The sequence below is a fragment of the Nuphar pumila genome, chromosome 1 (genome assembly GCF_984573655.1).
Source record: "Nuphar pumila chromosome 1, dmNupPumi1.hap1.1, whole genome shotgun sequence".
Taxonomy (NCBI): domain Eukaryota; kingdom Viridiplantae; phylum Streptophyta; class Magnoliopsida; order Nymphaeales; family Nymphaeaceae; genus Nuphar; species Nuphar pumila.
In genome coordinates this window covers 92,344,277-92,416,365 of record NC_143249.1, presented here as the reverse complement: position 1 = coordinate 92,416,365, position 72,089 = coordinate 92,344,277, and the positions used below count along the sequence as shown (strand labels likewise).

Below are 72,089 nucleotides of genomic sequence, written 5' to 3'. Positions count from 1 at the left end.
ATTTGCAACAATTGTTTTCATGTTATTAATGTCAATAAACTTCAAAAATAGTCTTTGATGAGTTGTTCACAAGAAAATTAATTTTCTTCCTTTTCCATCAATCTAACCATTTTCCATAATGCTGTAATCAACTTTTGGCCATTCTTTTTTGAATTCTTTTAAAATTTCATGAGTACAGTCTACCCCATCCTTCAAAATTCACGTTTTGATCTTGCGGTAAGGTAGTTTGAACCCTTGCCCATAATTTGCAATAGCTTCTATCATTGAACCAAAATATGGACTGTTGCAAAGATTAAATAATAGGGCATTGAAATAAAAAGATCTCTCAATGATACAACATACATATTTTCTATCCCTTTTGAATGCAGTGCTCATTGTGGTTTGTTGTGCTTCTTTGTTCATGTATTGGTCTAACTTGCTTTGTTCTTGCTCTTGTTTCCTTTCTTTCTAATCCCTTAGATGATTCTGAAAAAACCTCTTAACATCAGGTGGAACATCTTTGCACAAGCTTACAACATGTTTCGTGTCAGCTAAGTGATGTTTCAGCCTGTAAATACCTCTTATAGTCTCTTTATGACAGTAATTGCAAATTACATGTCCCATGAGTTTGGAATCTTTAGTGGGATTTGGAACTTTAGTTTCATGATCCCATCCTACATCTTTTCTCATTGTTTAACTGCAAAAATGCATATAAGAAAATATATATTAACACAAGAATTTATAAAAACTCAAAGAGACATGGCACTCCTAAAAAAAATTGAGTCAAGGATTTATATAATCTAATGAATTCAAATTCATATTAAAAACAAATCAACATATATTACACATGACGCCCCTAAGTCTCTACAGCAGAATCTAAACAAAATAGAATAAAAGGGCTTTTACTGAAAATATTGAGAAACCTAGTGGAGCATATCTGCAACACCAAATCATGCTAATTATCATTTCAAGCTCTGCTTAGCTCTTGCCTTGGTATGCATTTTCATTCATGACTTGATTGTTTACTTTTTCCTAACACATAATTATACAAAAAATTATTGGTTTTTATTTTCTAAATGTGGTTTCATGAAAAAAACTATACAGGATATTCATTACCCTAACTATCTTCTCTACCATCAATGCACAATTTTGTCTTAGACTTACCAACCTAACATCCTATAGACTAGGGGCACAAATGGATCTAATACTATCAAATATCCAATCCAAGTCTGGCATATTATTTTCATATTTGGATCATTCAAGTAAGATCGAAACATGCATTCAGATTAGACTTCGATTCACTTAGTTGGTTCATGTTTGGATTTAGATGGGATTTAGACCAATATTTTAGGTTAGAACTAATTCGAATCAAATATGATCAGATTGCATTTCTGTTTAGATGTAAGAGCACATTTTGATTTTTTTTTACCAAATCAGCAGATCTGGTAGTATCATATAGATTGGATTCCTATTCATGCTTAAATCATTGGATCAAATGCAAAAAAAATTGGATTCGGGAAGGTTCTATATACAAATTCAGGCAAGTTCTATATATAATTGGATTCAAGCAGGTTTGATATATTGATTTTCAAATCGATTCAGGGAATCCAACAAATCCAGTTTAGGCTTGAATCATTTTGAGTCGAACAACTTTTAACCACAAAAATATAAAAATCTGACACCTATTGTTGGTCTAAGAAACCAATCAGCAAGAAAATAAAAAAGTACAGGCAGAGAGACAAGAGACACACACACACAGAGAGAGAGAGAGAGAGAGCAACAAAGTAGGGAGAGAGAGAGACGAGAGAGCAAGAAGAGCAAGGAGATTAGGGAGAGCGAGAGACAAGAGAGATTAGGGAAGAAAGAGAGCGAGACCCGTCCCTAATTGGGGCCTCCCTCTATTTATCACCAAATTTGGGTCAAATGAGGACTTTGACTCCATTTGACCCGATATATATGAGGCACGTGTCTCATGCTTGAGGTGCGCTTCACCATGAGGAGTACGCCTCATAGTGTATGAGGCGTACACCTCAGGTCATTTACGCCTTAGACATACACCTCAAGGTACAAAGGGCCTCCCTCTATTTATCCCCAAATTTGGGTCAAATGAGAGCTTTGACCCGATATATATGAGGCGTGCCTCACCTTGAGGCATATGACTCAGGTCTTTGTGCTTAGATATGTTTTACAACTACTAAGATCAACAATAACCATGGCCACATGCCCAATCACTTCAACATTCTACGCCTCCTCCACCAAACCATTACCATGATACATCCATGTTCGTGGGAAAGTAGTCTGATGAAGATTTTTATGGGGTTGAAGTGTGCACTTTTGAACGACTATAGACGACCATTCATTCAACAGTGATGTATTATGGAATTGCAACAAAGGTGCCGACCTTCTTAGTTCGGCCATCAACCTCTGGATCGTTCTCTATTGCCCCTCACTGATTTCCTCCTCTTTTGCTTTACCTTCGCCACCACCTATTCCTTCTTTTTTGCCCACCTTCTCCTCTTTGTTCATTTCTTACCTAGCTACCCATCACAAAGCACATGCCATAGTCACCGCTACCACCGGCTTTCCCATCCACGCCAATCTTCATTGTTCACCATCATCATCCCCATCCCCATCCCCATCGCCCTCATCTTTGACCCAACCTCAAGCCAGCAAAACCACTGGTTGGGGTTGGTCACTGGGACCCTCTCCCGTCGGTGTCAGCCCTTCTTTTTACCTTTGCTCAATGATGCAAGAATGGAGCAAAGAACCCGGGTTCATAAAGGATCCATTTTAGATTTTAATTTTGGATCTTTGTGCTTAAATATTGCATACCTAAGCCATTTGTTAGGATGTTTTATTTATTTTTTAAATAATTTTAATAAGTTAATTAATTTGATTATAATTAGAAAACTCTATCTATAAAAAGATGAGAGAGGTCGAGGAGGTTATTTAGAGTCAAAGATAAGACACATTTTAGTTAATTTTTAGTTATTTTAATTTTTTATTATTTTTTGTTTTTCTTAGATAATTGGCAGTTGGTTAAAATTTCTTCCAAAATGGGGTCCTAATGTACATCACATAATGCCTGGGAAACATTGGCCATGTACACCTGGATGCAGCTTGGCTCGAATAATTCGAATCAATGTCAGCTTAAGAGTGTACCTAAAATATCCACAACCTCCACAACAAAGCAAATGTCTATTCGCTGGAAAACACTAGTTGCATGTACGAAGAAAAGTACAACCAAGTAGCAGCAAACAAGTTGTCAGACTGGAAGTTGAACCAATGTTAGACCTGACCCGAGCCAAACTCTTTTGGCAAACAAGCTGTCACACTAGTTGCACTTATGATGCGTAGAAAAGTTTTGTTATTTCCTCAGACAGGTGCTAACATTTTGGCCAAGTGATTGGCTTAATGCTTTCAAGCTGAAGGACATCAGGAGTTCGATACCTGGAGGGCAGCCAAAGTATTTTAACTGCTTTGAAAAGGGTCATAAGGCAAAGAGGGTGTTGTGTGTTCTCCCCGGAACACCAATTCGCTTGTTCCGGTGTGTACGGAGGAATATCTTGGGACCTGCGATAATTCATATGCCAATGTTGCCCACGATGACTTTATAATAAAATAACATATAAAAAAGGTAGATATGCTTTTGACTGAAATGTCTTATCGTAAGATAGATATGCGTTGGACGAAAATGTTCTCCCGCTCCCCATAAATAGATTTGCACGTTCCGCCTTTGTTTTTAGCTTGTGCTACAACACATGGCCGCCTTCTCGTTCCTGCCTTGTGTTAGATATAAAACTTTTTCAGGTTCGTTCCTACATCGTGGAGATAACTATAAATCGAACGACCGGTTCGATCATTGGTGGGTGTCATAGGGAGATTTGTCAGCCATCTCTTTTTACAATCTTCTCTTCTTCTTTGTTTTCGTTAGGCAGTATGGAAAAAAGCAATGATGCACAAACATTCTTACCTTTCCATGTCATCATGCTATTGTTGAAGAACATATGTCGGCGTGAGTGTCATTAAGCCATTGTTTTGTTATTGCAGGTAGATTTTATCGTTTTGACGATTGGAAACTTAAAGATACTTATAAGGCGGTGGGATCTCTTGACAAGAATGCTTGGTTACAGATGCGAGCAAGGGCCTCTACCCCATCCGGTATCGTCCATTCATTCAGTATATGCAATGTAATGCAAATCGTGGTTGTAGACACATTATCAATTTGTGAGATATTATTTTGTTTGTTAAAATCGATTTGTAATATATTATGCTGAATTGTCGTATATCGATTTGTAAGATATTATGTGTTTTCTAATGTCAATTTGTGAGATATTATTTTGTTTGTTAATATCGATTTGTAATATATTATGTTGAATTATCGTATATCGATTTATAAGATATTATGTGTTTTCTAGTGTCGATTTATGAGATATTATTTTGTTTGTTAATATCAATTTGTAATATATTATGTTAAATTGTCGTATATCGATTTATAAGATATTATGTGTTTTCTAGTGTCGATTTGTGAGATATTGTTTTGGTTGTTAATATCGATTTGTAATATATTATGCTGAATTGTTGTATATTGATTTGTAAGATATCATGTGTTTTCTATTGTCGATTTGTGAGATATTATTTTGTTTGTTAATATCGATTTGTAATATATTATGCTGAATTATCGTATATCGATTTGTAAGATATTATGTGTTTTCTATTGTCGATTTGTAAGATATTATGTGTTTTCTAGTATCGATTTGTGAGATATTGTTTTGGTTGTTAATATCAATTTATAATAATATTATGCTGAATTGTCGTATATTGATTTGTAAGATATTATGCTGAATTGTTTTATACCGATTTATAATATATTATGTTGAATTGTCGTATATCAATTTGTGAGATATGTGTTTTTTAGTATCGATTTGTGAGATATGATTTTGTTTGTTAATATCGATTTGTAAGATATTATATTGAATCTTTGATACTTTGATTCATTCAATCGTTTCTTTGACTTGCTTAACTAATCGGTAACTATTTTTATATGCATCTTGAATAAATCGTAGTAAACGTATGCGGTGGCTAACACAAATTGATATTTTGCTCATGACAATGTTGATCATATCAACTAGTTGCAGTGAAGATGATGTATCTGAATCATTGAAAAGTCATGGAGCAACGGACAACCGTACTATCGATGCACCTGAAGAAGTGAATATGTGCACTAATGATGCACATGATAAGAAGGGTGCATGCATTGGATTCACTCTTGACTTGAATATTCTAGCAGACGAAATGCAATTCGATAATGAGGTAGACGATCATGACAGTGCACTTGACAAAGGTGCAGGCACCTCAAGTCTACATGATAGTACACTTGACTCTGTTCCCATAGAGGGAATGCAGTTTAATAATGAGGAAACTGCATACAAATTTTATAATGATTATGCCTTAAAACTTGGCTTCAATGTTAGAAGGTATTCTTGGGCAAAAAATGCACAGGGTGTCGTGGTGAGAAAGACATATGTTTATTCTAAACAAGGTTGAAAGAAGTCAAGTGAAAATCCAACAAGGAGCAAGCCAGATTCAAGATGCGTTTGTCCAACGAGAATGGTGTTAAGAAGACTTTCGAATGAAAAATATATAGTTCATACATTAATCAATGATCATAACCATGAATTAGCCGCTTTATTTATGACTCTTATGTTAAGGTCACATCGTAAAGTAACTGAAGTGCATATTGCAATTGTTGAAATGGCTGATAGCGCCGACATTACATCAAGAAAGACATACAATTTGTGTGCGCACGTAGATGGTGGTCGCGAGAATATATCATTCACACCTATGGATCTAAGAAACCACTTGAAAAGAAAGAGGTAAGAAAACATAAAGAATGGATGAATATGTTCTTTGGTTGATTACCTACAGAAGCATTCAAGCAATGACCCTGGTTTCTTTAGTGCAATGCAACTAGATGAAGATGGGTATGCTGTGAATATGTTTTGGGCATATTCAAAGTCAAGAGTAGATTATGAATGCTTCAATGATGTGTTTGTTTTTTATATGACAGTGAAGATTAATACGAAACAGTGGCCATTTGCGCAGTTTGTCAAAGTGAACCATTACTCATGGAGTTGCATATTAGGCGGCGCTTTTTTGTATGACCAAACCAAGGAACCCTTTAAGGGTTGTTCAGAGTATTTACATAGGCAATGAATGAGAAACACTCTGGAGCTGTACTTATAGATGATGATCATGCAATTGACGCGACTTTGGGCATGAAAATATTGATGCGACCTGCAGATCTGTATGCACTAACTGTATTTGAATGGACTAAGAAGGAGGTTATACAAGTCATGAATTGCAACATAGAAGGACGTACACAATATGAAAAATATGCACAAATACCATGTTGTATGGGAGGGCGAAGAGCATCCAAAAATGAAAGAAGTACATGTTACGTACAATGTTGACAATGGAACAATTGAATGTACGTGCAAAATGTTTGAATTCAAAGGTATTTTATGTCATCATGCATTAAAGACACTTAATCAAGATAAGATATAAGAAATACTTGAGTCATATATAATGCGAAGATAGACGAGACAAGCAAAGATTAAACTGCTGGATACAAATAATGTCAGTCCATCTAGTGTTGATAAGAAGTGCCACATAGCCTTCCGTTGCCAACAACATGTAGGTCACTTATGCATGTTGCAGATTTGGCATCGAAAAGCGAAGAAGCCTATGTATGTATGAGAAAAATGTCAAGAAAATTACTTGAAAAAATGCAATTAATTCACCATGAGTTTGTTGCAGCTCATGAAGACCAATCTAAGAAAATGAGATCGAACAACGTAGTGTGATCATCGCAAAAATTTTCTTCTTGTATTCTTCTCTTCCTTCTCTTTTCCTTTCCAACCTCCATTTCCCTTTTTAAAGGAGAAATAAAAGACAAAAGAAGAGAGAAGAGAAAAGAAAAGAAAGAGATAGGAACTCTTTTGCAAAGGTCTCACTTGACCTTAATTTTAAAAAATGTTTTAAAAATTACTCACCTCCATTTTGAAATATTTGCGGGAAAAAAGGAAAGATAGGATTCGCTCGTCGATACAAGGTTCGATCGTTCCTGGCGCCTTTACCAGGGGTAATCAAACCAAGGATCGAATTTATGCCTTTTGCTTTGCTAAAATATTGTCTAAGAATTTATTCTAAGTCTAAAATGCACAAAGAATCATGTTTGTGCAATGCGAATGCAGAAATATATGCTTTTGAGAAGAATAATTTAGAAATTTTGGGATTTTCCAAATAATTTTGAAATAAATTCGAGAATATGGTGAAAAGATGGTTTGTGAAAGTTGAAGAGTTTGAATCTAACTCAGAACTTGAAATGGATCTAGAAAGAGACTTGAAATTCCAAGTCTTGGACTAATCAGAGTTTGGAAAATGGATTTTGATTTGAAGAAATAAAAGAAAAAGGGGATTTTGGGACTTGAGATAGAATTTGGAAAAAAATGGAATTTTAAAGTCAAGATGGACTTTGATTTTGAATGGATTGATTCTGAAAAAGAAATTCTTAATTTCAGAACCTGAAAGAGGAATTTGAATTTGGATTTAAACTTGTGAAGAAGATTTGAAAATGGCTTTAAAAATAGGAATTGGAAATGGAACTGGATTTGAAATTTGGAATCCTTGATGGAATTTGATCCAAAATCTGGAATCCTAGATGGAGTTGGATCCGAAGTCTTGAATCCAAGATGGATCTGAATCTGAAATCTGGAATCCTAAATGGAATTGGATCCAAAGTCTGGAATCTAAGATGGAGTTGAATCCGAAATCTGGAATCCTAAATGGAACTGGATACAAAATTTGGAATCCAAGATGAGATTAGATTTTGAAAATCTGAATCCAAGGTGAAATTGGGTTCTAAATCTAGAATCCAAGATGGAATTGGATTTTGAAAATCCAAATGGGACTTTGAGGAAGGATCTGGATTTTGGGAACCCAGATAGAATTTGGATTTAGACTCAAGAAATCCAGATAGAAGTTGAAGATGGGTTTGGATTTATAACTAATCTTGGAATTTTGATCCTTCAATTTCAAAGTGATTTGAAGATTAAAAACTCAGAAGATTTCAAAAGAACTTGGAGTTTTGAGAATTTGAAGTGAAGAATAGAAAATTTGATTTTTGAAATCAGGAGATGAAATTCAAAGTTTGAACTGAACTTTGAAATTCGATTTGAATATTGAATTGAATTTAAAATTGAATCTTGAAAATGAATTTGGAATTTTAAAGTTGAATTGGAAATTGAATTTTGAATATAAAAATGAATTTGAAATTTCAAAGTCAAATTGGACTTTGAAATTTGAAGTTTTGAATCTTTGAAATAAGATAAAATAGAAGGATGAATTGGAATAAGAATTGAAGATTGGTTTGAGAAATGAAGAAGATATTTGAAGAAAAATCACTTGGGTTTTTGAAATAATTTGAAAAATATGATGTAATTCTATCCTAAATGCTAAATGAATTTAAAAGGAATTTAAAAATTGAATTTTGAAAAGCATATTTCATTCTTTAAGTGAATTGAAATAAGATTGAAGATATAATACATTTCTGACTATGGTCATAAAATGTATTATATAATAACCATATTTAAATTCAAATGAAGAATAAAACGTATTTTGGTGCCTTAATAGAATTTAAAATGAAATTAACTCTCAATATATCCTGACTATGGCTATTGATATATGTTTTGATTTAATTTTAAATTAAACTTTGATAAAGGAAGAAAATATTGAGAAAAAATATGATGATTTTGGAAAGAGATCTAGTGTGGATCCGGTGTTATCCCATAAAAGATGAAAATCCTAAGTTTTGTTCACACCTTGACTATGGCCATTGATGCAAATCATCAACTTAGGATTTAATCACCTTTTATTAGAATGGTGCGCGTGCCATTCGTGTTTCACTATGTGAATTTTTGAAATAAAAGGAAAATGATGTAAAACAGACAATTTATGACATCTACATGTTCATATATTCTAATCTAGGACTGGAAACATAAATATTCACATTAATGCCTAGCCATTACAACTTGAACGGATTTTGAGAATGTCAAAAATTTGTAATTCGAGAGAATTTTCCATCTTCTCCTGCAAAACGGGGTTAGCCAAATGCAAACATGGGAGAGAAAGAGAAAAAATGAATATTGACAATATCCTAACTACAGGTGGTAACAGGTATTGTTTGTTGTTTTTTTTTTATCAGCCTTTAGATTAAGGACATGCTATTCTTCCAAATCTAGCTAACATTTACCTAAGGTATGACTATAGAATACTGAGAATCTCAGTTCAAATATATCAGGGAGTGCAGGGGGCTACTATGATGAGATATCCTAAAGAAGAAAACTGCCTTCACCCCTTTATAGCTTCCAGGCTATCGAAGACCTCCACTTACATGTTCTAATAGCATGATCCAAGACTTATTTCCTACTAAACCAATATACCAGGACTTGATCGGTCCACATAAAACATAATTGGGTTTACAAATATCTTAGGCATATGGACATGAGACTAACACATATACAGTCTACTGATTTCTCATACAGACTGAGTCATGAATCAAGCATATTGAATTATGGCAATTTAATTATGCATGTCACAATACTGATATTCCGACCCTACAGCTTATGCGACTTGTCAAAGTGATCCCCTTGGATTTGCAATGTCGTTGGTGGATGACAACGTTGAGAAAAGAGGCCAAAGAGAAAAAGTTAATGTCTGGGAAAACAGAATAAATGTAACTCGATAGACAGCAGCACAAACCATTGATGTAATAGCTTCATCTATTCCTCATCTGTAAAACTAAACAAATTATTGTACCTAAAACATACCTAACAGAGTATATCACAGGATACTGATCAATAACTTGTGTATATGCTATGCTCAGACTTAGTAAGATTCATCTATTGACTGGTTTTTGGTTTACAGAGCCGAACCACATTTCATCTCAGGGGATGGTGTACCTACCTTTAAGATACAATCGTGAATGTACCGGCTTCAACATTAACTTAGCAAGGCTATATCTCGTGATGCTTCACTGCCTTAATGAATCTTGGTAACGCCATCTTCTGCCCACAAGCTGAATCCCTCACAGGTCTATCGCCAACCCCACATCACACAGATCTGTCGCTGGCCCCACTTGTTCTTTGCCCATGAGCTATACCTTACACAGGTATATCACCAGCCTCATACCACTTGAGAACATACAATAAAAGAGAATCAAACTAGCAATATAAATCTTTTACTTATAAACCGCACCTTACACAGACCTGTCACCAGCCTCATGTTACTTGAAAGCTCATAGTGAGAGGATTGGGTCAATGAACACCAACCTTCACTCATACGCTGAACCTTACACTAATCCGTCGCCAGCCCCATAACACCTATTTCCTTATCTTAAAACCTTCTGAGTAGCCATACAATCCAGAGAACATACTAAAATAAAATGTAATCAAGCAATGATGCTCCAAACCCCAGGTAGGGAGTATTATCTCTAATGATCAACACTTTTGCAGAAAATGAAACTGATGAGCTTCCCATTTTAAAAGCATCAAGGTTATGATTATAAGGCAAGGGCAAACTCTAAGCAGCACAATAAACCATGATAAAACATAGGATAAATGAATCATGATAAACACAGGTGGGATGAAGGGTTTTAAATAGAGTATAAGTAGCTAAGCAATTCTGCAGAAACCCCAAAAATTCTGATTCAAGAAAAGACTTAACTTGAATTTTAGTGGCATACCTACCAACGCCACGCCCACCATATGAATATCAAATCCCAGTGCTATTCCAAATTCAAAACTTCCCATCATGGTCAACCTGTGATACCACGGGATGAGAGTACATGAAAAATATGTTGTGATATTTTAGATAAACCACCCTGCACAGAGGCTTCTTAATCCTTTGAATGCCAGATCATTATGATGTTATCAGTCATTCAGAAATTTAGATTTTCATTCATCTTATTTGTTCACTTCAGCAACCTCTATCTGAGAGCCAATACCCCTGGAGGCGAACACCTTAGATCCCGGAGAGGAATCAGTGAATATACAAAAACCCATATCATAAATGCTTATCTTACAGAAAATGACGATGGGAAATGATACCATGAATGTGCAAATGTTGAATATCAGGGTGATGGTGATATCTAAGTGGGTGTGTGGCAGTGAATTTAACACGGATGTGATGAGCACCTGTATTGCGATAACTGCAATTATTCTATTATGGATTTATGTAGAAGCCATTCAAAATGTTCATACAACCTTGGCCTCAGCTACTGTCCAAAAGTTCGTAAGGGAAACCTACGGGGAGGTGTTGGGGCGGCGATTGCCAATTGTAACAACAAAGGAAGAGCTTGTATTCATGGTGGTGTGCCTGCCTCTTCTGTAGCTAAATAGTTAATTCCCACGAGATGGATTCTCGTTGGCTCATCTCTTGGTTCTGCCCAACTACCAAATATGGAAACCCAACGACGATGGCAGTATTCTTTGTAATTATGACTTCTCTGAAATGGACGATGGTTTTATCCATTGACATTAAGGGGAAGATGCTGGACACTTCCAGAAGTGTTGGATGGCCACCTTGTGATTGCTCGCAACATTCTTCAGGATATACCTAAATCAAGCTAGGATCCATTGGCCAGATTGTGAGTCATGTATGAGAGGAACAATAACGAACTTGATGGTGATCTATCCTCCAGAGATTTCACGATTTCCTTTTCTTTTTCTTTTTTTTAATAGCCTTGTGGCCCAATTTCTGGATCCCTTCATCAAGAAAAACCATGCTAACAGATGCAATCACAAGCAGACCAAATCCTGTAAATTCAATGAGCTCAAAGAAGCCCCTTGACAGTCCATGAATCGAGAACCGCAAGATGAAAACTGAGTCATAGGTGGGTGCGATTACAAGCTAAAATGCAATGATATAGAAAAAGGGCTATGCAGGTAACGTAGAGGAAGAGAACGTAGAGAAGCATGATGCAGTAAATGCTATGATGCAGTAATGTATAAAGGGCATCTATGATATAAAGTAGATGAAATCGACGAGGTTGAATCAAAATAGGGAATAGCATATACAGATGAAAAATCAAAGAACGATATACTGAAATGTAAAAAAAACAAAAAACAAACAAACAAATGATACGATGAATCTGCAAAGTAGTATCGAACCTGGAATAGCATAGACAAATATTTACACTTACGTAAAATGGAGAAATTCAAAAATAAAATAAAAGAAGATGTCGGAACATGAGCGTTCCATTCATATTGCGCAAAGGTAGACCGTCGTTGCTATCTGCAACCCGATGCCACCCAAGATGCTTTAAGGAGGCAGGAGCAGAATATAACTAAAATAAATGAACCCAGAGATCGATATGACTGAGAACATAATAAAACCGAGAACCAAATGTAAATCAGGACTTTAAAATATAAATTAGACATGAAGACAGGAAAAGAAAAAAAATTGTTGGAACACAGTGATTCTGTTGATGTTGCACAGGGGAAGATCGAGATTGATATAAGCAACACGATGCTTCTAAGGGTGCTGTAATGGAGCCACGAACAAGAAAATTAACAAAATCATAAACAACAGAAAGACAAGAAAAGAGGAAATGAAGGGAAAAACAATGAAAATCAAATATTATTGTCAAATGAAATTAAAATTAAAGGAAATAAATAGAGGAAAGAGCTGATGCTTACCATGAATTGATCCGGATTGAGAGGTGAAGAGGATTGTTTCACCTCAATTTGAAGCAGGAGAGGCGTCTCCTGTGTTCTTGTTTGCAGAGGATGATCGATTCAATCGATCGAATATGAAAAGGGGAAAAGAGAAGCCGAGAGAGGGAGAAGTAAAGGGGAAAGGAAAAAAAATGCGAGGGGAAGGGTGGAAACAGATAGATCGACCAGAGAGGGAGAAGAAGGAAGGTGCGATGGTGAAGACAAATGCCCTAAACCCTCCCTTGCCTCTTTATAACGAGGAGTCGTTAGCTATTTTACAGTTTTGGTCCTTCTGAATTCTGAAAGTTTTCAAAAATAGTGTCATTTTTGAAAAGTTTTTGTTAAAGCGTGTTTTTTAACAAAACAAATTTTCAAAAGGGGTTTTCAAAAACCATTTTTTGTTTGCTTTTCTATTTTTTTATTATTTTTATTTGTATTTTCCATTTTTTTGGTATTTTTGAAATAAAAACTATAAAACTAAGGGAAAATAAGGGATTTAAAAACCATTTTGTAATTTTTGAGAAATATTTACAAAAGAAGGGTTTTTTGAGAATTCAGGTTTGAATTTTGGAAATTTCTTCAGAAAACGGGTTTTGGATTCAGGATTTGAGAAAATATTCAAGTTTTTAACCTCGAATCGAGAAACACAGAACCGTGGATCCAACTGGACACCGGATGGATTGTTTGAGCCTTTCAGAAATTATTTTTGGTATTTTTGTAATTTTGGTTTAAAAATTGGATAACGAGGCTCAGATTTGGATTTTGAACTGGATCTAGATTCGAAATTGAGTCAGATATATAAAATGAATTTGGATTCCAGTGAATCCGAGAAATGGCTGGAATTTAGATTGAAAATGACTCAATTTACTCAAAAAATGGAGACTAGGGGCAAAAGGGGAATATTTATAAAATTTTGAAAATTTTGGGGTGTTCACAGATGCCCCTCTTTACTACTAAGCCGGTTGAAAGTCGAGCTTAGTGGCAAAGAAAATACTCCAAATTTTGAAAAATGCCCCAGTCAACAGATCTGAACTGGGTATGGAAGAATTTATTTTGAAAACATGGTTCCTCAGGCTTAACACCTTATCCTGAATGGCTTTGGGGAGACAAAATCCTCGAAGATGATATAACTGGATAATAGAAAATGAGGAAATCAAGATGGGATTTTCGGTGAAGGTCCTGAAAATGGTGGAAAATAAGAATTTTGATTAAGTCTCATGGGTGAAACAAAATCAGCCTTTTGGAATGACTTAGGTTTAGCCCTTAACCTGGATGAGGCAAAGATATATCAAGATGAATTTCAGGTTCTACCCTTACCTGAATGGGAAAGGAATACATCTTGATGGGACATTTTTGAGAAAAATGCCTTGTGAGATGAAGCTCAAGTATGATCCTTTCTTGGATGGACATGAAGAGCATGGATTTCCCGATGGGGAAAACCATGATGGGACAGAGAACTACCTCATCGAAATGTGGAACCTCATCGAAATGTGGAACCTCATCGAAATGAGGCTCAGGTTTAACCCAAACCTGAACGGAAGATACCTCGTGGTGCGAGGTTCAGGCTTAACCCTTAACCTGAAAGGGACGATACCTCGAGGAGTGAGGTTCAGATTTAACCCTTAACCTGAAGGGAATGACCATACAGGATCCTCGAATGAAGAAACCATGATGGGACCTTCAAAGTTTGGATGAACAAATCCAAGAGGGGTTTACAAAAGGAGGAAAATGAGGTTCCCTAAAGCTTGGAAAAGGGATGATCTTGGGCGCCTCATTGCTGAGACTAAATCAGCTTTTAAAAACAGATGACCTCTTGCAGAAAATTCAGGTTTGACCCTTAACTTGAGCAGGTGCGACCATACGGAATCCTTGAAATGAAGAAACCATGATGGGACCTTCAGAGTTTGGACGAACAAATCCGAAAGGGGTTTGCGAAAGGAGAAAAATGGGGTTCCCTAAAGCTTGAAAAAGGGACGTTCTTGGACGCTACATTGCTGAGACTAAATCATCTTTTAAAAACATATGACCTTTCGCAAAAAATTCAGGTTTGACCCTTAACCTGAGCGGGTGATACCTCGAGGAGTGAGGTAACAAGTTTAATCCTTAGCCTGAATGGATACAGAATCCTCGAGGAGCGAGAAAACTGTGATGGGACCTCTGGATTTTGCACAACAAATCCAAGAGGGGTTTGCAAAAAGAGGGAAAATGGGTGTCCCTAAAGCTTGAAAAGGGATTGATATGGGGTGCCTCATTGCTGAGACTAAAATAACTTTTAAAAATAGAAGACCTCTTGCAAAAAGTTCAGGTTTAACCCTTATCCTGAGCGAGAACTGTCTATGGCGGGGCAGTGGAGAACACAGGGAAGTGTGCAGATTCGAGAGGCTCAGATCAAACAGAAGGGAAGGACTTTTCAGTCCTAATGAGGAACAACATCAGGATATGTCAAGATGAACATCAAGTTCTTGCTTCATGTTGAGATAACTAGAAAATATTGTCAATAAGATGCCAAAAATTGTAGTTGATTCATAATGATTGAACTGTGCATATATGTGTGAAAATATTACCTCTTTCTACCTAGAGTATTAACTCCAATTGGGCTAACCCCGTAGAATCAAGAATAAAATTCAAATTTGTTATTGTTGAGTTTTTTCAAGGAAGATATCAATTTCCTTGATATGAAAAGAGAGAAAATATTCTTAGCTTCATAAAAGCAATTAAATGGAAAGATATTGATAGAAGAATTTCACATAGATAAAGATAATTCTTGGCAGTTTGATATCTTGGGCCTTTTTCCCATGATGATCTTTTTGCACTCTTTTTGAGCCATGGAGCTTTCTTGGGTTTTTGGGAGAATCTTATTACATCATCATTCATTTTGGAGATGTCCTTACTTTTCTTTTTTTTTCTAGGAAGCGTACGTCACAAACTCCTTTATCTTGGAGATGCTCCGATCCTTCTTTTTCTTAGGAATTATACTGATGACATTGTTTCTTGGTAAAAAATCTCTAGATGATAGCAGGAATCAAATATCTTTTAGGGTTTGTCGGGAGGTTCATTGCAGTCGCCTTCATCTTGATGGTGATCTGAACTTTTCCTGGAAGGATCCGTCACAAACTCCTTCATCTCAGAGATGATCCAAATCTTCTTTGGCCCCGGGGGTCTAGCTCGCATATTCGTCTTCATCTTGACAATTGAGAGATCCCTTTTGCAGATATTTGATTACAACTTAAATGACTGAGGAGATATAGATTGAGTAGGTTCTTTTACTGCTCAGGATATTTCCACTGTCATACTGCCAGAAGAATGATATTTAAGAATGTTCCATAGCTATGATAAATATCAATTCACTTATAGCTTTTCAACATCATTGGATTTTTCTTTGCTGGTCATATCGAAGATTTTTTGTCATCCGCTTGGTTGACCAACAGAAAAAGCTTGAATTTTGTTCTTTCTTCGCAAAAGTGTTGTCCTTTTGAAAATAATACTGAAGGTAGCTTGAGGTAATTCTTTGTGCGATAAAATTTTGAGATCAACAATGGTTTCTGATAGCAAATTGGCAAAATATTCTAGAAATCTTTGATGAAAGTAATTGCATGACATCGAATCGACACATCCATGACAAAATTCTCCTCTCTTTTTCCCCCAAAAGAGAGACTCAGGCTTAGCCCTTACCTGAATGGAAATAAAAAATACTCCTCTCTTCCCTGAAGAGGAGGTGTTTGCAAAACAAAACTTTCGAAGAGAAATTAAGTTTTTGTCAAAACTCCCTATCTTTAGGATTCTCTTATGGAAAGACGACCGGAAATAAGGTTGAAAAAGTATCACAGAGGAGCGAGTCCATCACACTCTCCCTAGAAGAGGGTCCTCTATGAAGGGGTGGCCAAAAATGAGAAAATTGGGGGCCACAAAAGGAAATGGGCTTCCATCGAAGCTCTCCCTAGAAAAGGGTTCCTTTGTGTAAAAAATGGGTTGTTGTTTTGCAAACAATTCGCGAAGAAACGAGTCCCTTCAAACTCTATCTGAAAAAGGGTTCTTGTGAACGATAAAATGATTGCATGTGAAAGGAACAAGCTCCCTCGAACTCTCCCTAGAAGAGGGTCCTTTGCAAGAGAAAAATGATTGATTTTTGACAAAAATGGTAACCTGAAGGTTGAAATTGAGATTTAGAGCTTTGATTTATGATGATAGGTTAGTGCAAAGACTAAACCTGAGGGGGGCTAACTGATCAGTCAGCCAGACACTAGCATGAGTGCTAGATGTACCAGTACGAGCACTGGATTTTGAAAATGCACTAGTACGAGCACTGAGTTTTGAAAGTGTACCAGTACAAGCACTGGATTTTGGAAATGTACCACTACGAGCACTGGATTTTGGAAGAGAGACCTACACTCCTAAGATCTTTTTGGGAATGATTGTCGGTGTTTCAGGATTATCCCTTATCCTGAAGGAAAAGAAATACCTCAAAGAACGAGGTTCAGGCTTATCCCTTAACCTGAGAGGGAATGAAAAACCTGAGTCCAGAACTCGATTTTTCAAAGGAAAACTTTGGTCCAATACGAGCATCGGATTAAAGGGGAAATCCGAGTCGGAACCCGAAATTTCAAAATACAAGAAGGAAATCTCGAGTTTAGAACTTGACTTTTTGAAGAAACAATTGGTCCAATATGAGCGTTGGATCCAAAAGGAAGTTCGAGTCAGAACTCAAAACCTCAAAAATGGAAGACAATGGGGAAAACTCGAGTCAGAACCTGGATCTTCAAAATAAAAGATAAAAGAGAAAATCGAGTCTGAAAACTCAAATTTTCAATATAACAATCGGTCCAATGAGAGCATCAGATCCAAAAGGAAGCCTGAGTCGGAACTCGAAACTCCGAAAATGGAATTTTATAAAGAGGAAAAACCCGAGTCGGAACCTGGATCTTAAAAATAAAAGATAGAGGAGAAAATCGAGTTTGAAAACTTAAATTTTTGACGTAACAATTGGTCCAATGAGAGCATCAGATCCAAAAGGAAGCCCGAGTTGGAACTCAAAACTCCGAAAATGGAATATATAAAAGGAGAAAACCCGAGTCAAAACTCGGATCTTAAAATAAAAGAGAAAAGAAAAAATCGAGTTTGAAAACTTAAATTTTTGACGTAACAATTGGTCCAATGCGAATATCGGATAAAAAAAGAAGCCCGAGTCGGAACTCGAAACTCCAAAAATGAAATATAAAAAGGGGAAAACTCGAGTCAAAATTCTTCAAAATAAAAGATAAAAGAGAAAATCGAGTTTGAAAACTCGAATTTTCGATGTAACAATTGGTCCAATGCGAGCATCGGATCCAAAAGGAATCCCTAGTCGAAACTCCGAAAATGAAATAAAAAAATGGGACCCGAGTCGGAACAAGGATCTTTTAAAGTAAAATAAAAATAAAAAACAAAAACCTGAGTCAGAACTCAGATGGGAAGGAAATAAATCCAACCCGAAAGTCAAATTCTAGAGGGATTGACAAAAGATATGAATAGATTCTAATGATCATGAAGAAGATGAGAGATTTATTCAAGATTCTTGACCCAAGATGGCCTAAGATTCAAATGTATTTATGATGGTTTCCAGGATTATCCCTTATCCTGAAGAAGAATAGAATAAAAATTGACAAAATTTAACGAAATTGATAAAATTGATAAAGAATTTAAAAGAATTGGTAAAAATCGACAAAGAATTAATAAAAATTTATAAAATTAATGAAGTATAAAATTTTGATAAAGAATTGACAAAGGTTGATGACCTTTGGCGAAAAATTGGCGAAAAATTATTGATGAAAGACTTCAGGATTATCCCCTATCCAGAAAGAAGAAGGACCTCGCAGGATGAGGTTCAGGTTTATCCCTTAACCTAAAAGAGGATACCTCGGGGGACAAGGTTCAGGTTTATCCCTTAACCTGAAAGGGAAGGAATACCTCAAAGGTTGAGGTTCAGGTTTATCCCTTTACCTGAAAGGGTAAAAGAATAAAATTTATAAAAATAGAGAAAATTGAAGAAATTTATGAAAAATTGTTCTGGAAAAGAATTCTCACAGGTTTGTTGCTCCTATGAGGGGTCTCAGGATTATCCCTTATCCTGAATGAGAACACCTCGAAGAATGAGGGTCAGGTTTATCCCTTAACCTGAGCGGGCAGAAGAAGAAAGGAATACCTCATGGGAAAGAGGCATAAGGTTTATCCCTTAACCTGAAAGGGTAATTAATAAAATTTAAAAATTGATGAAAAATGGATAAAACTTGATAAAAAAATTGATAAAATTGATAAAAATTTGATCAAATTAAAAAATGACTAAAAATGGATGAAAACTAATAAAGATAACAAGATTAACCGAAAATTGATAAGATTTTATAAAAAAGAGTTTGTTTGATCCTGCCTGCACATGTGATTGAGAGGAAAATCATTTTTGGGAAGAGGATCAACCGAAAGGTTGATTTCGCAGAATGATCAATACGAGGGTCGATTTAGGAGAAGAATCAACACGAAGGTTGATTTTGAAGAGAGATCAATATGAGGGTTGATTTTTTTGAAGACAAATGGTTCGAAACATATTTTTGAAGAAGGTCAACACCAGAGTTGGCTTTTGAAGACAATGGTTCAAAACCAATTTCGGAAAAGAAGATCAACACAAGGGTTGGTTTCTGAAGACAATGGTTCAAAACCTATTTTTGAAAAGGAGGATCAACACAAGGATTGATTTTTGAAGACAAATGGTTCGAAACCTATTTTTGAAAAAGGAGGTCAACACCAGAGTTGGTTTTTGAAGACAATGGTTCAAAACCAATTTTGAAAAAGAAGATCAACACAAGGGTTGATTTTGAAGACAATAGTTCAAAACCTATTTTTGAAAAAGAAGGTCAACACCAGGGTTGGTTTTTGAAGACAATGGTTCAAAACCAATTTTGGAAAAGAAGATCACTGCGATGTTTGACTTTGAAAAAGATTTGACCAAAATATTGAACCCTTGGTGATCATAACAAAGTTTTTGCAGAAAATTTTCAAAATTTCACGATTTTGAAAAACCCTCATAAATAATTTCATTTCTCTCATGAATGATGTCAGGATTGTCCCTCCTTCTGAAAAGAATAGAATTTAATGTGGCCTACTGAAAGCCGATGGCGAGGAAGATTCTTGAAATAAATTTTTTTTTAAAATAAATGCCCCAGTATGACAAAAGAGAGAAGCATTTGATATCAAAGATATGAAGCAAATTGACATTGCATTGATAAGCAAAGCTAATAACAAGATACTGCATATTTACAAGCACTTGACCAAAGGTCAGAAAAGACCGGGGTTGATTTGCCCCTACAAGGTAACTGGAAAAAGGAAAGAAAACAAAAAACTTTGGCATCATCAATTTTCTGAGTGGTCCAGAAAAGTCTTGGTCAGAACTGCAGGCTGCTCCTCTCCTTCCTCTTGTACCAGAATTTCTTTGTCGATGTAATCCTATATGATGTTTTTGAGGATGAAGCAACACTCTGTATCGTGTCCCCTTGCTCGATGGAATTTGCAAAAACACTCTTTCCATTTTCCCATGGTGACAGAGGGTTCAACAGTCCTTGGGAGTTCGATCATATCCTTTGCAAGCAGGTATCCGAGAACTACCTCAATTGGCTGACCTAAAGGGGTAAACTTGCGATCATAACCCCAGCCATCATGCTTCATTTTCTTTGGCTTGCTTGACTTCTATTGGGTGTTGACCCCTTTCTGGGAACTAGACTGACCCTGCTCAGTTAAGACCGCCAGATGCTCTTCTCCTTCGTCTTCAACAAAGAGATTTTTATCAATGCAATCTTGAACAATATTTTTAAGGATGAAACAATGATCCGTGTCATGCCCCACTGCCCGATGGAATTTGCAGGACTGGTCTCTGAATCTTCCCATGATCGTGGGAGGGCTTGTGGCTTTTGGGAGCCTGACTAATTCCTTGGTCAGCATATACTCAAGAACTTTGTCGAGCAACTTGTCTAAAGGAGTGAACTCTCGATCCCTGCTCCAATTTTTGTGTTTCGGCTTCTCCTGATTCTTGCCCTTTTGTTGAGGACTGGATTGAAGTGGTCTGTCCTGGGTTTTGTCGAACTTTCCCTTCTGGCCGCTAGATTCCTCCAAATTGCTACTTTGATTACCCTGGTTGCCTTTGTTGCTGCCCCTACTGGCCTTAGAACTTCTTGCACTGCTATTGTTGTGTTTGTTCATTGGGAAGGCGATAGGTGCCTCTTCTTCGGTGGGAGCTTTTCCGAAACTGGCTTCAGCTTGCTCAAATAATATCTCAACCATCATCTTTTTGAACAACCGATATATAGCGGGATCAATCTCATTCATGTTGTCCTGAACTCCCTCTCTAACAAACTTTTGAGAATTCATTTCTCACTTTCTGCTTGCAACTGAAGTGCTAGAGTGGTGCGGTCTATGATCTTGTCTGAACCACCTGACAATGACAAATGCTCTCTGTAGGACAGAGTGAGACTTTTTAGAAAGATTTTGGGGGAAATTTTGATAAAAGAAGAAATCAAATTGACAAAAAGATATCCCATTACTAGGGATTGAGTCGTCACAAAATTTGTGACAATTACGTTGTTACTCCGTGGGGATGAATAAACAATTAGAATATGAAGAAAAATGCTATTTTGAAAAGGATATCTCTTAACGAAAAGAGATTTCATTTATGACAAGGTAAACAAGAAATTTTAAAATAGAATTAGAAGATACATTGAAAGATATGAAGAAAGAAGAGTTTGACAAAAAAGATGGCAAAAGATTTAAAATTTGAAGAATTGCATGCATGATCAAAAGAATTGAAGAAATCAGAAGAAGAAAAGAAAAATACACCTGGGTTTTGAAAACAAAGAGGAAATTTTGAATAATATACCCAAGGTTTTGGAAAATATAAGGAAAATATAAAATATCACACAATCACAACTGTACAAACAAGGATGCACAAACAACACTCCCTAAAGCTGACCCTAAATATAATATTTGAAATGGCTTGTAGGACCTTAATCCTAACTCTATGGTTCAGATTATCTGATTTCAATCAAGATACACAGATATACTCAAGTTGAAGCTCGGAGTACGTGGCATAGAAATATTTCTCCAGTTCTAAGGTAATGGCTTCCCAACATTCTTGAGCACCTACCGATATACTTCAGACTATGGCCCTTAAGTACGTGGTAGGGGGGTGTTAACCCAAATAAGTGGTCCACTTGTGAGGCTCTCTCCCGAACTATGGTTCAGTGAGACAACCCAGCAACGTGAAGACCGATACAATATAGGTAGGGATGTTTTCAAAAATATGCTCAACATGCAATAAACCAGATGACTCTAATGCAAGTCCTAAAAGAGATAGAATTTTAAATGAAGAAAAGCATACACTTGCATACATTGTTTGCATTCAATCCCTAGAATTGAGGAGAGTTGTATTTCAGACCTAAGTCTAAGTGAGCATGGAATAATCTCCTCAATATGGTCATACCAAACCATACTTAGATCCTATATGCGTTATGTCAGCTAGGACAGAGTCTAGGCTGCTAAGGTTTGCATGAAAATGAAGCTGACTTTTGTAGAATAAAGACTTAGACAAAATCAAAGCAAAGCAAAGGCATAAATTTGACCAGACGAAGACGAGTCCCATCACGGTCGCCAACTTCTGTGATCATCACAAAATTTTTCCTCTTGTATTCTTCTCTTTTCCTTTCTAACCTCCATTTCCCTTTTTAAAGGGGAAATAAAAGACAGAAAAGAAGAGAGAAGAGAAAAGAAAAGAAAGAGAGAGGAACTCTTTTGCAAAGGTCTCACTTGACCTTAATTTTGATTTTTTTTTAAAAATTACTCACCTCCGTTTTGAAATATTTGTGGGAAAAAGGGAGATACGGGATTCGCTCGTCAATACGAGGTTCGACCGTTCCTGGCGCCTTTACCAGGGGTAATCAAACCAAGGATCGAATTTATGCCTTTTGCTTTGCTAAAATATTGTCTAAGAATTTATTCTAAGTCTAAAATGCACAAAGAATCATGTTTGTACAATGCGAATGCAGAAATGTATGCTTTTGAGAAGAATAATTTAGAAAATTTGGGATTTTTTAAATGATTTTGAAATAAATTCAAGAATATGGTGAAGAAATGGTTTGTGAAAGTTGAAGATTTTGAATCTAACTCAGAACTTGAAATGGATCTGGAAAGAGACTTGAAATTCCAAGTCTTGGACTAATCAGAGTTTGGAAAATGGATTTTGATTTGAAGAAATAAAAGAAAAAGGAGATTTTGGGACTTGAGATAGAATTTGAAAAAAACATGGAATTTCAAAGTCAAGATGGACTTTGATTTTGAATGGATTGATTCTAAAAAAGAAATTATTAATTTCAGAACCTGAAAGAGTAATTTGAATTTGGATTTAGACTTGAGAAGAAGATTTGAAAATGGTTTTAAAAATAGGAATTGAAAATGGAACTGAATTTGAAATTTGGAATCCAAGATGGAATTTGATCCAAAATCTGGAATCCTAGATGGAGTTGGATCCGAAGTTTGGAATCCAAGATGGATCTGAATCCAAAATCGGGAATCCTAAATGGAATTGGATCCGAAGTCTGGAATCCAAGATGGAGTTGAATCCGAAATCTGAAATCCTAAATGGAACTGGATCTGAAATCTGGAATCCTAGATAGGATTGGATTTTGAAAATCTGAATCCAAGGTGGAATTGGGTTCTAAATCTAGAATCCAAGATGAAATTGGATTTTGAAAATCCAAATGGGACTTTGAGGATGGATCTGGATTTTTGGGAACACAGATAGAATTTGGATTTAGACTCAAGAAATCCAGATAGAACTTGAAGATGGGTTTCAATTTATCACTAATCTTGAAATTTTGATCCTTTAATTTCAAAGTGATTTGAAGATTAAAAACTCAGAAGATTTCAAAAGAACTTGGAGTTTTGGGAATTTGAAGTGAAGAATAGAAAACTTGATTTTTGAAATCAGGAGATGAAATTCAAAGTTTGAACTGAACTTTGAAATTCGATTTGAATATTGAATTGAATTTAAAATTTAATCTTGAAAATGAATTTGGAATTTCAAAGTTGAATTGAACTTTGAAATTTGATTTGAATTGGAAATTGAATTTTGAATATAAAAATGAATTTGAAATTTCAAAGTCAAATTGGACTTTGAAATTTGAAGTTTTGAATATTTGAAATAAGATAAAATAGAAAGATGAATTGAAATAAGAATTGAAGATTGGTTTGAAAAATGAAGAAGATATTTGAAGAAAAATCACTTGGGTTTTTGAAATAATTTTAAAAATATGATATAATTATATCCTAAATGCTAAATGAATTTAAAAGAAATTTAAAATTTGAATTTTGAAAAGCATATTTCATTCTTTAAATGAATTGAAATAAGATTGAAGATATAATACATTTCTGACTATGGTCATAAAATGTATTAGATAATAACCATATTTAAATTCAAATGAAGAATAAAACATATTTTGGTGCCTTTATAGAGTTTAAAATGAAATCAACTCTCAATATATCCTGACTATGACTATTGATATATGTTTTGAGTTAATTTTAAATAAAACTCTAATAAAGGAAGAAAATATTGAGAAAAAATATGATGATTTTAGAAGGAGATCTAGTGTGGATCCGGTGTTATCCCATAAAAGATGAAAATCCTAAGTTTTGTTCACACCTTGACTATAGCCATTGATGCAAATCGTCAACTTATGATTTAATCACCTTTTATTAGAATGGTGCGCGTGCCATTTGTGTTTCACCATGTGAATTTTTGAAATAAAAGAAAAGTGTGGATCCGGTGTTATCCCATAAAAGATGAAAATCCTAAGTTTTGTTCACACCTTGACTATAGCCATTGATGCAAATCGTCAACTTAGGATTTAATCACCTTTTATTAGAATGGTGCGCGTGCCATTTGTGTTTCACCATGTGAATTTTTGAAATAAAAGAAAAATGATGTAAAACAGACAATTTATGACATCTACATGTTCATATATTCTAATCTAGGATTGGAAACGTAAATATTCACATTAATGCCTAGCTATTACAACTTGAACGGATTTTGAGAATGTCAAAAATTTGTAACCCAAGAGAATTTTCCATCTTCTCCTGCAAAACCGGGTTAGCCAAATGCAAACATGGGAGAGAAAGAGAAAAAAAGAATATTGACAATATCCTAACTACAGGTGGTAACAGGTATTATTTGCTGTTTTTTTTTTATCAGCCTTTAGATTAAGGCCATGCTATTCTTCCAAATCTAGCTAACATTTACCTAAGGTATGACTATAAAATACTGAGAATCTCAGTTCAAATATATCAGGGAGTGCAGGGGGCTACTATGATGAGATATCCTAAAGAAGAAAACTTCCTTCACCCCTTTATAGCTTCCAGGCTATCGAAGACCTCCACTTACATGTTCTAATAGCATGATCCAAGACTTATTTCCTACTAAACCAATATACCAGGACTTGATTGGTCCACATAAAACTTAATTGGGTTTACAAATATCTTAGGCATATGGACATGAGACTAACACACATACAATCTATTGATTTCTCATACAGACTGAGTCATGAATCGAGCATATTGAATTATGGCCATTTAATTATGCATGTCACAATACTGATATTCCGACCCTACAGCTTATGCGACTTGTCAAAGTGATCCCCTTGGATTTGCAATGTCGTTGGTGGATGACAGCGTTGAGAAAAGAGGCCAAAGAGAAAAAGTTAATGTATGGGAAAACAAAATAAATGTAACTCGACAGACAGCAGCACAAACCATTGATGTAATAGCTTCATCTATTCCTCATCTGTAAAACTAAACAAATTATTGTACCTAAAACATACCTAACAGAGTATATCACAGGATACTGATCAATAACTTGTGTATATGCTATGCTCAGACTTAGTAAGATTCATCTATTGACTGATTTTTGGTTTACAGAGCCGAACCACATTTCATCTCAGGGGATGGTGTACCTACCTTTAAGATCCAATCGTGAATGTACCGGTTTCAACATTAAGTTAGCAAGGCTATATCTCGTGATGCTTCACTGCCTTAATGAATCTTGGTAATGCCATCTTCTGCCCACAAGCTGAATCCCTCACAGGTCTATCGCCAGCCCCACATCACACAGATCTGTCGCTGGCCCCACTTCTTCTTTGCCCATGAGATATACCTTACACAGGTATATCACCAGCCGCATACCACCTGAGAACACACAATGAAAGAGAATCAAACTAGCAATATAAATCTTTTACTTATGAACCGCACCTTACACAGGCCTGTCACCAGCCTCATGTTACTTGAAAGCTCATAGTGAGAGGATTGGGTCAATGAACACCAACCTTCACTCATACGCTGAACCTTACACTTATCTGTCGCCAGCCCCATATCACCTATTTCCTTATCTTAAAACGTTCTGAGTAGCCATACAATCCAGAAAACATACTAAAATAAAATGTAATCAAGCAATGATGCTCCAAACCCCAGGTAGGGAGCATTATCTCTAATGATCAACACTTTTGCAGAAAACAAAACTGATGAGCTTCCCATTTTAAAAGCATCAAGGTTATGATTATAAGGCAAGGGCACACTCTAAGCAGCACAATAAATCATGATAAAACATAGGATAAATGAATCATGATAAACACAAGTGGGGTGAAGGGTTTTCAATAGAGTATAAGTAGCTAAGCAATTCTGCAGAAACCCCAAAAATTCTGATTCAAGAAAAGAATTAACTTGAATTTTAGTGGCATACCTACCAACGCCACGTCCACCATATGAATATCAAATCCCAGTGCTTTTCCAAATTCAAAACTTCCCATCATGGTCAGCCTGTGATACCACGGGATGAGAGTACATGAAAAATATGTTGTGATATTTTAGATAAACCACCCTGCACAGAGACCTCTTAATCCTTTGAATGCCAGATCATTCTGATGTTACCAGTCATTCAGAAATTTAGATTTTCATTCATCTCATTTGTTCACTTCAGCAGCCTCTGCCTGAGAGCCAATACCTTTGGAGGTGAACACCTTAGATCCCGCAGAGGAATCAGTGAATATAGAGAAAAACCATATCATAAATGCTTATCTTACAGAAAATGACGATGGGAAATGATACCATTAATGTGCAGATGTTGAATATCAGGGTAATGGTGATGTCTAAGTGGGTGTGTGGCAGCGAATTTAACACAGATGTGATGAGCACCTGTATTGCGATAACTGCAAACATTCTATTATGAATTTATGCAGAAGCTGTTCAAAATGTTCATACAACCTTGGCCTCAGCTATTGTCCAGAAGTTCGTAAGGGCAACCTACGGAGAGGTGTTGGGGCGGTGATTGCCAAATGTAACAACAGAGGAAGAGCTTGTATTCACGGTGGTGTGCTTGCCTCTTCCGTAGCTAAACAGTTAATTCCCACAAGATGGATTCTCGTTGGCTCATCTCTTGGTTCAGTCTAACTACCAAATATGGAAACCCAACGATGATGGTAGTATTCTTTGTGATTATGACTTCTCTGAAATGGACGATGGTTTTATCCATTGACATTAAGGGGAAGATGCTGGACACTTCCAGAAGTGTTGGATGGCCACCCTATGATTGCTCGCAATATTCTTCAGGATATACCTGAATCAGGCTAGGATCCATTGGCCAGATTGTGTGTCATGTATGAGAGGAACAATAACGAACTTGATGGTGATCTATCCTCCAGAGATTTCATGATTTCCTTTTCTTTTTTTTTTTTAATAGCCTTGTGGCCCAATTTCTGGATCCCTTCATCAGGAAAAACCATGCTAACGGATGCAATCACAAGCAGATCAAATCCTGTAAATTCAATGAGCTCAAAGAAGCCCCTTGACAGTCCATGAATCGAGAACCGCAAGATGAAAACTGAGTCATAGGGGGGTGCGATTACAAGCTAAAATGCAACGATATAGAAAAAGGGCTATGCAGGTAACACAGAGGAAGAGAACGCAGAGAAGCATGATTCAGTAAACGCTATGATGCAGTAATGTGTAAAGAGGATCTATGATACAGAGTAGATGAAATTGACGAGGTTGAATCAAAACATGGAATAGCATATACAAATGAAAAATCAAAGAACGATATACTGAAATGTAAAACATAAAAAAAAAACAAATGATACGATGAATCTGCAAAGTAGTATCGAACCTGGAATAGCATAGACAAATATTTACACTTACGTAAAATAGAGAAATTTAAAAATAAAATAAAAGAAGATGTCGGAACATGAGCGTTCTGTTCATATTGTGCAGAGGTAGAGCGTCGTTGCTATCAGCAACCCGATGCCACCTAGGGCGCTTTAAGGAGGCAGGAGCAGAATATAACTAAAATAAATGAACCTAGAGATCGATATGAATGAGAACATAATAAAACTGAGAACCAAATGTAAATCAGAACTTTAAAATATAAATTAGACATGAAGACAGGAAAAGGAAAAAAAAATGTTGGAACACAGTGATTCTGTTGATGTTGCACAGGGGAAGATCGAGATTGCTATAAGCAACATGATGCTTCCAAGAGTGCTCTAATGGAGCCACGAACAAGAAAATTAACAAAATCATAAACAACAGAAAGACAAGAAAAGGGAAATGAAGGAAAATACAATGAAAAGCAAATATTATTGTCAAACAAAATTAAAATTAAAATTAAAGGAAATAAACAGAGGAAAGAGCCGATGCTTACCGTGAATTGATCCGGATTGAGAGGTGAAGAGGATTGTTTCACCTCAATTTGAAGCAGAAGAGGTGTCTCTTGTGTTCTTGTTTGCAGAGGATGATCGATTCAATCGATCGAATATGAAAAGGGGAAAAGAGAAGCCGAGAGAGGGAGAAGTAAAGGGAAAAGGGAAAAAAAATGAGAGGAGGGGAAGGGTGGAAACAGATGGATCGATCAGAGAGGGAGAAGAAGGAAGGTGCAATGGTGAAGACGGATGCCCTAAACCCTCCCTTGTGGCCTCTCTTTATAACGAGGGGTCGTTAGGCATTTTACAGTTTTGGTCCTTCTGAATTCTGAAAGTTTTAAAAAATAGTGTCATTTTCCAAAAGTTTTTGTTAAAACGTGGTTTTTAGCAAAACAAATTTCCAAAAGGGGTTTTAAAAAACCATTTTTTGTTTGCTTTTCTATTTTTTTATTCTTTTTCTTTGTATTTTTCATTTTTTTGGTATTTTTGAAATAAAAACTATGAAACTAAGGGAAAATAAGGGATTTAAAAACCATTTTGTAATTTTTGAGAAATATTTACAAAAGAAGGGTTTTTTGAGAATTCAGGTTTGAATTTTGGAAATTTCTTCAGAAAACGGGTTTTGGATCCAGGATTTGAAGAAATATTCGAGTTTTTAACCTCAAATCGAGAAACACAGAACCGTGGATCCAAATGGACACCGGATGGACTGTCTAAGCTTTTCAGAAATTATATTTGGTATTTTTGTAGTTTTGGTTTAAAAATTGGATAACAAAGCTCAGATTTGAATTTTGAACTAGATCCAGATTCAAAATTGAGTCAGATATATAAAATGAATTTGGATTCCAGTGAATCAGAAAAATGGCTAGAATTCAGATTGAAAATGACTCAATTTACTCAGAAAATGGAGACCAGGAGCAAAAGGAGAATATTTACAAATTTTTGAAAATTTTGGGGCATTCACATGTAGGTGAAAATTACGCTTCCTCTGACCCTTGTGAGACATTGCGCCAAAGCGTAAACATCATCTTCGACAAGTCAGGTGTAAACATTATAGATTATGATGAAAATACTCACCTAGCGAAGGGTATCAAAAGGAAACCTGCCTTTGATCACAGTCGTCAGAGGATAAAGGGTGCACTAGAATTGGTTGGCAAGAAAATGTCTAAGAAACAACCAACCCCTAAGCAACCAAGCCCTTCGCATGAACAGGTATGTAATACAGTATATTGCTTCCCATGTAAATTGTATTACGTGCAACCTATCAATATCTAACTTGTGTAATTTCCAACATGCAGCAATACCATACAAACATGCACTACAACGTTGGAACCTGCAATCCACTTGACCTGTTTAAGTGAAACGATGGCATGAGTTTGACAAGTCTTTTGGTATATAACAATTTTGAGAGGATGTTTGCATTTCTTGTTGAACTTAATGTAGTGTCTGATATTGTTCTGTTTCATGACAGACTCAGTTCAATTCAAAAGTGAGCAACGCAACACAGGAATCGCGTGTGGATTCTTTAGGTACAAAATAGTTGTAGCATTTAACTTTCATTAGTGTAAATCATTGTAATGTTTAACATTCTATAATTCTTTGTTGTAAATTGATAATTCTTTGTTGTAATTCTATAATTTTTTGTTGTAAATCGATAATTCTTTGTTGTAATGTTATAATTCTGTGTTGTAATTCTATAATAGAAATCATACTACAAATATCATAAAAATCGACACTAGAAAATATATAATATCTTACAAATCGATATACAACAATTAAGCATAATATATTACAAATCGATATGCAATTCAACATAATAGCATATAAATCAATATTAACAAACAAAACCATATCTCACAAATCGACACTAGAAACACATTTTATCTTACAAATCGATATACGAAAATTCAACATAATATATTAGAAATTGATATTAAGCAATTCAACATAATATCTTATAAATCGATATTAACAACCAAAACAATTTCTCACAAATCGATACTAGAAAACACATATTATCTTACAAATCGATATACGGCAATTCAACATAATATATTACAAATTGATATACAACAATTCAGCATAATATATTATAAATCGATATTAACAACCAAAACAATATCTCACAAATCGATAATAGAAAATACATAATATCTTACAAATCGATATACAACAATTCAACATAATATATTACAAATCAGTATACGTCAATTCAGCATAATATCCTACAAATCGATATACGACAATTCAGCATAATATATTACAAATCGATATTAACAAACAAAACAATATCTCACAAATCGATACTAGAAAACACATAATATCTTATAAATCGATATACGATAATTCAACATAATATATATTACAAATCGATATTAATAAACAAAATAATATCTCACAAAAATCGATATAATATCCTATAAATTTATAGTAGACATCATGTTAGAAAGCAATATCTGCAAATCGATGGGAGGGAAATTCTAATTAATAGCTTAGAAATAGATATTAAGAATAAGCATACAAATCAATATTAAAATTCAATTTGTAATATATTATGTAATATTATATCGATTTGTAAGATGTGTCGATTTGCAAGATATTTGTATTATGATTTTGAAACGTGTGTCTGCAGAATTTACATTGTTGCAATTTGGGCGCTTGAGGTGGCGATTTGCATATTCAACACACGTGTGCCAGGTTCATAATTTTGGTTTATGGATCAATGCGAATTTTGTACACAGTCTTACAAAATTTATATACACAGTCTATAAAATCTATTACAAATGTCTGTACACAAAAAAATTTGGAAATTGAACCAAAAAATGTTATCTCTCTCTCAGCAGTAGAACATAACCCTCTTCACGCTATCCTTGAGAACAGGTAGACGTTTAAAAGGACTTCCTCTTACTTCTGGGGGCCTCGCGTTCTTCATAGCTTTCTAGGTAATCTTGCAGTCTCAGTTTTTGTATCTTCTGCAACTAGAAAATCTATCAATTTTTCACATAGTTTTGTGCGGAATCCAGGTATATCACCCTAAAAAAAACCCGAAAGTCAGACCAATATAGAAATGTAGTCACTAATAATATAGGATAATAAAACATGTTTAAGTGTACAACATACAACGATAAATTCTGGTGCTCGTCCATAGTATATTGCTTCAACATACTTCATTACAAAGACGCCATAATCGATGCCATTATTTTGTAAAGGAACATCCTCTGCGACGTGAAGCCTCCATGGGCCAATGTCAACACTCAACATGTCTCTGAAAAATCCAACCTGTGGTTTATGCAAAAGCAAGTAAATTCTGGGCCACAGTATAAGATACGGTAATCTTATAGATAGAAACTTACCAAATGCACAATGTCACGGTCTACACCAATGTTATAGTCCAAGGAGTTGTATAACCATATTTTTTGTTCTCATATGTCCAACACATATAGGACCCAATGTTTTTTCGATTGCCATAATGTAGGAATAAATATCTGTAAATCGATTATAAAATATCTTAAAAAATAGATATGAAAATGTGTATCGATATTATAAAAATCGATGTTAAGAATCAATATATAAATCAATATTAATAATCAAAACAATATCTTAAATCGATATTAGGAATCAAAATAGAAATCAATATTAAGAATCAGAACAACATCTTAAATCGATATGAAAATTCCTATTGATAGCTTAAAAATATATATTAAGAATCAACATAGAAATCAATATTAAGAATCAAAACAAAATCTTAAATCGATACTAAGAATCAAAACAATATCTTAAAAATTGATATTTAGAATCAGCATAAAAATCGATATTGAGAATCAAAACAATATCTTAAATCGATATGCAAATTCCTATTGATAGTTTAAAAATCGATATTAAGAATCAGCATAGAAATCAATATTAAGAATCAAAACAATATCTTAAATCGATATGCAAATTCCTATTGATAGTTTAAAAATCGATATTAAGAATCAGCATAGAAATCAATATTAAGAATCAAAACAATATCTTAAATTGATATTAAGAATCAGCATAAAAATCAATATTAAGATTTAGAACAATATCTTAAATGGATATTAAGAATCAGCATAGAAATCGATATTAAGAATCAGTCTTAAATTGATATGAAAATTCCTATTGATAGCTTAAAAATAAGTATTAAGAATCAACATAGAAATCAATATTAAGAATCAAAACAATATCTTAAATCGATATGGAAATTCCTATTGATATCTTAAAAATCAATATTTAGAATCAACATAGAAATCGTTATTAAGAATCAAAACAATATTTTAAATTGATATGCAAATTCCTATTGATAGCTTAAAAATCGATATTAAGAATCAAAACAAGATCTTAAATAGATTTAACATCTTACAAATCGATATGGTCACAAACCTTTTCACTTGAACAAAAGTCTGCCATTTGGTCATCGTTACCCCAGTATTGTAGTCCGTCTTGAAATCCAGCTGCGTATGGCATTCGACGGAAAATACTCTGTTGAACGGAACAATAATAATAGTAAGTTTAAAACATGAAGGTATATTAGTAAAAAAAAATAAAAAATAAACATATAAGATAACCGATATACCATAAAATAAGGTGTGACGACGCAGATCGACATGGTTGTTCCCTTGCTTTGAATATACATGACAAAATCGTGTATAGTCTGTTTACAACAAATATGCACTTGTTAATATACATACCCATGGCATACGTAAATGTATAACTGATAGTGGTTTCATACGTACAAAATTACTGATAGTGTGTCCTTCTGCAAATTTATGTCACATCCGATCGATGTTCTCTTCGAGCACTTTTGTTGAGTTTTCTGACACCTTGTTTTGTAGATGTTGCACTGAAATTAGTTGAATATTCAGTAAACGAACTGCAGTATTATATTCAGTAAACGAACTGTAAACGACATAAAAAAGATGAAGCAGGTTAAAGGAATCGAAGGTACCCTTTTTTGTGGACATTCAACTGAATCACAGCGTCCTTCGACATCGATACAACTTTTGCGATGAAGGAGGTTAAAGGAAATGTTGGTTTTTCTGTTCGTTGCTCACGAAGCAGGTTATAGGAAAGACTCCTTTTCTTCTTTAAATGAAACATCGTGTGTTCCATGTTCTTAAGAGGAAACGTCTTGTGTTCCTTGCGAAACACACTACTGAAGTTATGCGAAGCTTCATTCATCTATTCTTCACGTCATTTCATGTCCTGCCAGTTTTCAAAAATCACGCACAAAGAATATTAACAAATAAATAAATTATATTGCGCATTAATTAAAAGACATCGTTTCATTTGCTAGTATCATTGAAAAAACGCTAATACATGTAAATGAATGACATGTCGCATAACATCAGTAGCGTATTAGATGACGTTTCCCTAAATTGTGGTAACCTTTGAAGTGGTACTATCATCAATCAAATCATGGTAACTTCATAATCGCTATACCTAGTAATCGCTATTACAATAATCGATATACAAAATAAACTCAAAACTAGTAATCACTATAGGATTTAGCAAACGTAAGTACAAATCGTGGTAACTTTATAATCGCTATACCTATTAATCACTATACTAAGTAATCGCTATCAAAGGAAACACTATAAGTAATAAACCCTAAACCGGTAATCGCTATACGATTTAGCAAAAGTAAATACAAATCATGGTAACTTCATAGTCGCTATACTGAGTAATTGCTATTACAGGAATCACTATACATAATAAACTCAAAACTAGTAATCGCTATACGATTTAGCAAACATAAGTACAAATCATGATAACTTCATAATCGCTATACTAAATAATCACTATCACAGGAAACACTATAAGTAATAAACCGTAAACCGGTAATCGCTATACGATTTAGCAAAAGTAAGTACAAATCATGGTAACTTTATAGTCGCTATGCTGAGTAATCGTTATTACAGGAATCACTATACATAATAAACTCAAAACTAGTAATCTCTATACGATTTAGCAAACGTAAGTACAAATCGTGGTAACTTCATAATCGTTATACCTATTAATTGCTAAACTAAGTAATCGCTATCACAAGAAAAGCTATAAATAATAAACCCTAAACCAGCCATCGCTATACGATTTAGCAAACGTAAGTATGAATCATGGTATCTTCATAATCGCTATACTGAGTAATCGACATATTAAGTAATCACTATCATATGAAACACTATAAGTAATAAACCCTAAACTAGTAATCGCTATACAATTTAGCAAACATAAGTACAAATTATGGTAACTTCATAATCGCTATACTGAGTAATCGATATATTAAGTAATCTCTATCACAGGAAACACTATAAGTAATAAACCCTAAACTAGTAATCGCTATACGATTTAGCAAACATAAGTATAAATCATAAAAGAATTAAATAATTACAATCCTAAGTTTATGTAGTCTTGTCGATTTTTCAGTGGCACTTCTGTGCTACACTTATTAAAGAAAGAATTATATAATTACAACAAAGAATGATAGAATTATAACATAGAATTATCGGGATATACAAATCACATAATATGTTTATTCACTACCACTTGACGACTCAGATGGACATATAAATCGTCTCTTTCTTGGACTTGGTGGAGTCTCTTTATTCGATGGGCTCTTCGTTCCCTTGATCTTATTAAACCCACTGGTAATCATCTCAAAGAGTGATCCAATTTGTCTATTCAAATTCTGCACGTCCTTTCGTAACTCCTTATTCTCACTCTCCAGCATCGCTAACCTTTGGTCGGATGATACCTTCTCCTTTGGGAGCTGTGTTTGCTCTTTATCGTGTACTGCAATAAAATGAATCGTAGTATCCCTCAAAGGGACACGATGGAGGTTACGTCTATGCTGGAAGACGACATGCTCGGTGACAAGAGTGACCTGAATTTCAGGTTGCTTCTCCTCAATCTGTTGATTTTCATGCATGGGTTGCCAATATTGTTTGAAATAGTTGGGGTCATATTGTCGTTCTTTATAATCATATGGTATGGCACAAATACCTCATTTGTTTCAGCTATCCAATTGTTTCCTAAAGCGTTCGTGCCAATTCACGTTCCTGGCCCTACCACTATTCATCTTCCTTTTCAATACCACAGGCAATTTTGGTATCGACTGTCCCAAGCTAGCTTATAGGAGTACTCAACTACCATGCTGCAACTCGGCTTCACATTTGCCAAAGAGCCAAATATCGTAGATAGACAGTCTCACAACCTCGACAACAACCTCGTTATCATTGTCCTCCCCATCCCCATATGGTCCCCACACAACCTGTACAATCGAGATTGTGGTTTAGATATAGACATAATTATTCATGCAAAATGCTGAATGCAATAACGATTTGTACTAAGGAAGATAAAATGTTGAATGCGATGATTACTTAAGAATGCTAAACATTACAATGATTTATGCTAATAAAAGTTAGATGCAAATGCAATAACGATTTGTACTAAGGAATACAAAATCCTAAAGCGATGATTACTTAAGAATGCTAAACATTACAATAATTTACGATAATGAAAGTTAGATGCAAATGCGATAACAATTTGTAATAAAGAAGGCAAAATCCTAAAGCGATGATTACTTAAGAATACTAAACATTATAATGATTTACGCTAATGAAAGTTTGATGCTAAGGAGATAACGATTTGTACTAAGAAAGACAAAATCGTAAAGCAATAATTACTTAAGAATGCTAAACATTATAATGATTTACGTTAATGAAAGTTAGATGCTAAGGAGATAACAATTTGTACTATGGAAGACAAAATCCTAAAGCGCTGATTACTTAAGAATGCTAAACATTATAACGATTTACGCTAATAAAAGTTAGATGCTAAGGAGATAACAATTTGTACTAAGGAAGACAAAATCGTAAAGCGATGATTACTTAAAAATGCTAAACATTATAATGATTTTAAACAATTTACCTTATTTAATTGCAACCCATCTAAAATGAACTGAGCATTTTCCTCCTTGACATTTATTGAAGCCCACTGGCCAATCTTGGGAAAACCACAAACCGCATGGCCACACTGAGGATGCAAGACAACAATATGCTCCCACATCCAGGCCTACAAAAACAATATATTAGTAAGACTACAACCTTCAACGAGCTTAGTCCACAAGCACTAAATATGTAATAAACAAATACCTGAACAAATGGCCAAACCCCCCGATGATTTTTGTACCTTTACTCACACTATAAAGTTGACTGTACAAGTGTGCGAGCATAGCAGCACCCCATGCCCAGTTGTCGACTTCATCTAAGTCTTTCAAGAACTGCAGCCACAAGTAACTTATTCTCGAACTAGAACAATCAGAAAATAAAGTAAGACCAAAAAAATAAAGAAGAAAGCCGCACAATTCTTGGTCAGCTGCTTCAGATGCACATGCAGTGGACCGACCTTCCCATTTATTACAGAAAAAATGAACTTTTATCAATGAAGAATTGCTTCCACCAGAAATACACTCACGCCATTCCTCCATCGACATTCCTAGAAGGGCTGTGCAATTGTCCCTTGGGTTATAGTTTGAATCCCTTGTTAGGACAACACTTCCATGGCACTTAAGACCCGTAATCCGTGCCACATCTTCTAGGGTCATGGTGATCTCAAAACCCGCAAACTGCAACGTGTTCGTCTTATGGTTCCACTTATTGACCAGGTGGGTCATGGTGTTCCAGCAATTTTCAAAATAATGTTGGTTCAGAAGGCCACCGAAGTGTATCTTTCGTAATCGGTCCTTCTGATATTCACTCAGCTTTCTGAACCACGACAAAACTACAGACCACTGACATCACCCTTTCAGCTTTTCACTTGTTGCTATGCTTCTTTTCTGACATGCCTGTAACACAAAATATCAAATCATAATTAATCGCTATACATAGTAATCACCATCGCAGTAATCGCTATCGCAGTAATCGCTATACATAGTAATCGCTATCGCAATATTCGCTATACAGAGTAATCGCTATATAGAGTAATCACTATTCATAGTAATCGCTATACATAGTAATCACTATACATAATAATACCTACAATAATACATCACGACATATAGTAGCGATTAACGTACCTTGGTCATACTTTTCTCCTCTTCATCCCCTCCCTTCCTCTGCTTTTGTACTTCTTCCTTCCTTCCATCTTTCGCGTTCATCGTTTGCTTTTTCCTTTTCCTTTCTTTCTCTTCCTCCTGCTTCTTTCTTTCTTTTTCCTTATCTTCCTCGTCCTACTTCTTCCTTTCTCTTTCCTTCTCTTCCTCATTCTCCTTCTCCTTCCTTTGTCTTTCCTTCTCTTCCTCATCCTTCTTCTCTTTCCTTTGCCTTTCCTTCTCTTCCTCGTCCGCCTTCTTCTTCTTTTGTCTTTCCTTCTCTTCCTCGTCCTCCTTCTCCTTCCTTTACCTTTTCTTCTCTTCCTCATCCTGAATATCTTTCCTTTGCCTTTTCTCTTCATTCTTCTTCAATTGTCTTTCCTTCTCTTCCTCCTCCTCCTTCTTTTTCAACTGTCTTTGCTTCTCTTCCTCCTCTAATTTCTTCTTCAATTGCCTTCGCTTCTCTTCCTCCTTTGTTTTTCTCTCTCCTCCTTTTGCCTTTGCTTCTCTTCCTCCTCCTTATTCTTCCTTTGATTTTCCCTTTCCTACTCCTCCTCCTTTTGCCTTCGCTTCTCTTCCTCCTTCTCCTTATTCTTCCTTTGCTTTTGCCTCTCCTCCTCCTCCATCTTTTGCCTTCGCTTCTCTTCCTCCTTCTCCTTATTCTTCCTTAGCTTTTCCCTCTCCTCCTCATCCTTCTTTTGCCTTCGCTTCTCTTCCTCCTCCTCCTTATTCTTCCTTTGCTTTTCCCTCTCCTCCTCCTCCTCCTCCTTTTGCCTTTGCTTCTCTTTCTCTTTCTCCTTATTATTCCTTTTCTTTCCCCTATCTTCCACTTCCTCCTTCTTTTGCCTTGATTTTCTTTGCTTTTTTTCATTATCCTCCTCCTTCTTTTCATTTTGCTTCTCTTCGTCGTCCTTCTTCTTCTTTTTCATCTGTACTTCTTCCTCATCATTCTTCGTTGGATTATCATCTTCAATATATGACGGATTAGGCTCCGCTCTATACTTTACCAGCAATTGCTCCATTTCTTTATCATTCTCAATTTTTATTATTCTGTAGTATGCTTCTAATTGCTCATACAAAGCATACTGTTGGATGATTTCATTAAGAGATTTCCCCACTGACGATGAAACATTTCTTCTCTTACGAATGTAAGCCATTGGTAACCTACACAACACAAAAACTCACTGAGACGGCAAAGGGTGCTCCGGCGAAAGAAGATGAAGCGTTAAATTTTTTGTGGAACGTTTAGGGGAAATATTGCGAAGAGCTCCTTTTATAGCCGAGGAGTTTAATGCTTATGGGACCCGCCAAAGATTTTTTTTCGGTTCATGTTTTTTGTGGTTCACGTTTTATAATAAAGGATTTTATAATGATGTCTTTGTCGGCCACAAAGATTTGCCTTTGTTACAAAAATATTGTCATAGTATAACACAAATCGATGATCAAATATCATACAAATCGATATGGAAATCACTGTTGATAGCATATAAATCGATATACAGAATTAGGATAGAAATCAATATTTAGAATCAAAATAATATCTTTAATCGATATTAAGAATCAAAACAACATCTTAAATCGATATAAAAATTCCTATTGATATCTTAAAAATCAATATTTAGAATCAAAACAATGTCTTAAATCGATATTAAGAATCAAAACAATATCTTAAATCAATATTAAGAATCAACATAAAAATCAACATTAAGATTCAGAACAATATCTTAAATCGATTTGGAAATTCGTATTGATATCTTAAAAATTGATATTTAGAATCAAAACAATATCTTAAATTGATATTAAGAATCAAAACAACATCTTAAATCGATATGGAAATTCCTATTGATATATTAAAAATCGATATTTAGATTCAAAATAATATCTTAAATCGATATTAAGAATCAAAACAATATCTTAAATCGATATTAAGAATCAACATATATAGAAATCAATATTAAGATTTAGAATAATATCTTAAATCGATTTGGAAATTCATATTGATATCTTTAAAATCGATATTTAGAATCAGAACAATATCTTAAATCGATATTAAGAATCAAAACAATAGCTTAAATTGATATGAAAATTCCTATTGATATCTTACAAATCGATATTTAGAATCAAAACAATATCTTTAATCAATATTAAGAATCAAAACAATATCTTAAATCGATATTAAGAATCAACATAGAAATCGATATTAAGAATCAAAACATCTTAAATCAATATAGAAATTTCTATTAATATCTTAAAAATCGATATTTAGAATCAAAACAATATCTTAAATCGATATTAACAATCAAAATAATATCTTAAATCGATATTAAGAATCAGCATAGAAATCAATATTAAGATTCAGACCAATATCTTAAATTGATTTGGAAATTCGTATTGATATCTTTAAAATTGATATTTAAAATCAAAATAATATCTTAAATCGATATTAAGAATCAAAACAACATCTTAAATCGATATGGAAATTCCTATTGATATCTTACAAATCGATATTTAGAATCAAAACAATATCTTTAATCGATATTAAGAATCAAAACAATATCTTAAATCGATATTAAGAATTAGCATAGAAATCGATATTAAGATTCAGAACAATATCTTAAATCGATTTGAAAATTCGTATTGATATCTTAAAAATTGATATTTAGAATCAAAACAATATCTTAAATCAATATTAATAATCAAAACAATATCTTAAGAGTTTAGGGTTTAGGTTCAGGGTTTGAGTTTTTAGGGTTTAGGGTTAAGGTTTAGGGTTTAGGGTTTAGTTTATGTTAGGGTTTAGGTTTAGGGTTTAGGGTTTAGGGTTAAAGGGTTTACGGTTAAAGGGTTTAGGGTTTAGGGTTAGGGTTTAGGGTTTAGGGTTTAGGGTTTAGGGTTTAGGGTTTAGGGTTTAGGGTTAGGTTTAGGGTTTAGGGTTTAGGGTTTAGGGTTTAGGGTTTAGGATTTAGGTTTTGGGTTTAGGGTTTAGGTTTTAGGGTTTAGGGTTTACAGTTTGGAGTTTAGGGTTTAGGGTTTAGTAATATATTATGGGTTTAGGGTTAGAGTTTAGTAAGATATTAAGGGTTCAACGTTAGGGTTTACGGTTTAGTGTTTAGTAATATATTATGGGTTTAGGGTTAGAGTTTAGTAAGATATTAAGGGTTTAGGGTTTAGAGTATATGGTTAGGTATAATAATATATTATGGGATATATGTACCAATTTGTAAAATATTAAGTGTTTTCTAGTATCAATTTGTTAGATATTGTAGTATGTAATTAAAAACTGTGCGTGAGGAATTTACATTGTAGCGACATGAGGTGGCCATTTGCGTGTTCAAATCGTTGCTCATTTAGCGATTTTTATGGAAATCGCTTCAAAGCTTCATACCTATAATTAAATAGTTGTCACATGAATCACTATCGTCAACAAGTATATATCGCTATTTTATCAAACGTATAAATTGTTCCTGCTTTAAACATACAAATCGCTGCTTCAAACATACAAATTGATGTAGAAATCACACCTTTCATAAGTACATATTGTTATAACGTTTGAGATTCAGTAGTAAACGTCATTCCACATCCCGATCGTTGTCAAAAATCGATATGCCTTGTGAGACCTGAATTCCGGTTGATAATTTATGCGATTTACGCAATGACGTATATGTCGGCCACAACGATTTGCCCTTGTATAGAAAATATTGGAATAGTATAACGCAAATAGCGATGTGTAAGCTATTATGCTGAATTTTTGTATCGATTTGTAATATATTATGCGATATGTATATCGATTTGTAACATATTATGTGTTTGCTAGTGTCGATTTATAAGATATTTGTATTATGATATTGAAACATGTGCGTGCGACATTTACATTATTGCGCGATTGCGGTGGTGATTTGCATATTCAAATTGTTGTTCATTTAGCGATTAAAATTGAAATCGCTTCACAGCGCCGTAGCTGTCATTAAATCACTGTCACGTGAATCGCTATCGTCAACACACATATACAATAAATCATTTCTTTAATTGGCACGGTAAATAACAACTCAATGCATAGTATAGTGCGATGCAACTGACGATCATGATAGATAACATGAAGAATGATGTGCATGTAGATTTAATTTTGCATGGTCGGCAGGAAAAAATCCTTTTGCCTTATAATTGCGCATAGTTTTCATTCTCCTCCTCCTTCCTTTGCTTTTCCTTCTCTTCGTCATCCTTCTTCTTCTTCTTCATCCTTCGTTCTTCCTCATCTTTCTTCGTTTGCTTTTCATCTTCAATATCTGATGGATCAGGCTCCGCATAATAAATATCCAACAATTTGTTCCTGTCTTTTTCATGGTCAATGTTCATTATATTTTGGTACTTTATATAACCTTCATATATATCAGATTGGCGGATGATTTCTTTAAGAGTCATCCCCTCAAACGACGAAGGCTTTCTTGTCTTACGAATTGTAGTCATTGCTAACCTGCACAAAACATAAATTTAACTGCAAATTGTTGTAGAAATTGAACCCTTCATAAGTACATATCATTATAAATCATAAATTGCTACTGCATTAAATGTATAAATCGTGGTTGCTTTAAATGTATAAATCATGAATCATAAATCATAAATCGGCTAAATCGCTACTGCTTGAAATGTATAAATCGTCGCTGCATCGAACAAATTGCTACTGCATTAAATGTATAAATCATTGTTAAATTCAAACTTACAAATTGTTGTAGAAATTTAGAGCTCATAAGTACATATCGTTGTAATGTTTGGCCTTTACAAGAACAAATCGTGCTAACTGTTTTTCGACACCCAGAAGGTGGATAGGTACAAATCGATTTGTTTTAGTATGAAAATAAGTGTTATTTAGCATGAATAGTATAACCAGTTGTAAGATTGAGCATTCAGATTTACATAACAAAAATCGATTTGTTTACATAACGAAACCTTATACAAAACTCACCAAAAGGACACAAGTTTTGCTAATCCGATAGTGGAGGAGAAACACCTAGAAAGTAGATGCAGCCGATGGTGGTAACAATGCCCCGACTATACTCCGACGACAATAGACGATGAAAAAAGGTGCTCGGGCGGCAGTAGACGATGAAAATGAGTGCTCCAGCGGCAGTAGACGACGAAAAGGGTTGATCTGGTGGCAACAGACGACGACAAAGGGTGATTCTGCGACAGCAGACGACGTCAAAGGCTGCATAATCAAAGAGAGCTCCTGTTACAGCAGATGGTTCATCGTCAAAGGGTGAGCCAGAACGTTTATGGTGACATATTGCGAGGAGCTCCTGTTAAAGCAGAATTGTTTACTCCTTAGGGCGAAAATGATGATGATTTTAACCCTTTCTCTCTTCTGGCGGGAGGACATTTTTGTCCTTTACTCGAAACATCGTTTCATGGCGCTAATGGTGGGAAAGGGTACTTAAGTCTTTGCAAACAAACCAGACTCTGATGCTAAGTGATGCCGACACACACGGGGAAATGAGCCCCACGTGCTTACATACGTGGTGCTCATTCAGACCCGAGAACACGCAACTGCGTGTTCCGGGGGGGAACATATAACCTGGGTCGCATAAGGCATGCATCATTTTAGATTAGCCCTAACCACCTGAACAGCGGTTTTTGTTAGTTATTTATAGAGAGAGAGAGAGAGAGAGAGAGAGAGAGAGAGAGAGAGAGAGAGAGAGGTGCTAACTTGTCTATATTCATAGATGGAACATCCCATTCTAGTGTCCCACCAGGATACTTCTTCAGATCATTGTTGTCAATTGTATGATACCTTGGGGGGTATTCTTTGGGGTTTCCATGATTGAATTCTTTGTTAGGGACCAAAGTTAGGAACCGACAATTGGTGTAGTTTCACATGGCCAGGCTGTGGTTGAATCCCGCTTGGGCGAGATAGGATCCTTGTTGCATCAAGATCAAGGCCCCACTGGGTCTTGTATACATGGATCCAGCTCCAGCTCCAGCTCCAGCTCCAGAGAGATATGATCATGCTTGATCAGTTTAGTAAAAATCTTCATTTGACAGTGCATAGATAAAAACAACAGGTTATGGATATTGGGTTGGGCAGAAATCCATGTTTGTAATTAATATCCATGAATTTGGACCTTATAAAATCACAATCTAGTTAACGGAACCAGACAGTGGGTCCAGGTCAGTTTTGAATTTCTCCAATTAGACAAATTAGGCCAGAAAATTATGGAGAGGAATCAAAGGCAAAGCTGAAAGCACTTTCTTTTAGATCCACCTGATCTGTTAGAAGCAGGCTTTGATTGGTCATGGAATGTGTCGAATTTAAATAATTTATCTGAAAACAGCATTTTTATAAAAAAAAAAATTTCAAAAAATCACCGTACTGTCCTCGAGAATTGGCCCGTTCTCGTAATTACCCGTTAATTTGCCAAAATTCTTTATCTATCCAAAAACGCTGATTCTTAATTTTTTTAGACCATTTTACCCTCCGCAGGTATTTTACGTGGATATCCAACATTAGCAGCAGTGTGTTGCAAATCTCTGATAGACCTCATCCTGGACATCAGTTTCGCATTTTTACAAGGCCTACCTGCAAATATCGGGATTTTCGCATAAATTAAGTGTTCATCTCCTCATAGAGGTTCAAAAGACAGCTGTGAATGTGAGCGGATTCGCACATAATGTTGAAAAACAAGTAATTCTCTTTCCCTAATGAGGTCTATCGGTGGATAGCTCCCTTCTTGTGCTTCATCATCTCCACCACCCTCCTCTTCCGATTATCTCTTGAAGTAAGGCTGGCTCACTGTTGCCTCATCCTCAAACGGATGAAGATGAAGGAAGGGAAGAAGAAAATGCAATAGCAACAACACAAAAACTGGATTTTATGTGGTTCGAAGAGAACTGCCTACGTTTAGGATCGCACTGAGCCTTCTCTATTCGATTGAGATATTCTTTAAATAAGAATACAATAAAAAAATACAAGAGTTGTAGTTTTGATCTTTTAAGGAGTCTAAAACAAAATTACAAAAATACTCATAAAAAAATTTCCACGCTCCAACAAATACTCTTCCTCTCCACGAATTTTCTTTGTTTTTTATGCACTCTCTCTCTCCTTCTTTCATCCTAATTTTGTGTGAGAACTTTGTGCAGCGTGTGTGAGACCAGGATCATGTTCTTCGGAGGCGGAGCTAGTGGCCACATCTACCAGGCGATAGCGATTGCCGACGAGATCAAGACGCTGTGTTCCGATGCCTCGATAAGCTTCGCCGGCACCGAGTCCGGAGTGGAATGGCCAGCTGCTCAGGCGACCGGGTCCGAGATCGTTGTTGTCTCGACCTTTGCCCTAAAGCAACTTGTCTTCTCTCCGAAGAATCTCTTATTCCCTCTTTGGCTTCTGAAGTCCATGGCAGCATGTTACATGATTCTAGACGAGTTTCGGCCGGAGAACGTCGTCAACACCAGCTGGTACGTCTCCTTCCTGCTGTACTTGGTGGCCGCTCCCTGAGGGGGTGAAGATGGTGATCCAGGGGTAGAACTCGCAGCCGGGACTTGCAAATTGAATCCTCTCATCACTCGTCCGAAAGATCTTCTTGGCATTCCCCTAGAGCGTTCGCTTCTTTTTTATGAAGAAGTTTGTCATGACCGGTAATCCATGTGACGCAGCCTCTGCGGGGATTCGTCTCCAAGGCAATTGCAAGGTCACATTTTTTATAAAGGTCATGATAAAGGTCACGTAAACAAGACGTGCAGACGTGTTGAGCCTACACAGAGAGTTCGATGAATGCAAAGTTGCAGACGTGAAACAGAACTCTGCGCTATCAAAGAATTCTAAGATTATCAAAAACGATAATATGATAATCTGAATAAAACTCTCTTTGTATTATCGGTTTATGATAATTATCATAAACCGATAGTCCGTGTGCTGTAGATCTCTCTAGAACTCTCACATCTCTAGAACTCCCTTGTATTATCTGTTTATGATAACTATTAACATAACCGACAATCCATGTGTTGTAGCATTATCAAATTCTATTTACTCTTACATTAAGCTATATATACTATCGCTCTGTCTCTCAGAAAACACGTGAGAGAAATACGAGCTTTTCAATCTTCTGCGTCTCTATCATGGTATCAGAGCCATCCATCTCCAACGAGCTTTCAATGGCCGCTTATTGTCTTTCTTGTCCTCCATAACCCAATGGAATGCCATCGCTAGCCTTGTCTAAGTAAAGTTAAATCGAGACAACTATCTCATGTAGAGATTACAACTTGAATCCATCATGATAAGTCAGGATCTCCTTAAGTTTGTTGATGGATTGTGTTCTCAACTAGATCCCTTCACTGCCAAAGAAGGAGGTAAGACTGAAAATCTGAATTATCCTATTTGGATTCGTTCTGACCAGCTGGCCCTCGGTTGGATCAAAGCAACTATCTCTGGAGTTGTTTTCGGGCAAATCATAAGAACAAAAATGGCCCGTGAAGCCTGGCTTCTCCTGAAAAGTTATACGGGTCTCAATCACCTTTGAGATTCATGCTTTTGAAGAAAGACCTCACTTTTATCAAAAAAGAAAGTATGGACATGTTATCCTACCTAGACCGTACTAAATTTTTAGCAAATTCTCCGGCCGCCTCTTGTCATCCTATAGAGGATGAAGAACTAGTGTAAATAACCCTAAATGACCTTCCTTTTTAATATAAAAGTTTTGTAACTTCAATCACCACCAATTCAGCCACATACATGTTTATAGATCTGTATGATCTGCTCCTTAATCAAGAACGGCGTGTACTCCTCACTCAGGCCAAGCCTCCTGAACCTCAAGAACAATAGCAAACTGCGTTTGCTTTATTCAGGGGCAAAGGACGAGGCTGAGGTCCCTATTGAGGCCACGACAGAGGACAAGGGCGGAGATTCTTCTGGCAAGAAAAGCAATGGAAATATTCTGAGCAATAAAAAAATCCACTCAATCTCCCAATAGAGCAAGTATAATTGATTATCTGCAAAAGGGATCTCTCAACTATCATCATGTTAAAGATTGATATGCGAGTTAGATCCCCGGGGATAAAGAAGATTCAGATCACCTTCAAGATGAAGAAGTGTGTGACGTATCCTTCCAGGGAAAGTTCAAAATTATCACCAAGTTGAAGGCCGATGCGATGAACCTCCCAACCTTAAAGATATTTGATTCATACTATCAAAAGATTTCAATCGAAAGAGACATCTTTATCAATTTCTGGGGACAAAGAAGACCCTGATTATCTACAAGTTGAAGGAGTATGAAGTGTTCTTCTAGGGAAAATCAACGCATCTCCAAGTTGAAGGTTGATGTAATGAAATTCTCGCCAAACCTCAACAAAAGAATTCATTCTATGTCTCAAAAGGTGTAAAAAGTATATCTCAGATATCAAATTGCCAAAATTGCAAAGGATCATCTTTTCTCATGCAAAATTCTTTTATCAACATCTTTTCACTACTCGCTTTTATAAAATTGAGAATATTTTCTTTTCTTCTTATATCAAGGAAATTGATAGCTTCCTTGAAGAAAATCAGCAACATTAAAAATTTGAATTTGACTCTTGAATCCGGGGAGTTGACCTCATTGGAGGAAATACTCTAGGTAAAAAAGGAGTATCTTTCGCACATACGTGCACATTTTCAAACATTTAAATCAATTACAATTCCATCTTATTGGCAAAAATTTTTGGCTATTCAAAAATGAAATAAATACACAATGTCTATCTTGATGCGACCTAGCATGACTTACATCTTCAAAAAGAGTTGTCTCATTTTGATGAGGTATTTCTTTCAGTCCCATCATGGTTTCCCCATCCTGGAGAAGAATCCATACTTTTCATATCCATTCAGGTAAGGATTGTACCTGAGCCTCCTCTCATGAGGTATTTTTCAAAAATGTCCCATCATGGTTTTTATGTTTTTCTCCCCCATTCAGGTAAGGGTTAAACTTGAAATTCATTTTGAGATATCTTCGTCCCATCCAGGTTAAGGGCTAAACCTGAATCTTCCCAAAAGCTTATTTTTGTCTCAGCCATGAGACTTCATCAAAATCTCCTTTTTACAATGTTGGGATCTTCATCCAAAAGTCCCATCATGATTTCCTCATTTCATTTTATCTAAATTATTTCATTATCAAGGATTTTATCTTTTTCCAAGTCACTTAGGATAAGGTGTTGAACCTGAGATTCATTTTCACAAAACAATTCTTTCATACTCAGTTCAGATTTTCTGACTAGGGCATTTTTGTTTTAAAATTTGGTGTATTTTCTTTGCTACTAAGCTCGGCTTTTAACCGGCTTAGAAGCAAAGAGGGGCATCTGTAAACACCCAAAATTTTCCAAATTCTAAAAATTATCCTTTGACCTTGAGTTCCACTTTCTGAGTCATTCAAAAGGGCAATTGGGTCAATTTCTGATCATTTCTCAGATTCATTTCTCTGTTGAAGATCCAAAGCTCAATTCCATTTTCTATACCAGATCCAAACCTAGATCCAAATTAGATATCCGAGTCCAATCTTGAGCTCGATCCTTCTATTTTTAATCTAAATTTGAAAATTCAAAATCAATTCTCTGTATGGCTCAAATATTCGGATCCAATCTCTATTTAGATCCATTCCTTTCATTTTCTCAATTCGAGATCCAAACTCAAATTTTACTCAAAAGTTCAGATCTAGATCCGTTTTTAAAATTTATTCTTTTATTTCAAAAACTCTCTTTTGCAATTCAATATTTTGTAAAATCTTTCAAAATTCCATCTGGATCTTATTTCTTAAAACATTTGCAGTTTATATTTCTTTTTCTAAAATAAAACAAAAGAAAAGAAAAGAAAAGAAAAAGAAAAGCAAAAATTTCAAAAAAATAATAAAATGAAATGACTTTAGATTAAAAAAAGAGGTTTTCAGAAAACCTTTTGCAAATAAACCCCTTTTAAAATTTTTGAAAACTTAAAAGGGTATTTTTAAAAATCTTCAAAACCACCCTCTCCTTTATAAGGAGAGGGAAGGCATCGGACAAAGGGGGGATGAAAGATTTTTTCAAAGGGCGCTCGATCAATTTTCAAAAGAAAAGAAAAGGGGATATCCTCTTTCCCTCCTTTTTCCATCTTTCATTTCTCCCTCTTTCTCCCTTTCGATCTCTTTTTTTCCCTTCTCTTTCCTTCTTCTTTCCCTCTCTTTCTCCCTCCTTCTCCTCCTTCATCTTCCTCTCTTCCTCAGATTCCCTTCCTCACCGGTAGATCTGATCATCTGAGAGGTAGATCTGATCATCTTGATCAGAATTGAAGCAATCAGAGTCCAGATCATGTAGAACGGCTGTTGATCGACCGATTATGTTGCTGCTATTGACAAATGCTTCCATCCGCATATTTCAAGAAGATTTAGATGGAGCTTCCTTACTGAATCTACAAAAGATTCAATCAATCTCATCGGTCTTCAATCCTTATCTAATTCAGTGAAGCCAATTCGTGAAAGGACAATAGCCGATTCTCTTTCTTCCTTCATAGGTGAAACTTCAGCAGAAGCAAAAGATGATTGATTTCATCGAAGCCTCCAATCTCCAATCGATTTGATAGGTGAAGTCACTTATTCCTCTTCTCCTCTTCTTTCTTCTTCTTCTCTCTTATCTCTGATTTTCATTTAAGCGTCAAATGCTTGAATTTAATTTTGTGTGTGATTTCTGGTCGATATTTCTGATTTGATTTGCTAATTCAATAAGATTCAAGCATATCGTGAAAGCAAATCTGATCTGCCTTAATAGCAGATCAGATTTGTTGTGAAAGCATATTGTGAAAACAAATCTGATCTGCCTTAATAGCAGATCAGATTTATTGTGAAAGCAAATATGAAAGCAAATCTAATCTGCCTTAATAGCAGATTGGATTTGCTGTGAAATTAAATATGAACAACCTATTTGATCTGCCTTGATAGCCTATCAGATTTGTTGTGAAAGTCAGTGTGAATAGCCGACCTAATCTATAGTGAAAACAGATTGGATTTATCGTGAAAGCAATTTACATTTTAATTGTTGTGAAATACTTTTTCAACGTTCAATTTCACCAAGAAATTTTTTCTCTACTGTAGATTTCATTCATTTCAATAGACATTGTTTGAATTACAAAATTCATTATGAAACCTTTCAATTTCACTATGATTCAATTTCACTGTGAATTTTTTTTTATTTCACTTTGAAATCTTTTCTTCTGTGAAATCAAGATCAACAAATGCCCTGTATTATCAATGCTTTTACTCTAATGGATATCATTGTGCATATGTTGTTGATTTGGAACAAAGTATATACTTAATTCACTGTGAAATCTTTTCTTCTATATTAGATTTGTTGTAAATTGGATCTGCCATGCTGCTTCACTGAGAACATTACTTCGGATTTATCTTATAATTGGAGATGCTATGATTTGTTGTGAAAACAGATCCAGTATTTGAATTATTTTGTTGTCAGCTTAGATTTGCAGTGAAAGGATTACAAGATCTGATTGGTTTTTTATTCAAATTACTGTGAAATTACAATATGCAACATCTTATTTTTTTCCCTTAACTCTACATTGCATCTACATCATGTATTGCATTGTGTAATATCTCTTGCATCTGTATCATCCAACTTTATAGTTTCATCATATCATCTTATCTGCATTTCGCATTTCCTTCTGTAATAGCTTGCAGTTGCATATTATTTTGATCCACCTCGTACACATGTCATCTTATTTTGATGCCGCATTTATGTGTTTACCTCATTTTTTTCTCTTTTATTGAATTTCCTGCAATAACATTTACTACCTTCCTACCATTTGCCATGTCATCGTATATGCTTTTTGGTTCAATATCTATAACCCATTTTGTCTTCATCATCAACATTCCTTTCATGATTGGCATCATATTTATATCATATCTCACCTTGCAATTGCATATTATTTTAGCATGTTAGCATTTTTTAATTGCCTTTTATTTCTTGCTCTTCATTAACATTTCAATTTTGAATGAATTTGCATTTAAGAGTTCAAGCTTATAAATAGTTTCATTATTGCATTTACATCTTACACATTCATATCATGGTATTTCAAATCATGCAATATAATTTTCATTTAGTATACCATAATTGGCATCCATTTTCCACATTTACTTTCTCGTAATTCTTAATTTACATTCTTGTATCTTATATCTCTGTCGCTTTTGTATTGTTTCTTGTTTTGCAGGGAAGCGTGGAAGATTGGCTTCGCTTTTGGATTAGAAGATTTCATTATTCATTTTTAAATTTGAACATTGTAATAATCTTATTTAATGAGAATTTCTATTTCTTGTATAGATTAGAATGTATGAGCATGTAGTCGCATTTGAAATTCTCGTAATTGATTTTGCATTTCATTTTTTTTTATCTTATCTTTCAAAAAACACTATGGTGTAACACGAATGGCACGCGCACCATTCTAATAAGAGGTAAATAACCATTAGTAGATTATTCACATTTATGGCTATAGTCAGAATGCGAACAATACTTAGGATTTTTATCTTTTATGGAATAAAATTTGACCTACACTTGAGGTCCTTTTTTAAAAAACATCATATTTTCTTCTTTTATCAAAATTTAAAATAAATTAATTTGAGATGCACTTATGACCATAGTCATGAATGTATTAAAGATTAATTTTATTTTAAATTCTGCAAAAATACAAAAAATTACCTTTTAGAATAAATTTTTTTTGAATTCCTTTATTAAATGCATTCATCATAAAATCATATCATTCCATCATTCTCATTTTCAAAGTATTTCAAATGTCAAAATATTCCAAATGATTTTCGAAATTCATTTTCAAAATTACTTTTCAAAATAAATTTTAGTTTGTTTTCGAAAATCAATTCTCATTTCAAAGTATTTTGAAAGGCCAAATTTCAAAATTTGAATTTCAAAATATTCCTAAATTCAAAATATTTTCAAGATATCTTCCAAGTTGATTTCAATTATTTTCAATTTCAAAATCCTGAATTTCAATTTTAAATTCCAATTTCAATTTAATTTCAATTTTAAATTCCAATTTCAATTCAATTTTAATTTCCAATTCTGATTTCAATTTCAAATTCTTATTTTAATTCCAATTTTAAATCTAAATTCAATTTTATTTCAATTTCCATTTTCATTTTCCATTTCAAATTTTATTTCAAATAAATTTCTAAAGTCATTTCAAAACATTTTTCAAAGTGTATTTCCAAATCCAATTTTGAAATTCATTTGGAATTATAATTTTGAAATATTTTCTAAATATTTTCAAATCAAAATGATTTTAAAGCATGTATCATATTCTAAACCGTCATTTTTTTCAAAGACCATACCATAAGTATGATTCAATTTGCATTTAAGATTCTGAAATAAATTCTCAGTCAAATTTACGCAAAGCAAAAGGCATTGATTCGATCCTTGGTTCAATTACCCCTGGTAAAGGCGCCAGGAATGGTTGAACCTCGTACCGACGAGCGAGTCCCTATCTCCCATCTTTTTCAAAAATGGAGGCGAGTTAATTTTTAATTTTCTTAAAATTAAAGAGAAATGTTTGAAATGTGAAAGGATCCCTCTCAAAGGGAAAATTTTGCAGGGATAACACCATTCCATGACTAACTCTTTTAAACCCTGTGTCTTGACCGCTACCCAGTATCCTTTATCCCTTACCTGCTTTAACTCTGTCCTTCATAATCCCGAACCCACTACCTTCAAACAAGCCAACCTTGATCCCAAGTGGCGCACGACTATGCAGGAGGAGCTTCATGCCCTTCACCTTAACCACACTTGTCACCTTGTCCCTCCTCGCCCCCATTATAATGTTGTTGGTTCCAAGTGGGTTTTTTGCATCAAACGACATGCTGATGGTTCTGTGGCACATTATAAGGCCTGTTTTGTTGCCAAGGGCTTTCATCAAGATGAATGTATTGACTTTTTTGAGACTTTCAGTCCCGTCGTAAAGCCCACTATCGTTCGTGTTGTTCTTGCTCTTGCTGTTTCGTCAGGATGGCCTATACATCAACTAAACTTCAACAATGCCTTTTTAAACGTTCTTCTTTCTGAAGAAGTCTATATGGCACAACCTCCTAGGTTTGAAGACCCTGCATTTCCATGACATGTATGCAAGCTGGACAGAGCCCTGTATGGCCTTAAGCAAGCTCCTCATGCCTGGTACCAACGACTCGGCTCTTATCTTCAATCTTGCTGATTTCACATATCCCTATCTGATGCCTCGTTGTTTATCCTACAAGATCGTGGATTTGTTCTATATATTGGTCTATGTTGATGATATTATCGTCACTGGCAGCTCCACTGTCGCTATTCAGGAACTCATTCGACAACTCAACCTAGCCTTTTCCATCAAAGACTTGGGTCGTCTCAGTTATTTTCTTGGTATTGAGGTACTCTATGGTCCCTCAGGACTTCTTCTCTCTCAACATGCCTATGCACTAATTTTCTTACTTCATCGCGCTGCCATGGTTGATACAAAACCCATCTCCACTCCTTTGAGTGCCACTACTTGGCTATCTAAACATGATGCCCCACTCTTCCATCACCTTATATCATAGCATTGTGGGCGGACTTCAGTACCTTACTATCATGCGGCCTAATATTGCCTTTGCGGTCATTAAAGTTTGTCAGTTCATGCACCAGCCCATAGTTTCTCACTGGTCCGCGGTCAAGCGTATTTTGCGCTACATAAAAGCGACCATTCATCATGGCATGCACCTCTCATGGTCCTTCTCACAACTTAGTGTTTTTTCAGATGTTGATTGGGCTAGTAGTCATGATGATCGCAAGTCCACGAGCGGTTTCACCATGTTCTTAAGGTCCAATTTAATCTCGTGGTCTACCTGCAAACAACAGACGATGGCTTGTTTCGGCATTAAAGCCGAGTATAAATCTCTTGCATGTGCTGTCTCTGATCTCCCATTCTATGGTGTACCTTGGTGCTCTATATCTTGCAGCAAATCCAGTTTTTCATGCCCGCACCAAACATGTTGAAATTGATTTTCATTTTGTCTGAGATCATGTGCAAAAAGGACATCTACAGGTTCAGTTCATACATTCTTCTGATAAGCTTGCAGACGGCCTGACTAAACCGCTTTCATCTTCACGATTCATTTTTCTCAAAGACAAGCTCAACATTGTGGACCCCATGTTGAGCTTGCAAGGGCATGATAAAGGTCATGTAAACAAGACCGTGTTGAGCCTATACTCAGAGAGTCCGATGAATGCAAAGTTGCAGACGTGAAACAAAACTCTACGCTATCAAAGAACTCTAAGATTATCAAAAATGATAATATGATAATCTGAATAGAGTTCTCTTTATATTATCGATTTATGATAATCATTATCATAAACCGATAGTCCATGTGTTGTAGATCTCTCTAGAACTCTCACACCTCTAGAACTCTCTTGTATTATCGGTTTATGATAACTATTATCATAACTAACAGTCTATGTGATGTAGCATTATCAAATTCTATGTACTCTTACATTAAGCTATATATACTATCGCTCGGTCTCTCAAAAATCGTGTGAAAGAAATACAAGCTTTTCAATCTTTTGTGTCTCTATCAATTTTTTCTTGAGGGCTGCAAAGTCGGCCACAACAGCGCAAGTGGTGCTGGTTCTCGGAGGGTCGATGGGTGCTACTACCATCAACAATGTCGTTTGATAAAGCATGAGAATCAGTAATTATTTGGCAGATAGGGGTTGATGGTTTTAGCAGAAGATAATCGCTTGTTTTTTTGCATTATGTGAGAATTTGCTCACATTAGCAACTAGGTCGGAATGAATCACAAATATTTCAATCCCAATTGTCTTTCGAACCTCGAGGGGGAGATGCCCACTTAATTTTTGTCGAACTCCCAACATCCACTGGTAGTCTTGGTAAAAATATGAATCTGATATATAGGATGGAGTCTATTTGAGACTCGCAACACACTATTGCTAATGTGGAAGATCTGCGTAAAATACTTGTGAAGGGTTAAATGGTTCAAAACAGTCCAGAATCCATATTTTTGTATTGACAAAGAATTTTGGTAAATTAAAAGGTATTTGGGATAAATTTTGAGGATAGTATGATTAATTTTAGTTCCAAAGATAAAGGAAAACTCTATCAAGAACTGGGTCACTTAATAGGTCCCTCCTCCTTGTAAGGTAAAACTCCAGGTTGAGGTTGAGGACACTATATGATCCAACCGGAGCAGGTTATACGTCCCCCCCCCCCCCCCCCCCCGAGGATGCATTATTTGCTATAGTGTGTGTTCAGGGGTCTGAATGAGCACCACGTATATAAGCTCATGGGGCTTGTATCCCCATGTGTGTTGGCATCACTTAGCATCAGAGTCTGGCGTGGTTGCAAAGACTTAAGTACCCTTTCTTGCCATTCCCGCCATGAAATGATGGTTTGAGAAAAGGACAAAAATGTCCTCCATCTAGAAAAGTGAAATGATGGTTCGAGATCCCCCATCTAGAAAAGTGAAAACGCCGATTCTAGAATGATGTTAACTCTTAAAAGTCCAAACATTCCATTTTTGCCCTAAGCAGAAAACTTTTGCACCATCTGCTGTAACAGGAGCTCCATTTGACAACGCACCCTTTGCCGTCGTCTGCTGCCTCAGGACCCTCCGTTGTCGTCGTCTGCTTCCACCAGAGCACCCTTTGCCGTCAAAGCACCCTTTGCTATCATTTGCTGCCGCTGAAGCACCCTTTGCCATCGTCTGCTGCTGCCAGAGCAACCTTTGCCTTCGTCTGCTGCCGCCAGAGCACCTTTTGCCATCGTCTACTACCGCCAGAACATTCTTTGTCATCGTCTACGCAGTGGCAGCATCATTGCCACCATCGGTTGCGTCTACCTTATGGTTCTAAGTGTTTCTCCTCCACTGTCAGATTACCAAAACTCGTATTGTTTTGATGAGTTTCGTGTAAGGTTTCGTTATGCAAACAAATCGATTTGTAAATCTGAATGCTAAATCTTACATCTAGTTTTACTATTCATGCTAATAAATACCTATTTTCATACTAAAACAAATTGATTTGTACCTATCCACCTTCTGGGCATCAAAAAACAATTACCTCGTTACAATGATATGTACTTATGAAGGTTGTGATTTCTACAATGATTTATACATTTAAAGCAGTAATGATTTAATGAAATTACCACGATTTAATGAAATTAGCATGATTTGTACTTAAGTTTGATAAATCGTACATCGATGTTTACGCATGAAGCCCAAATGTTACAACGATATGTACTTATGAAGGTTGTGATTGCTACAACGATTTGTAAGTTTGAAGCAATAACAATTTATACATTTAAAGCAGTAGCGATGTGTATTTATGAAGTTACCCCGATTTGTACTTAAGTTTGCTAAATCTTACAACAATGTTTACTTATGAAGCCAAATATTGCAACGATTTGTAATGTTGGTGATTGTTTAACGAATGAGATAATTTGTAATGTTATATACTTCGGGAGGCAGTTGTAACATATAATGATGCATTAAATTTATGTGTTGTGCAAGTTAGCAATGTCTAAAGCTCATCAGGCAAAAAATCTCCTACCGTTTGATTTCATGAGACTTAATGAAATGATCCACCATTCCCATCTATATGAGCGTTATGAAGGGTACCAAACTATAATGAAGATTGAGAATGATAAAGAAATGGACAAAGTGTTGGAATTGTATTATGCGGAGCAATATCCATCAAATATTGAGGTTGAAGATCAAAGGAAGCATGAGGAAGAACGATCACTGAAGAAGAAGAAGGATGACGAAGAGAAGGAAAAGCAAAGGAAGAAGGAGGAGGAGAATGAAAAGCAAAGGCAAATGAAGAAGGAGGAGGAGAGGGAGAGGGAAAGGCAAAGGAAGGAGGAGGAGGAGGAGAGGGAAAGGCAAAGGAAGAAGGAAGAGGAGAGAGAAAGGCAAAGGAAGAAGGAGGAGGAGGAGAAAGAAAGGCAAAGAAAGAATAAAGAGGAGGAGGAAGAGAAGGAAAGACAATTGAAGAAGAAGAAGGAGGAGGAAGAGAAGGAAAGACAAATAATGAAGATGGAAGAGGAAAGACAAAGAAAGAAGCATCAAGATGAGGAAGAGAAGGTGATCATGCATATATTTCAGAGTTAATTAACATTAAAAATATGCATGATTTCATATAAAAATGATTTAAAACCCAAGTTTATGCTAGTTTTCATTAAATGAGCTAAAATGATTTCAAAATAGAAAATGTATGAAAAATAGCTTTATTTGTATATTTTTAAGCATATTTTTAATGTTTGTTATTTACGTAGTAGTTTTAGCTTTTAATAAAAATAAAAATAATAATAATAATAATAATAATTAGAATTAGGTTAGAATAAACTAATTTTGTTTTGAGGTTTTTAGCAAATAAAAGTTCTTTAAACAGTTTTTTTAGATTTTTGAAAAATAAGTAACAAACCCGGTTCAAACCGGTTTGCTTCTTTAAAAGCTTAAAAACGAAAAAAACAGAACTCGTCATCACCCTGTACGCCTAAGTCTCCCCTTTCCCCTCTTTTCCCTCTCTTCCCTCTCTTCTCACCGTTTCTCACCATCGTCAGCCATTCCTTGCCCTTCCTTCCCCTTCTCCCTCTTTCTCTATTGATATTCCAGCCAGTGGTGGTGGAAAACTCTTCAGTCCGGCGACGGCGTGAACGGTGGAGGCCAATTTCTCTTCTAACCCCTCTGGTTCGGTAAGTTTGTATCCTCTGCATCTTCTTCTTCTTCTTCTTTCGAATCTTCATCTTCTTCTTCTTCTTCCTGTTCAATCATTTCTGTTTTTCTCTGGTTATGAAAAATAAAAAAATATATAAATCGAGTTTGATTTCAGCATCATTTTCTCATTCCCGATCTTCTGCATCATTCATCGCATCTGCATCTTTAGATTTTTTATTTCATCTAATTTTTGTTTAGATCTAGAACCGGTACATGTTCTGATTTCTGTTTTGTTTCATCTGCATAGTAGCATTTGCATCATTTCATTTCCTGTATTGTCGGTTTTTGCTAATTTTTTGTTTTTTTTATTTCTATTTTTCCTTTTCTGCGTTGTTCATGTTCAGATTTACTTAATGTTTCCTGTTTCATATTATCAAAATTTCCTGTAATTTCCTGTTTGCTTTACTGTTTACATTAGGTATAGTTTTTCGTTTTTTTTTGTTGCTAATTGTTCCTGTTTTTAATTTCTCTTTCTAATTTCTTGTTTTAATTTTTTTTTCCTGTTTTCTTTTCTTTCATTCAAAATTCTGTTCGTTCAGTTTTATATTTCCTGCTTTTGTTTGTTTAATTGATTTTCTGTTTTTTTTTAGTTGTTTCCCTGTTTTGCTGTTCTGAATTTCTAGTTTTGCATTTTCTGATTTCCTTAATGTTTCTTTTTTTGTTTTATAGCATTGCATTTCTTGTTTTCAATTGATTGCATCTCCTGTTTTTTTTTCCGATTTTCTGTTTTTGCATTTAGTAAATTCTATGTAATTCATTTCTTGATTTTTTTATGTCTTCCTCATTCAGTTGTTTCCTGTTTTTTTCTCAATACTGAATTCTTGTTTGTTCAGTCTTTGTTTTTCCATTTTGTTTAAGTGTTCAGATTCTTTCTTTTTCATTCATTGACTTTCTGTTTTGCTTTCACATGCTTTCGTAAGTAGTGTAATCTACTATTAGTTAAGTAGTTAAATAATTAACTGCTAGATATTAGTTAATCAAGTAGATTAATTGTTAGTTAAGAAAGAGAATTAACATAGTTAATTGCTTTGTAATGATTTAGTTAGTAGTAGATGTAATTAGAATTAGTTTTCAATTTTAATTAGTCATTTAGATTTCTTTCCTGATTTCTTTCATATTTCTAGTACTTAATTAGTATTTTTTTTAGTATAGTTTTACTTTTATCTTTGGTACTGCTCGTGTTCATTTGATTTGTGCAGGATAGCACAGGAGTGGAGCGAAAGCGATTGCGTGACACAAAAGGGTGAAAGAGTAGAAGCTTCTTTTTACTTTTCAGTTTAGAATTAGGAATTTGATTCTGGGTTTGTAAATATTGCATTTTACGCCCTCTGCGAAGGGTATTCATTTGTTGTAATAGTTAGTTGTTTTACTTTTCTCGTACATTTTACATTTAATAATATGTCAATAAAGAATAGTTTAGATTTGTGTGCTTGAATACAAAATATTCTCGTTCCCTGAGTTCGACCCGGTCTCATCCACTAGTGAGAATCGGTTTTTATTATTTGATGTCTGGTTTTCACATGTTTTACATATAAAAATCTTTTCAAAATTACAACGATTTAAAAAGAAGACATCAAATTTTTGGCGTCGTTGCTGGGGAACGACGAAATACTAGTATTCACTTTATTGCCTAGTGTTTGTTTGCATTTAGGTTTAGAACCACGTATGTGCATATCGTAGAGACAAGCTTACTTTTCTGCACAGCCTACCTACTATGATCCCCTTAGAGGTGACTCTGTACGATTGGTACCGTACACATAGATTTCATATTTCTTTTGCATAATCCATGTTGTGTGTAACTGCGTGGTGTTTGTTTAGTTTTTTTAGTCTACTCGCTTTGTGGTTTGCGTGGTTTGGCCGCTTAGTGCGTTAGTTAGGTAGAAAACTCAAAAATTAGGACGTGTGCTACATCGGTCTACTTCGAGGTGTATGCAAGGGCGACACTCGCTTGACCCTGAGCTGGTAGAGCCGATTGAGGACCTCGAGTCCCTTATTAGGAGAGCCCAAAGATCTGCAACCATGGCTGAGAATCAGCAGATTACTCATCCTCTTAGGGAGTATTTCATGCCCAACAATTACACTCCCACCTCCTGCATCACGAGACCTGATGTAGGAGCGAACCATTTTGAGATAAAGGCCAGTGTGATTCAAATGCTACCTTCGTTTTATGGCCTTAGCAATGAGGACCCATATCGTCATCTCGACGAATTCCTTAAGATTTTCTCGACAGTGCGAATCAATAATTTTGGAGATGATGCTATGAGGTTAACTTTGTTTCCGTTCTCTCTCAAGAATAAAGCCAAGCACTGGCTAAAATCTCTTGAGACGGTTCATATTACTACTTGAGAAGGAATGCAGCACGAATTCCTCAAAAAGTACTTCTCAATTGGTAAAATGAATCTGTTTCGTAAAGCTATAACCAGTTTTTCTCAAATTGAGGGAGAACAGTTTCACGAGTCTTGGGAGAGAATGAAAGATCTTCTCCGCAGGTGTCCCCATCACTAGGTGCCTCGTTGGTAGTTGGTGCAGTATTTCTATGACGGGCTTACTGAGAAGCACCATCAAATGGTTGATTCGTCTTGTGGGGGCACTTTTATGCTCAAGAGTGAGGATAAGGCGTGGTCTCTATTTGAGATCTTGAGTGAAAACACGATGCATCATGCTTTGTCTTCACGACTCGATAGGACTACATCTGTATCTAGTGGTCCTAGGAAAATAGGGATTTCTGAAGTAGGGTCTGAGTTAGAATTGCGTACCAAGGTTGACCAGTTGACTAGGAAGTTAGATCAACTCCTAGCCAATACTTCGCGAAGTCCAGTAAGAAGAGTGTGTGAGCTATGCGCTAGCCCTGCACACTGTGTTTCAGAGTGTCTGGCAGCACCGCTATATCCTGAATTCGTTCAGGAGCAGGTGAATGCTGCCCAAGGTTTCGCTAGACCCATGCCTGATTCATTTACACCATCATATAACCCAGGTTGGCGAAACCAGTCCATACCCTCATTCCATCAGCCCTCCCAGACACAGTATAGACAGAGTAACCCTTCACAAGGTTACTCACATCCTATATTTCCACAGGTTCATCCCCAGTATAGTCTACCTTCTCCTCAGGAGCCCATTCCAAGTTCATCATTTCAGGAGAAGATGTTAGAGGCCTTTTCTGATATCAAGGGCACTCTTTGCTCCCATACGCAGTTGATAGCCAAGCTAGAGACTCAAATGAAACAGTTAGCTCAGACATTGAGTAGACAAAGCCAGGGGAACCTTCATAGTCAGTTTGTTGTCGCATCCAAGGGAGAGGAGCCCATGTCATTTGACTTGCAACCCACTTCTTTACACCCTGTGCAAGTCAAATCTGTTACATCCCTTTAGTATGGGAAGGCGTGTCACTCCACTCGGGAATCGACTCATGAGCCTCATATCATTTCCACTAACGAGTCGATTTCCATTATACCTCAGCAGAAGAGGCAAGGCCCTCAATTGTTACATCCTTCACATATTCATAAAGCCCCATTTTCTCAACCTTTAGGATCACCGATTGCTTTCAGTAAGCAAGAGGTGCAGATGCAGAAGGTGCTTGACCAAGTCAAGCCAGATCATATTCACCACTTGTCTGAAGTTGCATTCATTGATAGTCGGTCGGTCCTAGACTCTCATTTCTTGACCAGTCTCTCAGATGAGACTAATTTTTGTTCTTCATGTCGAGAGAGTCATGATACCACATTTAGAGGTAGACGGGATGGAAACACAGTGCGCAGTGTCACAAATGACACTCTTTTCTTCATAGAGCCTGATTGAGCAATACTTCATGTCCATTGATCTCATGGACGATGAAGGTTTTTTCAGGGATCCGTCTGGCTGGGGACGTCAAACTTAGCGCTTTATGGGAGGCAACCCATATTTTGTACAGTATTACATTCGTTTTTAGGATTTGTAGATTTTATCTGGTTTTAATTTTCATTTTCTATCTCTTTCTATGAGTTTTATGTTTTGTCATGTATACATTGCATTCATAGAACGTGCATTTTTAATTCATGTCAAGTTGTTTCTACTCTTTTCCCTCATTTATTTCCTCTCATGTGCATTCACTTAGTTTCATATAAGCATGGGGAAGTGCCACTGGGACAGTGTCATTCAAGCATGGGGGAGGATGTAGTTTGCACACCTTGATATTTCTGTTCACGTTCTTGCACATGTTTACACATCTCTCATGAAAAGTAGGTTTTTAAAGAAAGAGTTTGAACTTATATGAATGTTATTTCAAATCTGATATTTCTAGAGGATTTTTAAGCCCTCCAAAAAATTTTCTGACATAGATCTAAAAATTATGGTTGTTTATGTGGATTTCGAAGAAATGATGATAGATACATGTTAGAATTTATTTTGAATCGCAAATATGAATATGCACAGTTCTATTTTTGAAAAACTAAGCAAATGAACAAAAGTGTAAAAATGAGCTCAAAAAGTGAAAAAGAGCATGCGTTAGGTTGTTTGGATAATTCCACAATCCTTAGTAGATGGGACTTAAATGTAAGTTGAAACTTTTGGATTCCAATTCGAAAAGAAGAGTGGAAAATTTCGTGATCCTAAGTAGCTAAGAACAAATACAAGTTGAAGTGTTTGACTCTCACGTTGCAAAGGTGAATGAAGGAAGTCATTTTTATGTCTTAGTTGATATCTTTTGGTATGCATTGAAAAAGTATAGAAGATATTGACATTGCACAAGGCATAAAAGCAGACCACACGCAAGCTATAAGAGAAGAATGAATACACAAAAAGAAAAAAAAAACGTGAAAAAGAAGAAGAAAAGAAAATAGCTTAAAAAGGAAAAAGTTCAATGCTTAGAGGTGTGTTTTTGAAAATCTGTGCAGAAAACATATGCGTGAGGATAAGTAAATAATAACTTGTTTTTATTGGATTTTCTAAGAATAAAACATAAATAATTGTGATATTTAGAAAAGTGAAAGAAATTCTTTTTCTGTGGTGGTATATAAAAGACTATAATTATGTTTTGATTTTTTTTTGTAACAGAAAATATTTGTGAAACAGTCTTTAATTACCTACTGCTTATGAGGATGTGTAATATTTTGCATACATGACAGAGATGTTTGTGGGTAGCATCACTGCAAACCCTCACGAGACTTTACTCGTCCACTGGGGTAACCCAGGGGTTGAAAGGGCTTGTTGCATGAGCTAAATGCAACAGTGATTCCTACGAAAGTGAGTTAGGTGATAGTTTGATTTCATGCATTTGTCTAGTTTGCTCGAGGATTAGCAAAACATAAGCATGGGGGTATTTGATCATGCATATATTTCAGAGTTAATTAACATTAAAAATATGCATGATTTCATATAAAACTGATTTAAAACCCAAGTTTATGCTAGTTTTCATTAAATGAGCTAAAATGATTTCAAAATAGAAAATGTATGAAAAATAGCTTTATTTGTATATTTTTAAGCATATTTTTAACGTTTGTTATTTACGTAGTAGTTTTAGCTTTTAATAAAAATAAAAAAATAATAATAATAATAATTAAAATTAGGTTAGAATAAACTAATTTTGTTTTGAGGTTTTTAGCAAATAAAAGTTCTTTAAACAGTTTTTTTAGATTTTTGAAAAATAAGTAACAAACTGGTTCAAACCGGTTTGCTTTTTTAAAAGCTGAAAAACGAAAAAAACAGAACTCGTCATCACCCTGTACGCCTAAGTCTCCCCTTTCCCCTCTTTTCCCTCTCTTCTCACCATTTCTCACCATCGCCAGCCATTCCTTGCCCTTCCTTCCCCTTCTCCCTCTTTCTCTATTGATATTCAAGCCGGTGGGGGTGGAAAACTCTTCAGTCCGGCGACGGCGTGAACGGTGGAGGCCAATTTCTCTTCTAACCCCTCTGGTTCGGTAAGTCTGTATCCTCTGCATCTTCTTCTTCCGATTCTTCATCATCTTCTTCTTCTTCTTCTTCTTCCTGTTCAATCGTTCCTGTTTTTCTCTGGTTATGAAAAATAAAAAATATATAAATCGAGTTTGATTTCAGCATCATTTCCTCATTCCCGATCTTCTGCATCATTCATCGCATCTGCATCTTTAGATTTTTTATTTCATCTAATTTCTGTTTAGATCTAGAACCGGTATATGTTCTGATTTCTATTTTGTTTCATCTGCATAGTAGCATTTGCATCATTTCATTTCCTGTATTGTCGGTTTTTGCTAATTCTTTGTTTTTTTTATTTCTGTTTTTCCTTTCCTGCGTTGTTCATGTTCAAATTTACTTAATGTTTCCTGTTTCATATTATCAAAATTTCCTGTAATTTCTTGTTTGCTTTACTGTTTACATTAGGTATAGTTTTTCGTTTTTTTTTTCTGTTGCTAATTGTTCCTGTTTTTAATTTTTGTTTCTAATTTCTTGTTTTAATTTTTTTTTCCTGTTTTCTTTTCTTTAATTCAAAATTCTGTTCGTTCAGTTTTATATTTCCTGCTTTTGTTTGTTTAATTGATTTTCTGTTTTTTTTAGTTGTTTCCCTGTTTTGCTGTTCTGAATTTCTAGTTTTGCATTTTCTGATTTCCTTAATGTTTCTTTTTTTGTTTTATAGCATTGCATTTCTTGTTTTCAATTGATTGCATCTCCTGTTTTTTTTTTCCGATTTTCTGTTTTTGCATTTAGTAAATTCTATGTAATTCATTTCTTGATTTTTTTATGTCTTCCTCATTCAGTCGTTTCCTGTTTTTTTCTCAATACTGAATTCTTGTTTGTTCAGTCTTTGTTTTTCCATTTTGTTTAAGTGTTCAAATTCTTTCTTTTTCATTCATTGACTTTCTGTTTTGCTTTCACATGCTTTCGTAAGTAGTGTAATCTACTATTAGTTAAGTAATTAAATAATTAACTGCTAGATATTAGTTAATCAAGTAGATTAATTGTTAGTTAAGAAAGAGAATTAATATAGTTAATTGCTTTGTAATGATTTAGTTAGTAGTAGATGTAATTAGAATTAGTTTTCAATTTTAATTAGTCATTTAGATTTCTTTCCTGATTTCTTTCATATTTCTAGCACTTAATTAGTATTTTTTTAGTATAGTTTTACTTTTATCTCTGGTACTGCTCGTGTTCATTTGATTTATGCAGGATAGCACAAGAGTGGAGCGGAAGCGATTGCGTGACACAAAAGGGTGAAAGAGTAGAAGCTTCTTTTTACTTTTGAGTTTAGAATTAGGAATTTGATTCTGTGTTTGTAAATATTACATTTTACGCCCTCTGTGAAGGGTATTCATTTGTTGTAATAGTTAGTTGTTTTACTTTTCTCGTACATTTTACATTTAATAATATGTCAATAAAGAATAGTTTAGATTTGTGTGCTTGAATACAAAATATTCTCGTTCCCTGAGTTCGACCCGGTCTCATCCACTAGTGAGAACCGGTTTTTATTATTTGATGTCTTGTTTTCACATGTTTTACATATAAAAATCTTTTCAAAATTACAACGATTTAAAAAGAAGACATCAGAAGGAAAGACAAAAGAAGGAGAAGGAGGACGAGGAAGAGAAGGAAATGCAAAGGAAGGAGGAGGACGAGGAAAAGAAGGAAAGGCAAAGGAAGGAGAAGGAGGACAAGGAAGATAAGGAAAGAGAAAGGAAGAAGCAGGAGGAGGAAAAGAAGGAAAGGGAAAGGAAAAAGCAGGAAGATGAAGAAAAGGAAAGGGAAAGGGAAAGGGAAAGGGAAAGGAAGAAGCAGAAGGATGAAGAGAAGGAAAGGGAAAGGAAAAAGTAGGAGGATGAAGAGAAGGAAATGGAAAGAGCGAATAAAGGAAGAAGAAAGTCAGAGGATGGAGGGAGGGGATGAAGAGGAGACACTACAAGAAAAATGCTACTTAGCGACAGAAATTTATGAAGGATTTTTTCTGTCGAAAATTTGTGACGGATTAGCTAGAGAAAACTATCTGTCGCTAACATTTGAAATATTTGCAAAATTAGCGACGGAAAAAATCCATCGCGAATCCGTCAGAAATTCATGACAGACAAATTTCGTCTCAAACACCGTTGTAACTTAGTGACGGAAATAATTTCATCGCGTATCCGTCGCTACTTAGCGACAGATTCGCGATGGAATATTTTTGTCGCCAAATCCTAATGCAAGAAAACATTAATTAGTGACGGATTTGCGATGACAAATATCCATCGCTAACTCTGTCACAACTAACGATGGATTTACAACAGAATAGGTCCATCGCTAAATTTCAATTTATTGCTCATCTCGGGCGCAAACTTTTTTCGCACCCTTCGTACTTTCCCCCTTTCAGTACGCAGTTGCCCCCTTTCACGATAGTGTTAGGTTGATGGCAGAGAGGGCGAGGGAAGGGATGGAGGTGAGAATGTCGTCGTTGACATCGACGATTGATCGGAGGTACGAAGAGGCAGAGTACCCTTTTCTACGAGGCTTCGGATTCCTGGGCGTTCGCTTTCTCCCTTCCCTCACATTGTGGGTTTTGTGGTCGATTCGTGTTTTGGTGTATCACCGACGTCCGCGGTTGCAGCCGATCCTGATGTTTGCCTGGCCGCCCAATCGCTCACCGTCGCCGTCGTCTTCGCGAGCCAATGCCCCTTTCTTTCCCTTGCCACGCCGCTGGAGGTATTGTCTTTCTTTTTTTCTTCCTTCCTTCGTTCTCTCTTCCGCTCAGATCACATAGCACTCCCTCCTTTTTCTTCACATTTTCCTTCTTCTTTTCCCAAAACCGATCGTAACTCCATCCATCTCCATCTGACTAGAGGATGGACAACCGCCATCCAGAACACATCCAGCAGCTATCGACCCATGAGCCCTTGTCAGGGGGACGTCCACTTAATGACCTGAATCCTCTCAGCCACCCCTTTCTATCCTCTATCTCCCTCTATGTTTCCCAATCACCGGATGTTGAATGATCGCTATCAGGTCGTGAAGATTGACCTCCTCAGCAAGACCAACATGGTCGACTATGCCATCGATATCCACTGCAGCCTCCACCACACCGAGACCGTGCCTCAGAGTTTGTTTCAATTCTCTCTTTTCTTCTTTTTGTGAGTTTGAGCTCCTCTGTTTCTCTTTTAGACTCTGCGATTTAGATTAGGGCTTTTGTCGTGAATAGGCATCATGGATTGATCTAGTTGTTGAGTTTATTTGTCTTCTTTACCCCTTATTGTTGTAATTATTACTTGTTTTTTGGTGAATCCGGGTACCATTTTTTCTGGGGTTCACTCTGGGCTTTGTTGAATCTTTATGCCTTAAATCATTAATCAAATCTTGTTCTTTATCGTAATGCTTTACATCTGGTTTGTAACCTGATTGCTATTTTGTTGTTTCCTCCTGTATGTAATTTTGTTTGTCAACTCTTTGTTTCTCTTTTGGTTTATAATTTTGGCTTTCTTTCTTTTCTTTTTTTCATTCAGGGTGCTCCACATTCTATCACTTGAGGTGATTGAGCTTGTTTTAAAATCATTTTCTTTATGTTAGTCATTTATCTGTTAGTGGTCTTGTGATTTTTCTTTTTGCTTTAGATATTCTAATGTTCCAATTAGTTTTGGTTAAACTATACTCACAGATCCTTGATTGTGTTAAAAAATTCCCTTTATTAGGGGCATTTTGTTTCATTGCTAGTGTAATAGATTTGGTTTTGGTTATTTACAGATTTTTTTTTAACTTTTAATTTGTATCATCTCATTTGGTGAATTACAGATATGCTTGATAGGCGTGCTGAAGTGGTATCATGGTTGAAATACCTGGAAGAAGCTGCAACACCACTTATATCATTTCTTCAGAATGCTGCCCTAGTTCAGGATCTTCGTCCTGATAAACAATACAACCTCCAGATGTTGAATGATCGCTATCAGATCCAAACCTTAATAATCAGATCCAAGACTGTCCTATATTCATATTCTTTAACCCAGACTGTAAGATCCACAAATTTTCAGTATAATTTATGAATAAAATTTATGAGGCATTTACCGGTGAAAATAGCATTTATACTCAAAATGCGAAACGAATCAATTTCCACGAACCAGATATACTTAGGATATTCGTCGCTTCACGAATTTACGCTCAAACACTCTAGAAGTCATAACTTCCTACCTGAACGAAATCAAGAGATTTTCACGAGCCAACTTTCTTAGTTACGTCAATACGAAGGGAATGGCATACTAAGAATTTTTCGAAAAAAAACTAAAAATTTTTGCGGGACCAACGGAAATGTTGGTGGGACCCACAAAAATATTCCTTAGAAAATATCTAGTGGGATCCACAAAAATATCTCATGAAATTTCCATGTGGGCTCCACACCAAGGAACCTCTTGGAATTAAAAAGAAGCTAAGGGCATAAGGGTAAAAGGGAAACTTGGGGGCCAAGTTTTATTTTCTATAAATAAAGGTGCCCCCCTTTAGAAAAAATCCCCCCCCCATTTCTAGCCTTCCCACTCTCTCTCTCCTCCTTCCTAAACCTCCCCTACCTAGCCCACTTGGTCTTAGCCTGCCTGATCTGGTCCTAGGCTACTTGACTTGGTCTGAACCCACTTGATCCGGTCCAAACCCAATTGACTTGACTTGAACCTGGTTTGGTTTGAAGTCAAAGTCAAGGTCATTTTTGGTCCCAGATTCTGGTTTGATTTTCTGAACCCAGACTTAGTCTGCTTGGGCTAAGACTGAACCTGCTGAATCCAGTTGACTTGGACTGAACCCAATTTGGTTCAAACCACTTGAATTGAGCAACTTGACCTGCTCTACCTCTTTCTCAACTAGGTCGATCTCATCTGACCTAGTTTGATCGTTCGAAAGGAGGATCGAAGTCTTCGAAGCAGTTGGAGCCTTTCAGAGCCGTTTCTTCCGCGATTTGAAGTAAGTTTGCTTCATTGATCCATCTCTCTCAAGTATTTGCTTGTTTGTATATAGCATATACTTTCTGAAGTAGTATCTGATCCTAGTTCTTGGTTGAGCCCATTGGGACACTTCAGTGTTCAATTGCTCACCTCGTAACTATCGTCGGATATATATGTTGAATACGCAGTATATGCGTTCTTAAAAATGGTATCTTTCCCTAGTTCTTAGTTGAGCCCTTCAGGACACTTCAGTGTTCACCCGCTCGCCTCGTAACTCTTGTTGGATGCCGAACTTTGTGTATATCATCTGGTGACTGCCGTCGCGTCCTATATCGCCAAGGCCTTGTAATTTACCATTTGTCGTCGCGTCGTATGATACCAAGGCTCCCTGTTTTCTGTAATTTTCGATTCTGCACTTCTAATTATGCATTTAACTTATGTCATCGCGTTGAATGACGCCAAGGCTCCTGCTTTCTGCAAATATATATGTAGAATATTTTATTCGATTACACACCCCGAACAATGAGTCTATGTATTTCCTTTACGTCGCTGTCATATAAAGCACATGCTTCTGCTTATATTATATATATGACATGTAAATGAGTGTTCAAATGGAGATCAACTCCAAAATTGCCGATGTGATTCCCTTACCGCTCCTCGATCAAGATTTTGCTTGACGAATGAAGTTCTTATTGGAAAGGCTTCGCTTTTGCGCAAAATCGCATTTTTTCGTAAAGACTAAGTCATTTGCGTATGGTCTGGCTATGGCCCAATGTTCCAATCAACCTTGATGGATGCAAAGTACGCACAGCGGTGTGCATTCATCCCTGAGTTAAGCGTAGCAATTTCCTCGCCAAAGAGGGGAGATGTTGCTGAAATGGTTAAAAGAAACACATGCTTTCTCCATCAAAGAGAGGAAGTGCTGTTGGAATTTCTGAAGAAGCTAGAAATAGCTCAGAAAGAACGTAGCAAGTTACTCCGTCATACAGAGGAGTTGCTACCCAGTTCGTTGAACACTTTCTACAACATAGAAAGGATCGTCGCACCCCTGTCGTTAGAGAAGGGGAGGTGCTGACGAAATGGTTTGCAGAAGAGCTGCCAGAACCGGTTAAATGACACAACGATGCCCATTGTTAGAACGATGTCAGAATGGCTCATCTCTCTAATACCTGTAAGGGCACCTTGCTCGTAAGGGCCGATACGCCAGAGTAGTGGCGGCGCCTTGACTAGGTTAAGGGCTCGTTGCGTACAAATATGTCGAGCATCTGATCCATTGAGATCGTGTCATATGCATGCTTATTGAGAGACTGATACACAACTAACTCGTAAGGGCCGCAGAGCCAGAGTACGTTGTCCACCCGAAAGAGGTGAGATGCTCGTGATGGCCGCAGTGCCGAGAGCAGGGTCAAGCATGCATATAAATAAAATGAAAAGACCCCACAGTTGATGACCGTGTTAGGGGCACATGTAAACACCCCAAATTTTTCTCATTCATTTTCAAACACACCCCTCATGCAGTGCCAACCCTGGTAGGTCAGTGTAGGAGTCAAACCCTAAGTTTGTATCAAAAAACTACCATTTTAGCTACTTTCATTAGGAAAATTATCATTTTACCCCTAGGTCATCCCGGACCCCAGTCAGTCATAGTCAACCAAGCTTGTTGGTTAGTTCAGAACAGTAAGAATATCAATCATTTCAAGTTCATTAGAGCTCATGATGAATAGACCATTTACATTTTTGACCATTCCTGCCAAAATAGGATCATTTCTTCAGAAATGAGCTCATTTCTTACTCAAATCCAAGCCAATTGTCTCTGAGTCAGTCATTCACAGGCAGTCATATTCCCCTGAGTCTAGCTTAAGTTCACCAGGATTTCAAGTGCTCCAGTTTCAGTTCAAAACCATTTTCAAGTATCCAGAGCCCGTTTTAGCCCATTTCAGCTCTTTCAGCTGAAATTGAGCTAAATCCAGCCAATTGAGCTAGTGTTCAAGCTTTAATTTTAGTTCATCTCAGTATTATTGATCTTTGTTCCATCTCAAACCCAGCTCTGGTCTGTAATTCACTTCACTTTAGTGACCATTCCGTACCATTTCTTTAAAAATGACAGCTTTTCTTGAAAATATATTCAGGGAGTTCAGTCGAATCAGTGTCTTGTCGATTCACTTGAGTTTTGAAACCCTAGAACCCAGCTCAATCCAGTTCATTTCAGTTTAATCCAGTTCAAACCCTAATTTTCAGTGTCACTCTTGTCTGGTAGAACCCGAAAACCATTTCTCGAACCATTTTGCGATTTTTATCAATTTTATCACTTTCTGAACTGGTACAAGTGTCAATCGAAGCTTAAAATTCAAATTTCTTCAGTCAGGGTTAGCATTTTGCATAGCATTTCATGTCATTTCTCATCATTTCATATCATTTCTCAGCATTTCATATCATTTCATCATATTTCATTGCATTTTCGAAGTCTAGAACTCCAGTTTTATAAATTTCAATCCAGATTGAGTTTTAAAAGTTTTCAGAAATCAATTTCAAACCCTGGGTTTCCAAAATTGACATTTTTACCCCCAGGATTCTAAATTTGGAAATATTTTTTCAAGAAAAACAATCTAGATTTCTTTCAAAGTCAAATTTTCAAATTCTAAATTGGATTTGCTTCGCAACGGGGTATGAAACTTCAAATTCTGAGCTTGTTTCAAAAACTGCCAAAAATAGCTCGTTTCGTCCAGAAATTTTTTAAAAAGACTATTCTACCCCTATGATCCTCAAAATGAATTTCAAATTTGGAAAGTGAGCCCACTCTGAGATGGCTCCTTCATTTTAAAATAATTTTTTTTTCTTTTTCCTTGTAATCGTTTTCCTTATTTATTTTATTTTATTTTATCTTTTTATTTTTTATCTTTTTATCTTTTTTTTTACCTTGTGGAACCCACAAGGGGGTCGACCCCCCCTTTCCCCCTTCTTTCATTTTTCTTTCTCCCTTTCTCTTTCCTTCTTCTTCTTCCTTTCTTTCCTTTTTCTTTTTCTTCTTCTTCCTTTTCTTCTTCTTCTTTCTTCCCTTCTTCCTTTCCCTTCCTTCCTTTCCCTCCTTGGTCCAACCCATTCACGTAGATTCATTACCCTCCTCTCATTAAACCCTAACTTCCTTTCTATTTTTTCTAAGTTCAACAATCCAAGACACCATACGTTGGGATCCTTTCAGCTCTCCTCTCTCAAATCCCTATCTCTCACTTCTCTCTCTCTCTCCACTAATCTTCTTTGTTGCAGCTCCATCCCAAGCAGAGAGTGTCCAGCAAGGTGGCAGCCACCTCCTTCAAGTCCTCTTACTCCAGCCACGATTCCAGCTCCTTTCTGGTTGCAGCCGATCACCTCCATCAGCCTTCAACCTACGGTTCCAGCAAACCTTGAAGTGGCGTCACCTCTTTCAAGCTACCTTCAACTGGTTCAGCCATACCAAAGTGCAGCCTTCGTCCAGCCGATTCCCTATTGCTGCTACTTGCTCCAGCGCCTCCCTTGCAACCCCTTCAAGTCCAGCTCCATTAATACAATTGTAGCACCAGCATCTTGAAATCTTGCTTCATCACCTTCAGCTTTCCATTGCTGCTATAAATCCACCGGTTGCAGCCAAATCCCCAAGGTGAGTCACTATCCTCTTTATTTCATAATTCTCATTAGTTATTGTTAAGGCCCTTATGATATTTACCTTTGTCACCCATCAATTTGAGGTCTTTGGGGTTTCGTTTTCATGTGGATGTTATGAAATAAAATTAATAGCTGGATTATAATTGTATGAATATCCTCTTCATGTTTCTTTTACTTTGATAAATACAATAAGGTTTCCACCTTACATATTAAGGTTATGTAAACGTTGAGATCCATCCATTCAATGGATCAGATCTCTAACTTTGAGAGCCACATCA

The 72,089-nt window shown here is 35.8% G+C and overlaps 1 protein-coding gene across 1 annotated transcript; it reads left to right on the top strand.

Annotated features, from left to right (window-relative positions):
* Nucleotides 1-53,141: 53,141 nt before the first annotated feature.
* On the top strand, nt 53,142-53,862 carry LOC149849065 (secreted RxLR effector protein 161-like). Its single transcript, XM_090006878.1, has 2 exons — nt 53,142-53,549; nt 53,662-53,862. The coding sequence occupies exons 1-2, from the start codon at nt 53,142-53,144 to the stop codon at nt 53,860-53,862; spliced, it is 609 nt and encodes a 202-aa protein (XP_089863004.1).
* Nucleotides 53,863-72,089: the final 18,227 nt, after the last annotated feature.

What these genes read in the sequence shown, in the direction of transcription:
- LOC149849065 (XM_090006878.1), top strand. Translation starts at nt 53,142, where the DNA reads ATGATGCCCCACTCTTCCATCACCTTATATCATAGCATTGTGGGCGGA. An exon ending in CTGATCTCCCATTCTATGGT is followed by an intron (nt 53,550 to 53,661) that starts GTACCTTGGTGC and finishes GGACATCTACAG; the next exon opens with GTTCAGTTCATACATTCTTC.